This window comes from Micromesistius poutassou (genome assembly GCF_964030765.1).
Source record: "Micromesistius poutassou genome assembly, contig: SCAFFOLD_2485, whole genome shotgun sequence".
In the NCBI taxonomy this organism is placed as follows: Eukaryota; Metazoa; Chordata; class Actinopteri; order Gadiformes; family Gadidae; genus Micromesistius; species Micromesistius poutassou.
Genome location: NW_028180151.1, coordinates 7,090 through 79,178, shown reverse-complemented (window position 1 = coordinate 79,178; position 72,089 = coordinate 7,090). Strand labels below are relative to the sequence as shown.

The following is a 72,089-nucleotide window of genomic DNA, read 5'->3' as shown; positions in this document are numbered from 1 at the left end:
ATAGTCTCTGTAGGCTTTCAGACTATTGTTGGTCTGTTGACATCACGTTTTGGATGATGGTGGACGTGGTGGGCGGCGGTTCTAGCTGAGTTTAACGTCTCATGTTGGGGCAGCTCAGCGACCGCGTTCCTCCGTATGTTGATCACATAACCCTGCAGGCTGCAATAAGGATTTCAATCCCCTAACAGTGGACCCCCGTCCCCCCCTTGTCCGTTATGGAGACCCAGAGGTGAACTCTCCCCCCCCCTCCCCTTTCCCCTTCTCACTAGTGGTGGATTTCATGATTCGTTTGAATGAATCAGTTCGCGTCGGTCAGTTCGCCAAGAAGAGTCGTTCGTTCGTTCATTCGTTCGTTCGCGTTTCCGGTAGCGGTGAATCATGATTCTCAGTCACTGAGTCGGTCAGACTCGGCTCCTCCCTCATTCTCATTCTCAAACGAATCACGATCGTGCAATGGTGCAAACGGTCATCAATCAACACAACATTAACTAAGTTCCTTTTAGCTGAGGAGCGCTTCATGGTTAGAATCGGGATGTTGTTGCCCGGCTGACTCTCGTGACTTCTCAGTCCTCGAGTCTTCACCGCTAAACACAGTCAGTGAACGAACGGCGACTCAGCGCGACTCAGCGACTAGTGGGTGGAGCTGGGAGTCGAGCCTCGGAGAACGAACGAGACGAACGACGACGAACGAGAGCGGCGAATCAGGTTGGTTGGTTCGTTTTAAAGAGTTGTTCGTTCAAACTGATTTGTTCGTGAACGAGCCACCACTACTTCTCATACAGCTTCTCTGACGGCACCTTCTCAGCGAGCAGGGCGCCTGCAGCCGGAGGGGGCGCCAATATGCCAACTCCCCCCACAGTGATATGAGAGATAATAGAAAACGGGTGGCTTAAATCAAGTGATCTGATTGGTTCCCAACTGTTGTATAATGAGCGTATACACACAGCTATGACACCGTTCACAGAGTTCAGTATCACTCCGCGCCTAACTTGAACTGTTGTTTATTTATATATAAAAGCAATAGCATAGTTCACTGAAGCCTAAAAATATGTTGATTGATGGAGAGGGTGGAAATGTTGTAAAGCAATAGGCACACGGTGAGTGAACTCGATAGTAGGCTAAATTGCCGGCGAACCGAGCTACCAAGCTCGCTTTTTCAAAATTGAGGGGGTCTATGACTTTCATTTCGCCATACTTACGTAACCGTTTTATAAAAGCAATAGATCACTTCAGTCAGTGAAATGTGCTCATTACACCACAGTTAAGGGGCGTTGTCCGTCCCGACGTGCAGCGGAGGGACGGACAACGCCCCTTAACTGTGGTATAATGAGAACATTTCACAGCCTGTCGTGATCTATTGCTTAAATAGAAAACCGCTTCGCGGCACGGATGATTTTTTTTTTCTTGTGTACTCGTGCACATGTGTCATCCCACCCTCTGTCCCTCCCCCCCCTCTGTAAGTCTTTGACCGTTGAGTAAAACTGACCTGAGAGTTTCCAGTGTACAGTGTGGACTCCCCAGTCCAGCAGAGAGCAGCTTCACTCCTGAATCCTGCAGATCATTGGTACTCAGGTCCAGCTCTCTCAGACTAGAGGAGTTGGAGCTGAGAACTGAGGCCAGAGCTTCACAGCATGTCTCTGACAGACGACAGCGATCCAGCCTTCACACACACACAGGAACTGGGATTAAAATATCTTACATCTTTTACTGTTAACATAAAAGGACGTGTTAAAACTATAATTAGAGATGTTTTATTAATTAAATCTAATATATACTAGTCAATACATTAGATCCTTATGTTTATAAACATCTTAGTGTTTGAGACTCATTCTGTATATTAATTTCACTTTTTAATCATAAGCCGTTTTCACATATGACCTCCGTCTTTTCTCTGAAATGCGGACATCGGTGTCGCTCAGACATCAGTAGAATCTCCGGCTGGTTTAGGGGGGTGGGCTTGAAAGGGGCGGGATATGACGTAAGGTCTTGGTTTGTTTTGGTTTGACTGCAGACAGCATGGAGGCAGAACGGGCAGAACTCATCGCGATCATCTTAAATGTTGCTGCAGCGATGCATCATATATTCCGTTGAATCCACAACATCCGCATCGATCGATGAAAGATTGGAGCATGAGTTAGAGACAAATAGAAGAAACGACAAACAAGAAAGGCGTCGCGAACGACTGCATTAAAGGAAGAGAGCGTATTTTTTGGCTTCATTTCACATCTAACAAACACTGGGACAAATGTAGTTGATTTCTGTGTTTAACTGAGAAAACAGGGAGTGGAAGGACGGGACCCTATAATGTTCAGCTAACTGTTGTCAATAACAATTGTTACGAGAGTTAGCGTATGTGTGTGCGCTAGGGCTGACCGATAAATCGTATTTTCATCGTCATCGCGATATGAACATGCGCGGTTAACACATCGCAAAAGATGCCTGAAACGCGATGAATAAGAAAAATCATTTTATTTACACGCGCCATGCATTCACACTCAGCATGCGAACATTTGACCTATCAGATGGAGCCCTGGATACATGCGCCATGCATTCACACCATTTGGCCAATCAGATGAAGCCCCAGCTAGCCATCGGCGGGAGCATACCTATGTTCCCCGGGTTCTATGTTCCCCGGTCGCGACTATGTTTTTCGTAGGCGGAATCCGGAAAAAGTTCTGCCTCAAGCGCGGTTCTATGGCGCTGTTGCTATTATGACGGAGAGATAAATGAGCTTTGAGCTTTGATAAATGAGCTTTTTGAGAGTGGCATCTCCCATCCCCTTTAAGAGCCAGCGCATTTTGACTTGGCGAGTTGATATTTTGACAGCGCGTTTGCATTCTCCGCTGAGACAGATGCATGACCACGTGAATTTCAAACTTCAAATGGCTCAGTTTATGGCCAAATAATATACATAATTAACACATGGAATAGCGTTTTCTTCTCCAACTTCAGAAACACTGATTCGTCATGTAAATTGCGGCAAAGACAACTTAAAACATATGATATGCGGACGCGGTCCTGTGGGTCTATTTAATGATATGCGGCAATACATTAACAAACATCGTTTGTTACCAGTATTGTATACATTATCGTTATCGACTTGTGTTCATAATATGCATGTGTCCCCCTGTTAATATACATCGCCATGGACTGCATTATGCGTTCCGTGTTTAATTTGCGTGTGTTTAGACAGATGGGCGCGCACACACACGCGCACCAAGCATCACCCGCATTCATTCATTCTTTTAAACTCTCACTCGCGGTAAAACTGTTTTCTCACGATCAAATACTCATCAATCCTAAAAGTAATGGGCTTGTACACGATGTCTGGGTCAAGAACATATGTGTTTGCTGTACGGTGTTTGCAGATGCATTGATTTAAAAGTAGGCCTACTACAACTTACCGCTGTATCAGCTGTTCTTTCCCAAATCATTTAACCAATCATTTACCCTAAAACTAGATTTTGTTTTGGAAGCCTGGAATATAGGCCTACTTTGCTCGAATGTATTATTGTTATTAGGCTATTATTATTTTAACGCATGGCATAGCCTACTATACTTCATTCATGCAGCCCTATGGAAAAAAAAATGTTTCCACAATCCACACGCTATTTCTATGCAGTTTCACACATATGAATAATCTTTGACATCATAATATTTAAATCAGGTTAATAGTTTGCATGTTTGTGCTGTGTATAGCCTACGTGTGTGTAAGCGTAGGCTAGTTCCGACCTGCCATGGCACGTCAAAATAGCAACAACAACTGCGCTATCCGCTATAGACCAGGTATTTTTCCGTCAGTGGCGCAATTGCATTGGCGCATTTTTTAGATCACTAAAATAGCACCAAGTATAATTTGCGCCGGAACACGCCCCTGCTTTTCGCCGCACAAGTGTAGTGGTGCCTGGTTGCTGCGGGGGGAAATCAGCTTTGCGCCGGGTGCAAACTAGCAACGACACATGCGTCGGTGTAGAAAGTCAATTGCACCGGGCGCAAGATAGGGCCCTTCTTCTGTTTGGCGCACATGGCTAATTTGCATACGCGCACAGGACTGGCTGGCTCCGCTTGGCAAAAAATATAACATATTCGTGAATAAATGTTTATATAATGTTAATATTTTTTTTTTTGGACGAAATTTGAGACCCCCTTCAAATTTTGCTTTTGAGGCTTTCAGAGGGTCTCATGGGTTAATCGGAGGGGCCCAGTTTATTTATCGCAAGTCATATCGTCATCGCAATATTGAACAATGGTATCGCACATCGCAGATTTTCCTCATATCGTGCAGGCCTAGTGTGCGCGAGAATGGCAGTGTGTGTGTGTGTGTGTGTGTGTGGGTGTGGGTGTGGGTGTGTGAGTGGACGAGCGAGGAGAGCGAGCGGTAGCGTGTGTTAGTTTAGTGAAGTAATGAACACTAATGACATTGCCGGTCAAAGTGAAGGGTGTTACCCCCGAGAGAACATCGGCCCTGGAGGGAACGTCTCCCCTGTGCTCCTCGACTACGGTCTGGGAGCCGACAGCAGGAAAGGTGGAACATAAAAATAAAAAAACATTTTCTATATACGCGTGCAGCTGTGAACTCATGTATTGTAATTTATTGTATGATGTGTACTCTGAGGGTTATGATAAGACCTATTATTTAGTGTTCACCACGAATGACTCTGAAAAGCAGTGCCACATTAAAATATGTTTTAAACCATTCAGTGAACAAAAGGCAAAAGGCTGATTATCGATTAGGGTGCGGGTGCCACTCAATGACATGCAAACGTAGACCGAAGTGTCATCAACACGCCCACTCAACTGGTGTGAAATGCCCACATCCTACTGCTCACTCACATATAAGGTAATTAACATTTCCGCCGGCTAAAATACTACCTGAGGGGTAGTCTTTTATCAGGAGGTCCAACGTCAGGATAAGTCATTCACATATACGGCCCGTCGGGAGAATAGAGGGAGAATAGACGGTTGTACGTCCATATGTGAAAGCAGCTATAGTTTTATGTACTTTATGTATATACATGTTCTAGTACATCTACAGAGATGTTTGGTATATTAGGTTACAACCAGCGGCGGTGCAAGGGGGGGGGCTAGCGGGGGCTTAAGCTCCCCCTGAAAAAGGCTGAGCCCCCCCCAAGCCCCCCCTCCCAAAACCACAGTCGTTTGGTTATGACTAATATTTATGGTCAAAAGATGTTTTTAATAATAATGTGGCGAGCAGCACGGGAACGACCAGACGGGAGCCCAAGGTGAGAGAGTTTACAACTCTGGTGGCCCACACTCCACACGACCCTGAGAGACTTCATGTAAACACACACACACACACACACACACACACACACACACACACACACACACACACACACACACACACACACACACACACACACACACACACACACACACACACACACACACACACGACTGCCTCGGTGCCGCTGACCCTCCCAGGATCCATTGCAGCACTTGGCGACCACAGCCGTGACCGGCACAGTGATATACATATATATCTATTTAGAAAACGGGTGGCTTAAATCAAGCGATCTGATTGGTTCCTAAGTGTTGTTCAGTATCACTCTGCGCCTAACTCTAACTGTTGTTTATTTATATATAAAAGCAATAGCATAGTTCACTGAAGCCTAAAAACATGTTGATTGCTGGAGAGGGTGGAAATGTTGTAAAGCAATAGGCACACGGTGAGTGAACTCCATAGTAGGCTAAATTGCCGGCGAACCGAGCTACCGTCTCTAGTCTTCTCTCTGAGGGACGCTACAGTGTGTTGCATAGCAACCGCCGTACACTTTGCAGGCAGCCAGGAGGGACTACTTTTTTGTATTCGTTAAGAAAAATGCTTTTCCAACTTTCTCGCTTTTTCAAAATTGAGGGTGTCTATGACTTTCATTTCGCCATACTTACATAACCATATTTCACGACAGTCAGTGAAATGTTCTCATTATACCACAGTTAAGTGTTAACTGTGGTATAATGAGAACATACCACAGCCTGTCGTGAGCTATTGCTTAAATATATATATATATATATGTATATATATATTAGTGGTGGGCATAGCTAATTTTTTTTAATCCAGACTTCGTCAGTCAGTTCGCCAAGAAGAGTCGATCATTCGTTTGTTCGTTCGTTTGCGTTTCCGGAAGCGCTGAATCATGATTCTCAGTCACTGAGTCGGTCAGACTCAGCTCCTCCCTCGTTCTCATTCAAACGAATCACGATCGTGCAATGGTGCAAACGGTCATCAATCAACACAACATTAACTAAGTTCCTTTTAGCTGAGGAGTGCTTCATGGTTAGAATCGGGATGTTGTTGCCCGGCTGACTCTCGTGACTTCTCAGTCCTCGAGTTTTCACCGCTAAACACAGTCAGTGAACGAACGGCGACTCGCGAGTCAGTGCGACTCAGCGACTAGTGGGCGGAGCTGGGAGTCGAGTCTCGGAGAACGAACGAGACGAACAGCGACGAATGAGAGCGGCGAATCAGGTTGGTTTGTTTGTTTTAAAGAGTCGTTCGTTCAAACTGATTAGTTCGTGAACGAGCCACCACTACTTCTCATACAGCTTCTCTGACGGCACCTTCTCAGCGAGCAGGGCGCCTGCAGCCGGAGGGGGCGCCAATATGCCAACTCCCCCCACAGTGATATGAGAGATAATAGAAAACGGGTGGCTTAAATCAAGTGATCTGATTGGTTCCCAACTGTTGTATAATGAGCGTATACACACAGCTATGACACCCGTTCAGTTTACAGAGATCCGTATCACTCCACGCCTAACTTGAACTGTTGTTTATTTATATATAAAAGCAATAGCATAGTTCACTGAAGCCTAAAAATATGTTGATTGCTGGAGAGGGTGGAAATGTTGTAAAGCAATAGGCACACAGTGAGTGAACTCGATAGTAGGCTAAATTGCCGGCGAACCAAGCTACTAAGCTCGCTTTTTCAAAATTGAGTGGGTCTATGACTTTCATTTCGCCATACTTACGTAACCGTTTTATAAAAGCAATGAATCACTTCAGTCAGTTAAATGTGCTCATTACACCACAGTTAAGGGGCGTTGTCCGTCCCGACGTGCAGCGGAGGGACGGACAACGCCCCTTAACTGTGGTATAATGAGAACATTTCACAGCCTGTCGTGATCTATTGCTTAAATAGAAAACCGCTTCGCAGCACGGATGATTTTTTTTTTCTTGTGTACTCGTGCACATGTGTCATCCCACCCTCTGTCCCTCCCCCCCTCTGTAACTGTTTGACCGTTGACTAAAACTGACCTGAGAGTTTCCAGTGTACAGTGTGGACTCCCCAGTCCAGCAGAGAGCAGCTTCACTCCTGAATCCTGCAGATCATTGGTACTCAGGTCCAGCTCTCTCAGATGGGAGGGGTTGGATCTCAGAGCTGAGGCCAGAGAAGCACAGCCTTCCTGTGTGACCAGGCAGCCAGACAACCTACACACACACACACACACACACACACACACACACACACACACACACACACACGTGTGGGAACTATTACTTTTCTGGAGGTAAATCTTTTCAACGTCCTCTGATGTGGAACTTAACTGTTTGATCATTAAAACTGTAAAGTTTTAGAGTAGAGTAAAAAACAACTAAAGGGTAAAGGGGTGCACATTTTCTTTACCATCTTTCACCTCAAAACTAAAATGCAAACACTAGATTTTAGTGGAACTTCAGCGGGGAATAAAGACTAACTAGACAGAAAACCACACTCAACACACAAACAGTAATTGTTTTTTTTCATTTAGGCGATTCATTTTTCAGTGACCCAGGAGGTGCTGGAACATGTTCCGGCGTGTTCCGGCTCAAATGAAGCACTGCCCCCTATGCATTCAAAACATTAACTTAAACCTTTTTAAAGTGAGTGAATCTGTTCACATGAATGGACACAGATGGATGGTAGGCAGTGGCGGTTCTACATTGAATTACATCCCGGGTGAGACCCCCTCCGAGCGCCCCCCCCCCCCCCCCCCTCTCAATTGCAAGAAATTCGAGGTGTGCCTGACTTGATCCACTCATTCCATTAGAGTGTTGCTCTGTACCGGGCCATCCATATGGGCAGGTGGGGCGGCGAACTACTTGCAAAAGCATGCTCCCAAAAAGATAGTTTGTAAATCATTGCTCCAAGTCTATTTTTAATAACGTGATCGTCACATTAACTATCTATAGTCTCTGTAGGCTTTCGGACTATTGTTGGTCTGTTGACATCACGTTTTGGATGATGGTGGACGTGGTGGGCGGCGGTTCTAGCTGAGTTTAACGTCTCATGTTGGGGCAGCTCAGCGACCGCGTTCCTCCGTATGTTGATCACATAACCCTGCAGGCTGCAATAAGGATTTCAATCCGCTAACAGTGGACCCCCGTCCCCCCCTTGTCCGTTATGGAGACCCAGAGGTGAACTGTCCCCCCCCCTCCCCTTTCCCCTTCTCACTAGTGGTGGATTTCATGATTCGTTTGAATGAATCAGTTCACGTCGGTCAGTTCGCCAAGAAGAGTCGTTCGTTCGTTTGTTCGTTCGTTCGCGTTTCCGGTAGCGGTGAATCATGATTCACAGTCACTGAGTCGGTCAGACTCAGCTCCTCCCTCGTTCTCATTCTCAAACTTATCACGATCGTGCAATGGTGCAAACGGTCATCAATCAACACAACATTAACTAAGTTCCTTTTAGCTGAGGAGCGCTTCATGGTTAGAATCGGGATGTTGTTGCCCGGCTGACTCTCGTGACTTCTCAGTCCTCGAGTCTTCACCGCTAAACACAGTCAGTGAACGAACGGCGACTCGCGAGTCAGCGCGACTCAGCGACTAGTGGGTGGAGCTGGGAGTCGAGTCTCGGAGAACGAACGAGACGAACGACGACGAACGAGAGCGGCGAATCAGGTTGGTTTGTTTGTTTTAAAGAGTCGTTCGTTCAAACTGATTTGTTCGTGAACGAGCCACCACTACTTCTCATACAGCTTCTCTGACGGCACCTTCTCAGCGAGCAGGGCGCCTGCAGCCGGAGGGGGCGCCAATATGCCAACTCCCCCCAAAGTGATATGAGAGATAATAGAAAACGGGTGGCTTGAATCAAGCGATCTGATTGGTTCCCAACTGTTGTATAATGAGCGTATACGCACAGCTATGACGCCCATTCAGTTTACAGAGATCCGTATCACTCCGCGCCTAACTTGAACTGTTGTTTATTTATATATAAAAGCAATAGCATAGTTCACTGAAGCCTAAAAATATGTTGATTGATGGAGAGGGTGGAAATGTTGTAAAGCAATAGGCACACGGTGAGTGAACTCGATAGTAGGCTAAATTGCCGGCGAACCGAGCTACCAAGCTCGCTTTTTCAAAATTGAGGGGGTCTATGACTTTCATTTCGCCATACTTACGTAACCGTTTTATAAAAGCAATAGATCACTTCAGTCAGTGAAATGTGCTCATTACACCACAGTTAAGGGGCGTTGTCCGTCCCGACGTGCAGCGGAGGGATGGACAACGCCCCTTAACTGTGGTATAATGAGAACATTTCACAGCCTGTCGTGATCTATTGCTTAAATAGAAAACCGCTTCGCGGCACGGATGATTTTTTTTTTCTTGTGTACTCGTGCACATGTGTCATCCCACCCTCTGTCCCTCCCCCCCTCTGTAAGTCTTTGACCGTTGAGTAAAACTGACCTGAGAGTTTCCAGTGTACAGTGTGGACTCCCCAGTCCAGCAGAGAGCAGCTTCACTCCTGAATCCTGCAGATCATTGGTACTCAGGTCCAGCTCTCTCAGACTAGAGGAGTTGGAGCTGAGAACTGAGGCCAGAGCTTCACAGCATGTCTCTGACAGACGACAGCGATCCAGCCTTCACACACACACAGGAACTGGGATTAAAATATCTTACATCTTTTACTGTTAACATAAAAGGACGTGTTAAAACTATAATTAGAGATGTTTTATTAATTAAATCTAATATATACTAGTCAATACATTAGATCCTTATGTTTATTCAACATTGACTGTAAAATGTATTTTTGTAGTGTTTGAGACTCATTCTGTATATTAATTTCACTTTTTAATCATAAGCCTTTTTCACATATGACCTCCGTCTTTTCTCTGAAATGCGGACATCGGTGTCGCTCAGACATCAGTAGAATCTCCGGCTGGTTTAGGGGGGTGGGCTTGAAAGGGGCGGGATATGACGTAAGGTCTTGGTTTGTTTTGGTTTGACTGCAGACAGCATGGAGGCAGAACGGGCAGAACTCATCGCGATCATCTTAAATGTTGCTGCAGCGATGCATCATATATTCCGTTGAATCCACAACATCCGCATCGATCGATGAAAGATTGGAGCATGAGTTAGAGACAAATAGAAGAAACGACAAACAAGAAAGGCGTCGCGAACGACTGCGTTAAAGGAAGAGAGCGTCTTTTTTGGCTTCATTTCACATCTAACAAACACTGGGACAAATGTAGTTGATTTCTGTGTTTAACTGAGAAAACAGGGAGTGGAAGGACGGGACCCTATAATGTACAACTAACTGTTGTCAATAATAATTGTTACGAGAGTTAGTGTATGTGTGTGCACGAGAATGGCAGTGTGTGTGTGTGTGTGTGTGTGGGTGTGGGTGTGGGTGTGTGAGTGGACGAGCGAGGAGAGCGAGCGGTAGCGTGTGTTAGTTTAGTGAAGTAATGAACACTAATGACATTGCCAGTCAAAGTGAAGGGTGTTACCCCCGAGAGAACATCGGCCCTGGAGGGAACGTCTCCCCTGTGCTCCTCGACTACGGTCTGAGAGCCGACAGCAGGAAAGGTGTAACATAAAAATAAAAAAACATTTTCTATATACGCGTGCAGCTGTGAACTCATGTATTGTAATTTATTGTATGATGTGTACTCTGAGGGTTATGATAAGACCTATCATTTAGCGTTCACCACGAATGACTCTGAAAAGCCGTGCCACATTAAAATATGTTTTAAACCATTCAGCGAACAAAAGGCAACAGGCTGATTATCGATTAGGGTGCGGGTGCCACTCAATGACATGCAAACGTAGACTGAAGCGTCATCAACACGCCCACTCAACTGGTGTGAAATGCCCACATCCTACTGCTCACTCACATATAAGGTAATTAACATTTCCGCCGGCTAAAATACTACCTGAGGGGTAGTCTTTTATCAGGAGGTCCAACGTCAGGATAAGTCATTCACATATACGGCCCGTCGGGAGAATAGCGGGAGAATAGACGGTTGTACGTCCATATGTGAAAGCAGCTATAGTATTATGTACTTTATGTATATACATGTTCTAGTACATCTACAGAGATGTTTGGTATATTAGGTTACAACCAGCGGCGGTGCAAGGGGGGGGGCTAGCGGGGGCTTAAGCTCCCCCTGAAAAAGGCTGAGCCCCCCCCAAGCCCCCCCTCCCAAAACCACAGTCGTTTCGTTATGACGAATATTTATGGTCAAAAGATGTTTTTAATAATAATGTGGCGAGCAGCACGGGAACGACCAGACGGGAGCCCAAGGTGAGAGAGTTTGCAATAACAATACCCAATATATATATATATATTATTATATGAAGACATCGAACTGACTTATATGTTACAAAACTGAACTATGAAATCATATTTTTCATTTGCGTAAGTGATGATGACCGTTGCTGCTTGTTGAGTGATTTGATTGGTTGATTCGTATCATATTGTAGTGTGTAGTAGGGTTAGTTATGGTTACACAATATAACGTTGTGTATATTGAGATGTTATAAGTTAACCTCAAAAGATGTTTCCTATGTTATCATAACTTTTATATTCTACTATTATGTATGTTTTCGTTGTCCCTCCCCCTCCCTCCCCTCTCCCCTCCATCCCTCTCCCCCCTCTGTCCCTCTCTCCCCCCTCTGTCCCTCCCCCCCTCTCCCTCTCCCCCCTGTGTCCCTCTCCTCCCTCCCCCCTCTCCCCTCTGTCCCTCTCCCCCCTCCGTCCCTCTCCCCTCCCCCCCTCTGTCCCCTCCGTCCCTCTCCCCTCCCCCCCTCTTTCCCTCCCCCTCCGTCCCTCTCCCCTCCATCCCTCTCCCCCCTCTGTCCCTCTCCCTCTCTCCCCCCTCTGTCCCTCTCCCCCCTCTGTCCCTCTCCTCCCCCCCCCCTCTGTCCCTCCCCCTCCATCCCTCTTCCCCCTCCATCCCTCTTCCCCCTCTGTCCCTCTCCCCCCTCTGTCCCTCCCTCTCCCCCCTCTGTCCCTTTCCCTTTTCCCCGTCCCCCCCTTGTCTGTTATGGAGACCCAGAGGTGAACTGTCCCCCCCCACTCCCCTTTCCCCTTCTCACACAGCTTCTGTGACGTCACCTCCTCAGGGAGCAGGGCGCCTGCAGCCAGAGGGGGCGCCGGTGAGCCAACTCCCCCCACAGTGATGTGAGCGATAATAGAAAACCGCTTTGCGGCGCGGATGATTTTCTTTTTTCTCGTGTACTCGTGCCGCCCCCCATGTGTCATGAAATAATGCGGCCCCAGGCGGCTGCCCGCTTCGCCCGTTCCTGAAACCTCCACTGATGGGAGGTGACCAAGGACATTTTCACGTCTAATAAAAGGGTGCACATTTTTTAGGTTGCCACCAAATTAAAAAGATTGTAGCCAGTAGAAAATGTGTCTTGATATATGCGTCCATATAACCAAACTACTGAACAAGGTTAAACGTTTTAAAATAGTGGGTCACCTTTTATTAATAATGAACGTATATTTATGCATGTAACCTCATCAATAACTATTTATTTATACTTATAGCAACATATTTAAATACAGGTGCATTTAATTATTGATGAACAATTATTATTCATTCTTTAATTATTATTTCATAATGAATAGAGCTTTTGAGTTTGACTTTTCACCCTGGTTACACAATATGACGTTGTGTATATTGAGATGTTATAAGTTAACCTCAAAAGATGTTTTCTATGTTATCATAACTTTTATATTCTACTATTATGTATGTTTTCGTTGTGTGTACTCCGTCCATCCCTCCCTCCCCCCTCCGTCCCTCCCCCTCCCTTACCCTCTCCGTCCCTCCCTCTCCCCCCTCTGTCCCTCCTCTGTCCCTCTCCCCCTCTGTCCCTCTCCCCCCTCTGTCCCTCCTCTGTCCCTCTCCCCCCTCCCCCTCTGTCCCTCTCCCCCCTCTGTCCCTCCCCCCTCCGTATCTGTCCCTCTCCCCCCTCTGTCCCTCTCCCCCTCTGTCCCTCTCCCCCCTCCGTCCCTCTCCCCCTCTGTCCCTCTCCCCCCTCCGTCCCTCTCCCCCTCTGTCCCTCTCCCCCCTCTGTCCCTCTCCCCCCTCTCCTCCCTCTCCCCCCTCCGTCCCTCTCCCCCCTCCGTCCCTCTCCCCCCTCTGTCCCTCTCCCCCCTCCCCCATTGGGTAGCGCGAGTGATGGTCGTCTCGTCACGCCAATAAAAACGAATGAACCGCTCATAAAAACAAATACATCCCGGCAAAAAGTGTAATCTTGTTTATTTTTGGAGTGTTCACGTGTAGTTTATATAAAACAATGATTCAGCTCAGGCTCTGTGAGTAGTGGGGAATAGCCCCCGAGACCTTCGGCGAATCATTGTTAATTATTATCATTTATCTTTTATGATTGTTATGATTGGGGAGTATGTTAAATAAATAAATCATTACTGCTTTTATATCCTAGTATTAATTATTTTGTGTGTAATATAATACATTATCACTGAACGTACAGAGATGTTTCCTACGTTATTATAACTTTTATTATCTAGTTTTATGTATATTATCTTGTGTGTATTGTTATACATGTTATTAGTGAACATACAGATACAATTTGTATTTTATTATACCTTTTATATTCTAGTTTTCTCTATATTATGATAAGTTATACATATTATTAGTGAACCTACAGATATGTTTTGTTAGTTATAATAACTTATATATTCTAGCATATATTATTATATATACATTATATTATATTTTATGTATATAGTGTTGTGTGTATTGTAATACATGTTATTAGTGAACTTACAGATATGTTTTGGAGGCTTTGAACACTGGCAGCAGCCTCAGAAGACCCTCCTCTGAAGCAGAGTATTTCTTCAGGTCAAACACGTCCAGCTCCTCTTCTGATGACAGTAAGAAGAAGACCAGAGCTGACCACTGAGCACGAGAGAGAGATCCTCTGGAGAGACTTCCTGATGTCAGGTACTGTTGGATCTGCTCCACTAGAGAACGGTCGTTCAGCTCATTCAGACAGTGGAACAGATTGATGCTTCTCTCTGGAGAGAGATCTCCATCTATCTTCTTCTTGATGTAAGACACTGTTTTCTCATTGGTCTTTGAGCCACTTCCTGTCTGTCCCAGCAGACCTCGTAGGAGAATCTGATTGGTCTCCAGAGAGAGGCCCAGGAGGAAGCGGAGGAACAAGTCCAGGTGTCCGTTCTCACTCTGTAAGGCCTTGTCCACAGCACTCTGGTAGAGGAGGAGGATTTTATCTTCCCCAGACTTTGGTTGTTCTTCTGAGAGCAGATTGACCCCAGTGTCTATGAAGTACTTAAAGACATAAAGGGCAGCCAGAAACTCCTGGAGGCTCAGATGGACAAAGCAGAACACCTTGTCCTGGTACAGCCCACACTCCTCTTTAAAGATCTGGGTGAACACTCCTGAGTACACTGAGGCTGCTCTGATATCGATGCCACACGCTGCCAGGTCTGCCTCGTAGAAGATCAGGTTGCCTTTCTCCAGCTGGCTAAAAGCAAGTTTTCCCAGAGAAACAATGATCTTCCTGCTCTGTGAACTCCAGTTTGGATCTGTTTCAGCTCTCCCATGATACTTCCTGTCCCCCTGTATGGACTGAACCCTCAGGAAGTGGCTGTACATCTGAGTCACGGTCTTGGGCGTCTCTTCTCTTTTCTGGGATGTTTTGAAGAAGTCCTCCAGAACTGTAGCCGTGATCCAACAGAAGACTGGGATGTGACACATTATGTGGAGGCTTTGTGATTTCTTGACGTGGGAGATGATTGTGTTGGCCAATGTCTCCTCTCTGAATCTCTTCCTGAAGTACTCCTCCTTCTGTGGGTCGGTGAACCCTCTCACCTCTGTCACCATGTCAACACACTCAGCAGGGATCTGATTGGCTGCCGCAGGGCGTGTGGTTATCCAGATGCGAGCGGAGGGAAGCAGGTCGCCCCTGATGAGGTTTGTCAGCAGAACGTCCACCTTGGTGGACTTTGTGACATCAGTCCATATCGGGGTGTACTGGAAGTTCAGAGGAAGTCGACACTCATCCAGTCCATCCAAGATGAAGACAACTTGGAACCGATCAAATCTGCAGATTCCTGCTTCTTTGGTCTCAATAAAGAAGTGATTAAGAAGTTCCACCAAGCTAAACTCTTTGTCTTTCAGTAAATTCAGCTCTCTGAAAGTGAGGAGAAATGTGAAGTCTATGTCGTTGTTGGATTTGCCTTCAGCCCAGTCCAGAGTGAACTTGTGTGTTAAGATGGTTTTACCAATGCCGGCCACTCCAGTTGTCATTATTGTCCTGATTGGTTTATCTTGTCCAGGTAGGGGTGTAAAGATGTCACCACATTTGATTGGTGTTTCCTCCTTGACTGGTTTCCTGGAAGCTGTTTCTATCAGTCTGACCTCATGTTCCTTGTTGACCTCTCCACTGCCTCTCTCTGTGATGAAGATCTCTGTGAAGAACTCATTCAGAGGTGTTGAATGTCCTGCTTTAGCGATTCCCTCAAACACACACCAGAACTTCTTCTTCAAATGACACTTGATTTCATGCTGGCACTCGACAGCAGCAGATCCTAAATGAGAAAAACAACAGAAGACATCAGTTAGTGGATGGTGGCATCAGTGGGAACATGTCAATATTTATCAACTTCATGATATTTAGTGGCTTCATAACTTGGAGAAGCTGGTCATGACAAACAAGACTGCATGTTACAGATTAAAAATGTTCAGGACTATTTCGTTTTTTCCACAGCAATATGATTGGTCTAATGATAGTGAATCAGTGTAAAGTGACATGCTGCAGTTTATGTTTAATATAAATAATGATAATAATAATAATACATTTTATTTCAAGTCGCCTTTCATGACACCCAAGGTCGCCTTACAATTCATTAAACAATGAATTGTTTAATGGGTCTCCTACTGAGGAGACCCAGGTAGGAGGGGGTAAGAGCAGTGAGCAGACCCAGGTAGGAGGGGGTAAGAGCAGTGAGCAGACCCAGGTAGGAGGGGGTAAGAGCAGTGAGCAGACCCAGGTAGGAGGGGGTAAGAGCAGTGAGCAGACCCAGGTAGGAGGGGGTAAGAGCAGTGAGGAGACCCAGGTAGGAGGGGTAAGAGCAGTGAGCAGACCCAGGTAGGAGGGGGTAAGAGCAGGCCAGTTGGATCACATGTGTTTCGAGGGTGTCAGACAAATGTTTTGGGGCAGGGGGTTCATAAGCCTGGGAGCACTGCAGGTGAAAGCCCTAGCACCCACGAGGCTCAGAGCCCTAGCACCCACGGGGCTCAGAGCCCTAGCACCCACGGGGCTCAGAGCCCTAGCAGCCACGGGGCTCAGAGCCCTAGCACCCACGGGGCTCAGAGCCCTAGCACCCACGGGGCTCAGAGCCCTAGCACCCACGGGGCTCAGAGCCCTAGCACCCACGGGGCTGAGGGCCCTAGGCAGGCTACGGGAACTCATATTAATGTTAGAAAACCTCATAAAGTGACATTTTCATGCCATGGGACCTTTAAGGTCAACCTGGTGTTGGACAGGGAGCCAGTGTAGTTGGATGAGAACGGGGGTGATGTGGTCGGATGATTTGGTGCTGGTGATGATGATGTTTAACATTCTTTAACCTGATACCCCAACAATAAACCTTCACATCTGGATAAAACCATTTTAACATCAAAGTTAGAAATATATATATATATATATATATAATATAGATATATAGATATCTCAAGATATGTCATTTAATCTGAGCAGAACAAATAAGAGTCTCATACTGAATTAGCATTTGTTCTCTGTTTTGGAGATAAGAGTCTCTTCTGCCCTTTGAAATAATTGTCTCTGTCTTCTAAAGAAGAGTTTCTTACCGCCCCACAGTGTGTCAGCCAGTTCCTCCTGGTTCATCTCCATCAGGCAGAGCTTTGTGATGTCTACCACTCCCGCTATGGCGCGCCTCCTCTGCTCCTTGTTCTTATCATCCACCTCCTCCTCCTCCCTCTGACTCTCTGAGCATTGTGGGTAATCTGGGAAGAGAACCCTCCATAGCTTCTTCAGCTCCTTGTCTAGAAAAGCGTGTGCGTTCTCCTCAGCCCTCTGGAACAGAACAAACATCACAGAGAACTTTACTCTGAACTCACTGAGGACATCAGAAGCATCTGTCCTGGATTCACGCCCCGCTGGTCTGAAGAGGGAAGCCTGGAGACTATTAGCTCCACAAGAGATGCTTTCTTAATGTTCATGTAGAGCTAAAGTCAAATGTCTTGGTGGACATTCACACACCTTGATCAGCTCTGTTTGATGCTGCTGTACAGACTGAGCACTGGTAACCTTTGACCTCTCCTGGTGTGGTCTGTGGGACACACACACACACACACACACACTATTGTATTTCCCATGACTTGTAAACATTGATATAGAATCGATATAGTCTGACAACAACCAACTGGTCTGTTTTCATCATCTGTTTGAAACTCCTACCTCTCCTCTGTGGAGGGGCATCCATCTTTAAAGTCAATCAGTCTACCAATAGAGCAGTCACTCTTCATGGAGACACAGCTGGGTCCAGGGGAGTCTGCTCTCTGCTGCTGGGCTCTTCTGGAAAAACAAGAACCAGGATTTATGGACGTTTGATAGAAGCTGTACCTCTATAATCTCTAGGGCTGTCAGGTTCTGGTCGGTTAATCGATATGCACTTGTTGGACCAAATTCTCATTGGTCGGACAATGGCTGGTGTTCCTTTTATAAGGAACTAAGAGCTTCTTAATCCATTATTTTAGGGCGGGAGGGACAAATGCAAACCGATGCTTTTTATATTTGAGTGATACCACTTGGTATCACCCTCTCAACGTTGAACTGGACCTTTACTCCGCTACAAACTAATTGATTCCAAAGAAGTCATCCGTCCGGTAGCATTGGGTTAGAAAGGACAACAAAAAAGCATGACATAAGTGTAAAGGAAGTGAAAAGCATTTCAGCTAAAATCGTAAGGCATGAGTACGTGAGTACGTATTGAATGTTGGGTGCTGTTCTACCTGTGGTCAAGTTACAAATTGCATTGTCATTTTTAGACATAAACATGCATTTATACAGCATACAACACAAACAAAAACCATTAAAAAAAAGAGGAAATAAAAATCATTACTTGATATAAGTTGGTTATATTCTGTTCTGATCAACCCATAGTCATAGTACCCTTATGTACTTTATGAGATCCACAGGAAAAGGTACATAGCCTCTTTTAAAAAGAGGTGGAATAAAAAGCGAAACAAAACAATCATGTAACACTTTGTGTAAACAAATACAATTTCAATTTGATTTTAAAGGCCATCTTACTTGTTTCATTAACCAAAAAACGTGGTAAAGAATTCCATGCTACCATTTCTCTGTAGTGCAGTGTTCTCTGCCCAGCCCCTGTTCTATAAGCAGGCAACACAAATCTCCTCTCTGATGACTGCCGTGTAGAGTATTTGTGTCTATCACAAGAAAACATGAAACTATTAAATAAATGAACAGGGCCCCGTTTCCCGAAAGCATCGTTAGCCTAACGGCGTCGTTAACACCGTTGTACGATCATCGCAGAATTTTCGGACCGTTTCCCGAAAGCATCGTTACGTAACGACGTCGTTAAAACCCTCGTAGCTAACGACGCCTACAGGGGTACTCGTTAATCACTAGGATGCATCGTTACTATAGCCTCAGTGGAGTCACCAGCTGGACATTCCGTGTATTGGATGTGTTTTATTAAAACACGTCATCCAATACCACTGAATATCCAGCTGGCGCTATTTCGCAATACCCCAAAAACAGTGGTTCCCGCATATATATTACTCGTAGACTACTGTTAGATTTAAACAGCAAAGACAGAGACATGTTAGAAGTCAACACAAATATAATTTATTGCAGCAATTTAAAATTCCAAAAATAAATGTACCGATGAAACGCCACGTCATTAAGGCAACCCTATCACAAGGCATATAATAAAATCAAATGATTCCGTTGCTCGTGTCGGAGGTCGCTTGCGAGCGGCACTTGCTGTCTCCCTCTGATTTTAATTCAACCATCGTGGTTAAAATGTCCTCATATTGATCAATGACAGAAGACATACTGTACATGAATCATGCTGAGACCAGCGGGTGTCGGAGAATTTCTGCAGGCGTTTTTTGTTGCGATTGTTTGACATAAAGCACTGTAGGCGCGTCGGTGAGGCTGTGATGAAGTTCACTATTTATTGGACCGTGTCTAGACAGTTACGAACTCCCTGACCTTAGTGGAGTGCACAATCGCCATGTTGAGAGAGTGGTTTTCTGTACGTAGACTGCTGCGGGAAACTGTGCTGCGATGCGTGCCATTCCCGCTTACATTGCCCGCACCATCATACCCCCTGCCCAACAATATGGGCAGGAATCGATCTAGACCAGCAACAGCAATAGCCGTGTCAATGCCTCTGCGTTTGAATGATAATGAATGAATGGAACGTTGCATTTTTAATGTTGACACCAAAGTATCTAGAGAGTGTGCGGCGCGTCAATCACTGAATGAATGAATGAATGAATGAAACGGAATGCAGGAATCAGAGAAAGTCTGCCCAAATCAGCACATTTAAATAAATGCTATAGGCCTAGTTGTCACACAGACACATGCTATTTTTTAATTTTTTTAATATGGAATTATTTCAGGGGAGAAAATGCCGTGAAACAATGTAGCCTACGCACGGTGCGTTCGGGATTAGGACTGATATAGCATATGTCGGCTTAGACCTAATAAATTGTGTTTTAATATTTGTAGCATTCATCTTAGTCTATTCTTTTCGTAGGCTACTCTGCTGTTGGCCTTGATGGGGAGATATTTTTTTGCTGCCACAAAATATACTTTAATCCAACAACATTCCTGCGTCTCCCCCTCCTACCGAGCCCATTTCAGCACCGTGTCAGTAGACAGCTACAATCCTACGACGTCGTAAGAGCAGAGCACGCGCGTTCATGTTAAGATGAGTTTCGGGAAACGCTCCCCTAAAATTAAAGACCGGGTAAACCAAATTCAGTATTTTTCTTCTTATCATATTATTTAGGCCTTAAATGTGTCCCTCAAAACATGTAAAAAATATTTTTCCCATTCATCATTTCCTTGAGGAGCTAGGCCTCAGAGAATGTTCTGTGTGCAGGTTTAAAATGGGCGGGTCTACATCGAAGACCGCTTTACGTAAAGCGGTCCTACTCACATAAACCCGCCCCCTGCTGCCCTCTAGGTATAAATACATTAACCGCGCACTAGCATTCTGTGGTTTCACCCGTCTATGGTTTTACCGCTCACGAGTCTGGTTTGAATTGTCAGTTTGCAGCTAGCTTGCCCGTTGGACCTCTCCGGTGATGGGCGTGGTTTCCTGGCCTGCAGCGCACACGCCCCCACCGTCCTGAGCCAGGGATTACTGCTCATTTTTCATCAACTTTGAAGCATAATTTTATATACTTCGCGATTTTTTTAGTCCTTCAAATTTGGCAGGGTGGTTAATAATATATTTTCCTGTGGTATTATAAACTCAAAACCCATAATTATTCTTGGTTTACCCGGTCTTTAACGATGCTGCGTGAGATCCATCGTACGATGGATCGTACGAGCGTGGATCCATCGTTATCGGGAAACGGGGCCCAGGACTCTTTGTTGTTATTATATTTCTCACAATACTAACAAGAGAGTAGTGTAACCTACTCCCTTCGTGTTTAATGCTCGATATGCTTTGAGTGTGAACACGAATCGCAGCTCCATCCAGTGGGCCCCATTATATTACAACAGATGAAAGCTCAAATCAATTCTTGGTTGTGTCGTCTATAAACGACGCTGCCCGACGCTCCGTGGCTCGTCCGCTGACTGCTTCATATTGAAGCTCTGCCCTGACCGAGTCGACTCGGACCCAGAGTGGATCTGAAACCCACGACCTTCTCCAAACAGCCCTGACGAGATATTGAGGCTAGCAGGTAGAGTAGAACGCACTGTGGCGGATTCAGTTGATCTAAAAATAACGTGCACATTGTTTTATTATCATTTTTTCCCCATCGACCAATCGATTTGTCAGAGAGTTGTTGAAATTAAACCGACCAAGATTTGATTTGGTTGACTACAGCCCTAATAATCATCCCAAATAAATACTTACCTTTTCTCAATAGACTGAGTTCCATCTTTAAACGTGACAGGTGGATGCATAGAGCGGTCACTCTTCATGGAGACACAGCTGGGTCCAGGGGAGTCTGCTCTCACCTGCTGGACTCTTCTAGAAAAACAAGAACCAGGATTTCCCTCTCATTCACACCATGCCAACCACATCACTAAAACAGCCTTAAGAGCGCTGCACAGTCGCGCACTGAGAGAACGCGTGAGCCGCGCATCAGGCAAAATTGCGGTCAGATGACGGTCACGTGTCCCGCGCATGGGCTGTCGCACCGCCCTTTTTAAGGCGCGTCTGATGGCTCGGATCCGCACGATCTTTGTCACTTGGCGTACGAGTGGACAGACAGACCGGAAAAACCACAGAGAGCAAGAATGGATGATTTCGAAGGAAGAGTTGCTGAGCAAGTGCGCCTCTACAGGAGTCTGTATGATACGGATCCGATGATATCAGATCCGATGTGACACTATACATCAGTGTTTCTCAACCTTTTTTGAGCAAACGCCCCCCTTACCTTACCCTGATCCTCTGGCGCCCCCCCCATTATTATTGTTGATTTTGTTTAAAAAATAATAATTGCGACACCCGTGGGTAGGCTATATCCGTTACCAACTCCACTCCAACTCGTGCTACATTGCTTGAATAAAAAACTTCAGTGCCGTTTTGGTTTCTTCTGGACAAGAAAATGTGTATTCAGAGTTTTATTAAAAGGTTTTATTACTCAGCTATTGAAGTTTAATACGTGACAGTGCTTGTGTACATTTTTATTGGTTATTGAACCGTTAACCCGCGAACTTGGGTTCAATATGTGTACGAAAGACTCCCTTTGTCTACGTGACGTTGCCTAGCAACGCTGCGCATGTGCAGCCTTAATCCGCTTCGTTCTGAGTTGGCGAGTAGCACGTTTAAGTTCGCGGCCAAATAGTAATTAAAGTAGTTTGTTACTATACAAGTTCAGCGCCTGTAACATCAGTGTTAAATGCGTATGTGACGGTTGGTGTGCGTACTTTATGAAAGAAAGTGTTTATCGGTTCGCAGACGTAATGAGCGACGTTGCGGTGGTCTACATGTAATGCGCACGTTATATTGTTTACAATTAGCATGCTAAGCTGAGTTATCTTTATTCACGTATTATGTTGCCTTACTGTGTAATATGGATGAGATTCATGTTGCTTAGTGTAATGCCCCATCCACCGCTTGCTTTGCATGTCCCGCAAACCAACCAGTGGAAGTCCGGGGGGTTGGGGCGAAATAGTTTCGGAAAGCACCACGCTGCTGCGATGAGGTGGGTTTGTTTATCTGCGTTACCATGGCGATCATGACGGCACTGAGCATAAAGTAAAAAGTAGATGAGACGATAGAGGGGTTAGAAAATATGAGGATATGCTTTTTTATTTCAGTTATCCTATTTTTGCACCGAAAATATTTGAAAACCATGTTTAAAAAGTTCAAAATAATGACCACTACTCAAGCAAATTTGCCCCGTGTTCGTTCCCAGCGCCCCCCTAGGTTCTACGAACGCCCCCCAGGGGGCGCTGCCGCCCCCGTTGAGAAACCCTGCTATACATGGACAGTCACATGAACACGGCTGATGTTTGCAATGTTTGCAATGTCCGATTTTTCTCTACTCTTTTTTTACTTTTTCAATGATTACAAAAAAGTTGTTACAAATTCTGTTAAGTTGTTACTGTTGATCGAGTTTAGAAAACTCGATCAACAGTAACCGTACCTTTCAGTCAAGATGATAAGCAGAGTATCTTTTCATAGAATTCAAAGGCAAACCCATGTGTCTAGTTTGCTTAGAAACAATATCAGTCATGAAAGATTTCAACTTAAGTCTCCACTACTACAACTGCACTGACTATGATGCTAGTTGTTCACTTAATGTTGGCCCACTGTTTCAGTTTTGTGCCATCATTGAATGATGATGTATGTGAGCCCTTTGCACTGAGAAAAATAAGAATCACTCATGTGGCTTTTAAAACAACACTTGTTTTGTTTGTCGTTTAACAAGAGTATAGACATGTTAAAAATGACATGTGAGCACGGAAAATATGAAATGAATGTATGTTGGTTGAATTAACATACACAGGCTATGAATCAGAACGATTTTTTAGGTAGTGGCCATCCCCAGAATGTACCAGAATACAGGAAATCACATCTACCAAATTCAACATCTTCTGGGGGAGGACCCCCAGACCCCCGCCCACGACTACGCCCCATCAACAACTTTCATCACCAGCCACCACTGATACAGACACATATCTACACATCATTTGTTCTTCTTTTTTATTCTTTTGTATCTTCTCTCATATCCGATTAGGTGAAGAGCGCGGTCATGTGCCCTCTGATGGTGATGATGAAAATTGTGGCCCTCTTAATCATGAAAGTTGTCCATCCCTGAGTGACGTCAAAGTCACGTTACGATACGACTGTTCAACATGAGGTCGCAGTGAGAGAAATCCCTCCTGTATCTGATTCAGGACCGCGTATGGAAGTGGCCCAAACCACAATTGAACAGACCTGATTCCGTGTGATTTGTGCTGTTCACACTGTTCTGAATGAAATCGGATCGGAGTCACCTTTGAGCAAAACAATCTGGCAACTCTTGCTTGCAGAGTGACGAAGCCAATCACAGCCTTTCACCACCATAACATGTCCCGCCTCCGCCCCCCCCGACCCTCCACCGCTGAAGAAGCCCCCCTCCATGTCTGACCGCTCACTCTCTAAGTCCTCACCTCTTCCCAATAGACGGATTTCCATCTTTAAACCCGTAAGGTATATCCATAGAGCGGTCACTCTTCATGGAGACACAGCTGGGTCCAGGGGAGTCTGCTCTCTGCTGCTGGACTCTTCTGGAAAAACAAGAACCAGGATCTATGGACGTTTGATAGAAGCTGTACCTTTATTGTTCTATGCAATGGATAGTTGCATTGTTATTCCCATGCCTTAGGGGGCGCTCTAACACACCTGTTTAGTGCTACTTGTAATAGTGTCTACTTGTACACCTGCGTTCTGTTTCACTCGGTTACTAACAAGTTATCCTTATATCATATAATGAACATAATATTTATGATCTCTGATGAATCCTCACCTCTTCTCAATAGACTGATTTCCATCTTTAAAGTTATGAGGTTGTTCCATAGAGCGGTCACTCTTCATGGAGACACAGCTGGGTCCAGGGGAGTCTGCTCTCTGCTGCCTCCTTCTGAAAAACAAGAACCATCTGGAAGTTAGGATTTGTGGATATTGTTTCATTTGATCATTTATTGCAGGGCCACTAAACTACTTTCTCATGACTTTTCATTTCAATAATCTTTCTCAGATTATTGAAATGGAAATATAAGGACAGGCTGAAAATGTTAAGTTATTATGTAATTTAAGCACTAACATGTTAACATGTTAACATAAAAACACACTAAGTATCCTTCATACTGTGCATGAGTGTTGATTCACAATGCGTTTAGCTGACATAGAAATAGAGCAGTCAGTTTCTACATTTCTACACAGACCTGTGTTATTCTTCATGGATTATTGGTTTCAATAAATCTCTTCACCTCAAAAGATCAAACTGATTCAATAAAAGCTGTTTGAAAGACGTTGAACCTTCTAACATTAAACCTGTAAAGTCTGCTACAAGTCGTCTGAATATTCATTTCATTCACACGATTCAAACAGCAGAATAAACGGCCTCAGCCATGAACCAATGCATCTCCAAGTGGTCCTGTGATTGGACGTTGGTATGTTCTGATTAACGATGGGCGGGCAGATCAAGATGATCCGCGGGCCGCCAGTTGAACAGCCCTGATGTATCGGCTGAATCCTCACCTTGTCTTAGAAGGTTGGTGATTTCCATCTTTAAACCGGTCAGGTGGATCCATAGAGCTTATATCATATAATGAACATAATATTTATGATCTCTGATGAATCCTCACCTCTTCTCAATAGACTGATTTCCATCTTTAAAGTTATGAGGTTGTTCCATAGAGCGGTCACTCTTCATGGAGACACAGCTGGGTCCAGGGGAGTCTGCTCTCTGCTGCTGCTCTGGTCTTCAACACACACACACACACACACACACACACACACACACACACATACACACACACACACACACACACACACTGCAGTTTTGACACTGACAAGATAATTCTTCTGTTTTTAGGTGAGAGCATTTCACTTGTTTCCAGCTTTTAAGTCCATAATTATCTATCTATATATTATAACTTGTTACTGAGATGTTATTACTGGCTCTGAGTAACCTAATGCTTTGAACTAGAATCACAGAATTATGAATCTGTTTGATCAACACTGACACACCAAACTGCTTTGTCAAAGTCTTATTTAGAAAACTCGATCAACAGTAACAGTACCTTTCAGTCAAGATGATAAGCAGAGTATCTTTTCATAGAATTCAAAGGCAAACCCATGTGTCTACTTTGCTTAGAAACAATATCAGTCATGAAAGATTTCAACTTAAGTCTCCACTACTACAACTGCACTGACTATGATGCTAGTTGTTCACTTAATGTTGGCCCACTGTTTCAGTTTTGTGCCATCATTGAATGATGATGTATGAGAGCCCTTTGCACTGAGAAAAATAAGAATCACTCATGTGGCTTTTAAAACAACACTTGTTGTGTTTGTCGTTTAACAAGAGTATAGACATGTTAAAAATGACATGTGAGCATGGAAAATATGAAATGAATGTATGTTGTTTGAATTAACATACATAGGCTATGAATCAGAAAGATTTTTTAGGTAGTGGCCATCCCCAGAATGTACCAGAATACAGGAAATCACATCTACCAAATTCAACATCTTCTGGGGGAGGACCCCCAGACCCCCGCCCACGACTACGCCCCATCAACAACTTTCATCACCAGCCACCACTGATACAGACACATATCTACACATCATTTGTTCTTCTTTTTTATTCTTTTGTATCTTCTCTCATATCCGATTAGGTGAAGAGCGCGGTCATGTGCCCTCTGATGGTGATGATGAAAATTGTGGCCCTCTTAATCATGAAAGTTGTCCATCCCTGAGTGACGTCAAAGTCACGTTACGATACGACTGTTCAACATGAGGTCGCAGTGAGAGAAATCCCTCCTGTATCTGATTCAGGACCGCGTATGGAAGTGGCCCAAACCACAATTGAACAGACCTGATTCCGTGTGATTTGTGCTGTTCACACTGTTCTGAATGAAATCGGATCGGAGTCACCTTTGAGCAAAACAATCTGGCAACTCTTGCTTGCAGAGTGACGAGGCCAATCACAGCCTTTCACCACCATAACATGTCCCGCCTCTGCCCCCCCGACCCTCCACCGCTGAAGAAGCCCCCCTCCATGTCTGACCGCTCACTCTCTAAGTCCTCACCTCTTCTCAATAGACGGATTTCCATCTTTAAACTGGTAAGGTAGATCCATAGACCAGTCACTCTTCATGGAGACACAGCTGGGTCCAGGGGAGTCTGCTCTCTGCTGCTGGACTCTTCTGGAAAAACAAGAACCAGGATCTATGGACGTTTGATAGAAGCTGTACCTTTATTGTTCTATGCAATGGATAGTTGCATTGTTATTCCCATGCCTTAGCTCTACCACACCTGTTGAGTGTGTGACGGTCCCTGTCTAGTGTTGATGTTCTGATGTGGTTGACCAGTTATTGTTTTTCCTATGCGTCCTTGAATGTACCATCAGCAGAGTACGGATTTGGAGCACCTGGTGCAGGCGCTCCTGAAAGGATAAAAACCCTGGCTCAACTCTGCTCTGGTCTCTCTCTGGCATTCGGCTGCATCTCCGCCAGCAGCAGCAGCACATTCTCTTTGTTTGGTTTCTGCTTTGTTTTCGCTTTACAACATTTACACCTCAAATTGCTCACACATCCACATTTACATTACTGATGTTACTGACTGACACACTTCACATTGGTACTTATAGCCTCAGTTGTCTAAGTTAATATAATAAATTCACTCATTTCTTGCCCTCTATGGTGTCCTATGCTGTATTTGTCATGGCCTAGGAGCCGGGTTATGACAAGTGCTACTTGTAACGTTGTTCTGGTGCGAGTGAATCAGAGTTAGAACGGATATCAACGTCTCCACCTGCGTTCTGTGTCACTCGGTTACTAACAAGTTATCCTTATATCATATAATGAACATAATATTTATGATCTCTGATGAATCCTCACCTCTTCTCAATAGACAGATTTCCATCTTTAAAGTTATGAGGTTGTTCCATAGAGCGGTCACTCTTCATGGAGACACAGCTGGGTCCAGGGGAGTCTGCTCTCTGCTGCTGCTCTGGGCTTCAACACACACACACACACACACACACACACACACACACACACACACACACACACACACACACACACACACACACACACACCTGTTACTCAGACTAATGATGGAGTCATGATGTATCACTGCTGAGCTCTGAGATGGACAACAGTCACAGACAGAGAGATCCTCTTCTTACCTCTTAGCTTTGCTCCGGTGGCCATGTTCCCCAGACAGAGTGGTCTTAGAGGTAGGACCCCCCTCCTCTCTCTCCTCATCCATAGTAGACTGGAGACCTGGACACAAACACAACTCATCCATCACTTCATTTGCCTTCTGAACTTTAGCTGTTTATTGAGAGAGACGATCATTGTGACTGCGTCACACTAAAGCGTTATGGACGTCATAGACCATCAATATGAACCCCACAACAACATACCCACACTGCCCTCACTACAGTACAGATGTGTACAGCACATGAGAACTGAGAGATGAGAATTAAACACCTTGGAGACTGTAACTGTACTTAAACTACTACACAAAAAGGATACACAATAGACTTAATAAATGCATTGTGGTACAATTAAAAGTGAAGAACGTTAGAATCATTTCTCCACTGGAACAAAGTCTGAATTCTGCCACTTTACTGAACCACAGATTCCATATAAATCAACTGGTGAAGCTCAACACATCGATAGGGTATCCTCTTATGACCAACGGGTCTCTCTCTCTCCCTCCAGGCTCTCTCTCTGGCTCCAGCTGTGGTTTAAGCCATAGGAATCGAGTCTAGACCCACAGGAACCCCCCTGTGAAAGTGGTACAGTCCAGCAACAGGCTACTATAGGATCTATAAAACTGTCAATCCCCAGTCAATACGCACAAATATTAAACCTTTTAAATATCAGCACATTGAAAGGACTTCTGTCACGTCCTTCTCTTCATTCTGAGCCTTGAATATTGAACGCAATGTTGAATTTACCACAGGTCAGTAAAGCAGTAAAACATGAACTAACGATGTATTCTCTACAGTAAACTCATTATTATATACCAGTAACCTAAAGACAATATAAACGGTAGTAAACTGGTTATTATTATATACCAGTAACCTAAAGACAATATAAACGGTAGTAAACTGGTCATTATTATATACCAGTAACCTAAAGACAATATAAACGGTAGTAAACTGGTCATTATTATATACCAGTAACCTAAAGACAATATAAACGGTAGTAAACTGGTTATTATTATATACCAGTAACCTAAAGACAATATAAACGGTAGTAAACTGTCTATCTTATCTTATCTTACCTTATCTACTCCGTGATTAAAATGCGGTCGATCGCTCCAAGATGGCGGCCGCATTTCTTGCGCCCAGCAGCCAATGCGGCGTCTACTCTTTATTAATATGATGGCCGTTTCTCAATACCAAGTACGCGATCTACGGACTCCACCTCAGCTCTGTTAACTGTGCTTTACGGCCTCATGTAGGCATATACTACTGAACAATAAAAACAAATTATATAAAACTAAACCCCAGCCTCTTTCATTTTAAAATAGTATGTCAATATTTTGAATGAATATAAATGAAAAGATATGCTTGCCGTGTGTATAAGCTATATACGCGTTATGCATAAGCGTTGCCCTTTCATGTTTTGATTTACAAACGGATACGGATTGAACGTATCTTACCTTATCTTTTCTCTGATTAAAATGCGTCCATACGGTATAAAGTTATAAAAGTATAAATGTAAGTGAAGAAACGGAGGTTGAAGTGTTTATAAAACAAGTTAATCAGGTGAAAGGTTTTAAAAGCGGAGAAAGAAGAGCTGCTGGCTGCGACAGACCGCTCAGATGAGGAAGTTCAGAACGGAACCGATCTGACGCTCAGAGAGACGGAGGAGGAGGAGACACACACACACACACACACACACACACGCACACACACGCACACACAACGTACCAAACTGCTTTGTCAGCTGTTATCCTGCTCTAAACCATCACACTAACCTGTTATAACTTTATATCAGTCAGCTGTTATCCTGCTCTAAACCATCACACTAACCCGTTATAACTTTATATCAGTCAGCTGTTATCCTGCTCTAAACCATCACACTAACCCGTTATAACTTTATATCAGTCAGCTGTTATCCTGCTCTAAACCATCACACTAACCTGTTATAACTTTATATCAGTCAGCTGTTATCCTGCTCTAAACCATCACACTAACCTGTTATAACTTTATATCAGTCAGCTGTTATCCTGCTCTAAACCACACTAACAATAAGCTGTTATAACTTTATATAAGGTTAGAAGGATATTAAAATGTCCCATCACTAGATAAGGTCTGTAGCCTTCTGTAACAGTCATCACTCAGTGCGTTTACATGACACTCAAGAAAGTCAAATTATTGGGTTAGTCCAACTATGATTGTATTACTAAGATGCATGTATACACCTTAGTCAAGCTAAAATCGAACCGAATTGGGTTTCTCATAGTCGAATTAAGACCCCTAGATAATGCGATTCATAGTCGAGTTAAGCGTGCATGTACGGAGTCTAATTGGATTATGCGTTAATTGCGTTCTGCGCATGCTCGAGATCTTTTCCCGGGGCCGTGAGCCGGAAGTAGAAGGAGACGATAGTCGTGTTGTTGTTGTCGCCGTCAGAAAACGAGAAACGGCGATTTATTTAAAACGGTGGCGCAGAAGATGGAGGAAGCCAGTGAATGTAGTTACCCCCTATAAGAATTGTGTCCCGGCCGCGGGAGCGCGCATGGCATGCATTCATTAAAGGTGGAAGCACACAGACACTACGCTTCGATTTCACCCAAGGCTGAATTAAAAGAACACGTTTTTCTAAATGTGGGTCATCAACGAGGTTGTAAAGTAGTAACTTCAGTCCTATCCGGACAATATATCAATTCTATTGAACTTCTGATCTGCTGTGTCAACACTAAGGGTGGGTTGCACCAACGTGGTTTAACTTAATCCTGGTTTAGGGTTAATCTAGGTTTAGTATATCTAGGTTTAAACTGGGTTTTTAATTAACCCGAGGTGCGTTGCACATCTCAATTTTAACCCTGGATTAGCTAAACCAGTTTAAACAAAGATTAAAGTAAGATTAATTCATTTTCACTGTCCGCCATCTTGGATTTTGACCAGATGTAAAAGAAACGGAGGGTATACGTATTAAATGTCCCCAAACAGCCCCAAATGATAACCTATCTCTAACCATAGTGCTAGAACCTTTGATACTTTTGAAATACATGTCTCGCTATTTAACAGTGGAACAGGAAGGAATCAAATCCCGTCCGCCCGTGATCCCGTACTACCCCCCTGTAACGGTAGGTTTATAACAGTAAGAACTAGCTAGCGCCTAACAACCAACTAGCAAACTCATTTAAGCAGCAGCTAGAACCTAACCATGAATTCAACTTCAAGACAGAGGGGGTCCAACGTTTCAACGTTTGAAAAAAACCTCCATCCAGCGAATACATCCAGCCATGTTGCACATGCACACTACAATACTCTGATCTAAACCTCCCCCAGGGGTGGTTTAAATAAAACTGCTAATCCAAGTTTATCCTGGGTTTAAACTGAGAATACCAAAGGGTTAAATATAACCAGGATTAATATTAATCTAGGTTTAAACTAGGTTTAAAGTTTTGGTGCAACACGGTTAACAGTTAAACCTTGATTTAATCCCGTTTAAAAATGAATCCATGTTGGTGCAACCCAGCCTAAGTGTACCGACTACCTTGAAGAAAACAGGAACCCTCGTACCCATCTGCTCATGGAAAAAAACAGACTTTCTGCGGCACTACCATATATGAGCAGGACTTCCTCGTTGAATAGTGCTGCCATATGTGAGAAATATTGTACTGCTGAGCTGCTGCGTCAACACTAAGTGTACCGACTACCTCGTAGAAACAGGAACCCCCATACCCCTCTGTCCCTGAAGAAAGAGGAACATGGATCCATCACAACCACACATGCGCCTGCCTCCGCACGCACAAGTCAGCTGGTAGAGCGCACCCAGGACCCTCTCTCAGGTCTAGCTTATCGTAGCACTGACCCACGGGGTCTGATAGAGTCACTCGCTGACTCCATCAGACCCCGAGGAATACTTCTATTGAGATAGCCCCCACACAGACTCAGGCTGTGAGGATCGAGCTTATTTCACTTATATCTAGCTTATTGAGATAGCCCCCACACAGTCTCAGGCTGTGAGGATCAAGCTTATTTCCCTTATATCTAGCTTTCTTATCTGGTTCATCGAAACACTGCCCACGCAGTCTGACAGACTCACTCGCTGACTCTAACAGACATGCGAGGAAAAGAACGTGTAGCCCTCTTACGAGAACCCCTCATGACAATTTAGTATTTAGACTCAATGAATCATACTTTTCTCTAGGATTGTGTAAAACGGTATTATATATTAGACTCTGTTAGCATTTAGGCTCTTTTTCTGGACCATTCTTTTCTCTATCATTGTGTAAACAAGTTTTCTAATCTAAATAAAACGACCTCACTACGTGTTGTAGTGGGCGATTCAATCAGTTCCTCTGTGATGGGCTCCCCAGTAGGGGCCCGACCGACGGCCCGCAGCTCTCCCAGCCTTCACACAAGAGCTGAGTCATCATGACACTAACAGGGTTGATGGTGGCTGGTCCGGAGAGTGAGGCAATACAAAGAGGTTCAGACATGTTCCCCGCTTCGTGGCCCACAGGGACTGAGGTGCTAAGAGACACCCCAGAGTTCCATCGAAACGCGTGTAGCCTAAAGTTAGTTTAACCTCGTAGGGGCTTAACCGAGTGACCTGTGTTGGCCACATAGACCAGAGTCTTCCTCCACCGAGCTTAGCCCAGGATCTCTAACACGTACAAGAGGGCCGGCGCAAACAGAGAGGAGGATTGACTTGATCTATAAATGAAGTCCCTCAATCTTAATTGGTTTAACACCATGACCAACATTCTCAAACATCCATTAACATCCACATTTGCCTCAAACAATGTTAGGCTTACAGCCCATGTCAATAGTTGTGAAATTATATTCTTGTTGTTCTTTTAATTGTTTGTTACTCTGACTGTTCTGTTTAATGTTGTGGAAAGGATGTTAGTGAATGATTCAGAGCATGATGCATTTTAAATGGCACCACTTTTGGTCTTGTGTCTTCATTTTTCTTGAAACAATAGTAGCTGAAAATAAACATAGCCAAATTACAACCAAATGCTTCAGTCATTGAGGGCAAAAATAGGCCCAATGATAGGCCCAGATTTTTTTATTTAGTTTTACAAATGAAGAGTAGGCCTGATTTGACTAATTGGCTTTGCATCCTTTCCTTCTGCCCTTGTAGTCCAAGACATGCTGCCTACCAGCTTTCAAAGTACAATGCTGCCACTGGTGGATTTGTACACATTTTATTCACATAATTATCCCTCCCTGCTATTTTGTAGTTCACCAAAACACCCTGAAACAACTTGATCCTCACATACTTATGCCACCAAACGCCACTAACAGTGCAAGCAGGCCAATGGCAACCAAGCGCGCAGTCCTTCCTCCCTCACTCTAAAAACCACCAGCCGCCACTGGTGGTCATGCATCTGTCTCAGCGGAGACTGCAAACGCGCTGTCAAAATATCAACTCGTCAAGTCAAATGCGCTCATGGCTCTTAAAGGGGATGGGAGATGGAACTCTCATTGGTTTATTGCACGTTACGCCCAAAACACACCTACAGGTTTCAGACCAACCATTTTAGATTTGCGTCGGGCGCAAAGCTCATTTATCTCGCCGTCATAATAGCAACATCGTCATAGAACCGCCCACAAAGCTGCACGCACGCGCACACACACACACACACACACACACACACACACACACACACACACACACACACACACACACACACACACACACACACACACACACACACACACACACACACACACACAATGACCATACAATACACACATGAACTTGTCTACACATCTTTTTTTTACCTAACCAAGCTGCTACGAGGAAAGCCAGTTGACCAGACGTCCCACAGCCGCTCAGTACAACAAGGCTGTCTGGCGCCCCCTGGTGGCGGAATCACAATGACACAGCTCTACCGTTTATTCTCCAACAGAGACGGACAGACGGACAGGCGGTCGGACAGAGGGAGACATTTGTCAGGCCTCAACAGACCTTGAGGATGTCTGCCGCCTTCACTGCGACCGCCAGCAAGGTTTTCATCACACTGTCGCTGAGAAGTTTCTGTTTTGAAGGAATACAAAATAAACAATTATGAGCAGTAAAGTCACCATTGTGAAGTCCGCTGGTTTCTCAGCAGGTCTGGGGTTGACATTTAACACATTCTTTAGTGTGAGATGAGACGTATGTTTGCTTTGAGGAGAAAAACTAATAAAATAAAACATTCAGGGCGTCTACGATAGATAATGTGGTACAACATGTTGTGTTCTTGTAACCACAGACGTACCAGCTTGTATTGTACGATTTCAACTACATTCCCTCATACTATGATCACTTGTTTAATGATGATAAAGATTTATATATCTGTCCATGTTAACAAATACACAGAAAGCTAACTTATAACAGAACCATAGCACAATAGACAAGTGCGCTGTGTCGTTGTTTGAATGTATGAATATTGACCTCTGACCTTAAAAGGGCTTCCTCTCATCCTGGAGTATCTCTGCGTCGCAGGCTCTCAGCAGCCTAACCACGTGATTGGCTGAGGCCTGGTCGATGTCACGCGTCAGCGGGTTGGACTTCTCCGAAACAGGAAGTTCAGACTCGTAGTCTGGAAACTTTTTGGAATCCAATGAACGTAAACTGCATGAATGAAATGTATTTAATTCATTAAATAGCATTTTGAGAAATGATCTTGGAGGCTTAACATCACTGTATGTTACCCTCACCTACAGCGGCGGAGCCACAAATGTCCATATAGGAGGCACAGGAAAAAACAGGCGGGCAAAGCCAATCTGATTGAACCTGAGATAGGCCTCGATTAGATGCACCATACAAACATTAATCAAAGGCATGTTATATTTATGACATAAAGGTGGAATTTATTAAAGGCATTTGATCACAGCTGACAAATTACGCGGAAACATTTTAAACTTGCGCAAAACTGCATGAACCCATGCATCGGCGCGTCACATTTATTGAACGCTTCACCGCTCTCGGTCACAGCTGACAATTCACCGTCAGGCTAAACATTTTAAACCGAAAAAAAAAAGAAGAAACCCTCCCGCTCACCAGTGGGTGGAGCACCTTACCTGCCCCCGAGCCCGACGCACAAGTCACGGAGCGGACAAATCAAAACAGTGCGTCTTCCGGTGAAGCTAACTGACTACCCTAACTGATCTTACACCTAAAGTGAGGAAACTCTCCACCAAGGAGTAAATAATAGTAACAAAGGGAAGGCGTTGAAAGCATTCAGTAATGATTTACAGTGTTGAACTAAAAGTAACCAGTGTACAGGTGGGCAGCCTGTGCTCCATTGGAGAGAGAGAGACGCCGTCTTCCACTGGGCTTTATATGAGTGGGGGCGGCGCCAACAACCAGGGAGAGCCAATCAGCACCTCGTAGCCAGTAGGCTCCGCCTCCAGGAGGTGATGGAGGTGATTGAATGCAGGAGCAAAACAAAAACAACATATTAGTGCAAACACACAAAGCCACCACAAGAGCCAGAACATTATAGTACTACCCCGTAACGCCCCCACCCTTAAGGAGATCAATTGGGGGTTTCTTTAGGCACTATTCACAATTTTTTTTTATATACAGGAATAAGTAAAAACTTAAATATACTCATCATCAGTTGACTACTCTGCCGCAGTTCAACTGGAAAGGAAATGCATTCATGGAAAAAAAACACAACAAACAAGAGTACGATGAACCCACAATTTATGTACGTATAATTATATATAAACAGACACGCCCCCACCACCTCACGGACCACTGGCTGACGCACCAGGTGGGACTCCGCCTCCGAGACCGAGCAGCCAATCAGCAGACAGATCAGAGCCAGAGGGACGACCTTATGGGGAGCCAGAATGAACACAAACCAGAGTGGGAGGAGTCACTGACAGCAGCGCACTTCAACCCACACACACACACACACACACACACACACACACACACACAATCCACCAATTCATCCTCATATTCATCATCACCCATCATACATCATCCACCCCGTGATCTACCAACCCTCCCAACATCCACCCGTCTATAACCCACCTACCACCGTCTATAACCCACCGACCACCGTCTATAACCCACCTACCACCGTCTATAACCCACCGACCACCGTCTATAACCCACCTACCACCGTCTATAACCCACCTACCACCGTCTATAACCCACCTGCCACCGTCTATAACCCTCCTACCACCGTCTATAACCCACCTACCACCGTCTATAACCCACCTACCACCGTCTATAACCCACCTACCACCGTCTATAACCCACCGACCACCGTCTATAACCCACCTACCACCGTCTATAACCCACCTACCACCGTCTATAACCCACCTGCCACCGTCTATAACCCTCCTACCACCGTCTATAACCCACCTACCACCGTCTATAACCCACCTACCACCGTCTATAACCCACCTACCACCGTCTATAACCCACCGACCACCGTCTATAACCCACCTACCACCGTCTATAACCCACCTACCACCGTCTATAACCCACCTACCACCGTCTATAACCCACCTACCACCGTCTATAACCCACCTACCACCGTCTATAACCCACCTACCACCGTCTATAACCCACCTACCACCCGTCCTCCAGCACCTTGCTCTGGGTGCTGGCGGCGTGCGTGTGCGCGGTGATGTCAGCGTTCAGGAGGTCCACCTCCAGCCGGTCGCTCCGGTAGACGGCCCCCAGCAGAGCCCCCCTGCAGCGGGGCTGGGGGTGCCCTGACAGACCCTGAGGGTGGAGGGGGTGGAGGTCAGAGACACACAGACACCACAACAGTCCAGTGGTCTGGGGGGTGTGTGACTGCCTGCTCTAAAGGTTGTGGGTTGGATGCCAGGTGTCCCCTGTCTAACCCGTAGGCGTCCTGGAGCCAGACGGCCCCTGAGGCTCCGTCAGACCGTCCTCCTACGCGCGTCACTGCTAACAAAATGGACCCTTGTTTTGAAAAGAGGAGTGTGAGGAGATCTGTGTTCACCCAAACGTATACAACACATATTGAAGGAACACAAAGACACACAAAGGGAGTCTTCTTCTTCTTCTCCTTGATTATTGAGGCAGTTGTCAGGGACGCGGGAAGTCAGTTTGAGTTGGGGTTGCTGAGAGAAAGTATATATAATGACGTCATAATAAATGATGCGCAACATTCATGGTTTACGTAGTAATACGGCCAGCAACATTTGACACCAGTTTTAGAACGTTTTACACTACAGACATGTTGACCACCAACATGCCAAAGCAGCTATAGAACCTTATTCAGCAACGGACAGATCACACACACACGGAATGGAGGTTTATTTCTGATCAAGACCATTTATTATTGACGCCGGACTAAAGCCTAACGTAACAATAACGGGACGCGTTATCGACAGCCTAACAGCCTAACGTAACAATTTGAACTTAATGTAAAAATAAAGAACTTTTACTAAACGTGACAATAAATAACTTCAAGTTGAAGAACACACACACACACATTGACTCAGTGAAGGCCGCACTCCAAAACCAAAAGAAATAGAACTCTCCAAGGTGCTGATCCTGCTTGGCTGCATGGCGCACTACCAGATCTGTGACACAAACAAGAAACGTAACTTACTGAATGAACCCGTGGGCTCCACAATATAAATATTATAACCATGACCAAAGAGAGCCTGCACAGCGGCAGGAGCATCATAAGAACACTTTACCGACCTTAAGCAGACGGTAGAACAGCCAAGGTGGTCCTGCACTCAGGGGGGGTGGGAATGATGGGGGGGGGGTTACCGTGGTGAGGGGGGGGGGGGGTTACCGTGGTGGGGGGGGTTACCGTGGTGGGGGGGGGGTGTTACCGTGGTGAGGGGGGGGGGGGTGTTACCGTGGTGGGGGGGGGGTGTTAACGTGGTGGGGGGGGGGTTACCGTGGTGAGGTTGGGGGGGGTGTTAACGTGGTGGGGGGGGGGGTGTTACCGTGGTGAGGTGGGGGGGGGGGGCAGAGAGAGACTAAAACATTTGTTGTTTTATTTATCTTTTCTGATTAATATATTATTATTCTTAAGGCTCTTATGTAACATTATTTAGTAGTAAAAGGAGAATGATGATGGGCTGAACACACGAGAACATTCAGTTGATCCACTGAGTTGTTTATTATCATTATGCTTCATGAACAAATACAACAGAAAAATGGTCCCTTACATGTACACAATAAACACAAGGACTGAAACAATAGAAGCTGCAGACTTTACTAATCATAAACAGGTGTGCACGTATCTTTAATAACTGAACATGTTCTGCGGCCGTTTGGTTCCCAACAGAACAAAAGGAATCAAGATTCAGTTTAAAGTCATTTACAACATGCAGCATTATCCCATAGACCTCTTGGTTATTATGAATGAAATATAAAATCTGATTAGGACAACAATGATGATATCATAGTCCATAGAACAAACATGTTTATGTCTGAAAATTACAAATATATAGTTGCATAAAAAAACATGTGATTTACCATCAATAGGTATTTAATATACATTTCAAAGGGAGAGGAGGAGGAGGGGGAGAGGGAGACGGGGGGGGAGTGGGGAGAGGGAGACGGGGGGAGGGGGAGAGGGAGACGGCGGGAAGGGGGAGAGGGAGACGGGGGGGAGGGAAAGATGCGAGAGAAAGAGAGAGAGACAGAGACTATAACTGCCCTAGAGACACTGACGCAAAAAGCAGTGTGTGTGTTGCGTTTCTGTGTGTGTGTGTGTGTGTGTGTGTATATATGCGCGTTTGTGTGTGTGTGTCCAGTCCCGGCGGGACAGGACCACACGTACAGACACAGAGAGAGAGAGAGAGAGAGAGAGAGAGAGAGAGAGAGAGAGAGAGAGAGAGAGAGAGAGAGCTATAACTAGGGGGAGACGGGGGGAGGAGGGGGGAGACAGGGGCTGGGGAGGGGGGGAGACGTGGGGAGGAGGGAAAGATGCGAGAGAAAGAGACCGAGGAGAAAAAAGAGAGAGACAGAGAGTAAAAGAGAGAGAGCGAGAGACTATAACTGCCCTAGAGACACTGACGCAAAAGCAGTGTGTGTGTGTGTGCACACGTTTGTGTGTGTGTGTGTGTGTACACACACACATGCACTTGAACCGTGGGTTCATTTACTGGTTAAATGTGTGTGTGCACACACACACACATTTAACCTAAACGGGGCCCCGCCCGAGAGAGAGAGAGAGAGAGAGAGAGAGAGAGAGAGAGAGAGGAGAGAGAGAGAGGAGAGAGAGAGAGAGAGAGAGAGAGAGAGAGGAGAGAGAGAGAGAGAGAGAGAGAGAGAGAGAGAGAGGAGAGAGAGAGAGAGAGAGAGAGAGAGACTATACTCACACAGAGACGCTGAGGCCCGGGCCCCCCCCTCCATACCCCAAACCCAGGGAGGAGGTCCTCCTGGGTGAAGGAGGTCTGAAGGTGTGGATGTGTGTCAGTGTGTCTGAGGACCCTCCTCCACCTGGGGACACTCTGTAGAAGGACAGAGTGCCAGCAGGCCGGTCCAGATACACTCCTACTCTGGTAGAGCCAGCGGGGGGGAGACGTATGTCTGTCTGTCTACCGTTGTACCGGGCAGAGTAATGATCATCATAACACTCAAGCCTCCAGGACTTGTTGTTCCCTCCAAGCAGGCTGTCACCACCCCCTCCTCTCCTTGTGATTCCTCTGTATGTCACTGCTATAGAAACAGCTCCTTTCCTCTCTACCTCCCAGTAACAGCGACCAGTCAGAGCCTCTCTACACAACACCTGGGGGCAGGAGTCAAATCTCTCTGGGTGATCCGGATACGACTGGTCCTCTCTGACCACCGTCACCTTTCTGTTGTCCTCAGACAGAGAGAGGAGTCTGAAGGCTGTGTTTGGGTCCAGTGTGAGTTCACAGGCATCTGACGGAGAACAAGACATGATGAGCTACTGAACCCTTCTGCATCTTCATCATCATCTTCATCATCATCCTCATCATCATCATCACTAGTACTGTTCTTCCTGTTTCACGTTCATCTTCTCTACAAAAATGAACATAGAAAGACTAAATCAAATCAGATGATAGCTACTGTAGTGGAGTAGTGTGCTATAGCTTTAGAAATAGTAATGCATATTGTTTATAAGATGTTTTAAGTTAAAATGTAAATCCCATGTGTGTGTGAGTGGTTGTCCCAGTCAAAACAATGAAAAATGTATACACTGAATATACTCCCGCAATATTTACACAACATACACATATTATACATCAAAACGTTCACCACGATGAGCTGATTAATCCTCTGTAATATCTAAGCTATAGTCTACATACTTTTCAAGATATTCGACTTTGAAAGGTTCCAATACACATCCATTGTGATCCACCTGTGTAAACAACAGACTGAACCAGCTGAGCTCACATACAGGCTGGAAACTAACTGTTGGTACCATAGACCTGGTCCATACATACAGTACATAGACATGTACACATACGTACACACACCTACACAAACATACTAGACACACATCAACACAGGCAAACATAGCTACACATACGGATACACAAGTCCACATGTGAATGAGCGGACGTCACCTCCTGCTGTGTGGATGGACTTTCCATCCCAATAGTGAGTGTGTGTTGTGATGAATCAAACAGACACTTACACTTCTTTAGAGCTGGTTTCAGCCTCCACACTCCACCGTGCTCCACACTGGGGGGGGAACAAAGTGAGAGCAGCATGTTGAAACATTCACCTTCATCATCTGCTGTCTCATCACGTTCTACACAACATGAGTGACAGCTGCCTTTTCAAACCACTTCATCTAGCAGCGGCTTGAATCCCTGTAGGAGACTTTGTCCCTGAGTGGTGAGCTGTCCTCTCCATACCTGAGAGTGTCCAGTCTCCAGCGTGGATCCTCCAGTCCAGCAGAGAGCAGCGCAGCTCCAGAGTCTCCTGGGTGATTGTAGCTCAGGTCCAGCTCTCTCAGATGGGAGGGGTTGGAGCTCAGAGCTGAGGCCAGAGAAGCACAGCCTTCCTGTGTGACCAGGCAGCCAGACAACCTGCACACACACACACACACACACACACACACACACACACACACACACACACACACACACACACACACACACACACACACACACACACACACACACACACACACACACGTGTGTGTGTGACCTATTACTTTTCTGGAGGTAAATCTTTTCAACATCCTCTGATGTGGAACTTAACTGTTTGATCATTAAATCTGTAAAGTTTTAGAGTAGAGTAAAAAAACAACTAAAGGGTAAAGGGGTGCACATTCTTTACCATCTTTCACCTCAAACCTAAAATGCAAACACTAGATTTTAGTGGAACTTCAACGGGGAATAAAGACTAACTAGACAGAAAACCACACTCTACACACAAACAGTAATTGTTTTTTTTCATTTAGGCGATTCATTTTTCAGTGACCCAGGAGGTGCTGGAACATGTTCCGGCGTGTTCCGGCTCAAATGAAGCACTGCCCCCTATGCATTCAAAACATTAACTTAAACCTTTTTAAAGTGAGTGAATCTGTTCACATGAATGGACACAGATGGATGGTAGGCAGTGGCGGTTCTACATTGAATTACACCCCGGGCGAGACCCCCTCCGAGCGCCCCCCCCCCCCCCCCCCCCCCCCCCCCTCTCAATTGCAAGAAATTCGAGGTGTGCCTGACTTGAGCCACTCATTCCATTAGAGTGTTGCTCTGTACCGGGCCGTCCATATGGGCAGGAGGGGCGGCGAACTACTTGCAAAAGCATGCTCCCAAAAAGATAGTTTGTAAATCATTGCTCCAAGTCTATTTTTAATAACGTGATCGTCACATTAACTATCTATAGTCTCTGTAGGCTTTCAGACTATTGTTGGTCTGTTGACATCACGTTTTGGATGATGGTGGACGTGGTGGGCGGCGGTTCTAGCTGAGTTTAACGTCTCATGTTGGGGCAGCTCAGCGACCGCGTTCCTCTGTATGTTGATCACATAACCCTGCAGGCTGCAATAAGGATTTCAATCCGCTAACAGTGGACCCCCGTCCCCCCCTTGTCCGTTATGGAGACCCAGAGGTGAACTGTCCCCCCCCCTCCCCTTTCCCCTTCTCACTAGTGGTGGATTTCATGATTCGTTTGAATGAATCAGTTCGCGTCGGTCAGTTTGCCAAGAAGAGTCGTTCGTTCGTTCGTTCGCATTTCCGGTAGCGGTGAATCATGATTCTCAGTCACTGAGTCGGTCAGACTCGGCTCCTCCCTCGTTCTCGTTCAAACGAATCACGATCGTGCAATGGTGCAAACGGTCATCAATCAACACAACATTAACTACGTTCCTTTTAGCTGAGGAGTGCTTCATGTTCGGAATCGGGATGTTGTTGCCCGGCTGACTCTCGTGACTTCTCAGTCCTCGAGTCTTCACCGCTAAACACAGTCAGTGAACGAACGGCGACTCGAGAGTCAGCGCGACTCAGCGACTAGTGGGTGGAGCTGGGAGTCGAGTCTCGGAGAACGAACGAGACGAACGACGACGAACGAGAGCGGCGAATCAGGTTGGTTTGTTCGTTTTAAAGAGTCGTTCGTTCAAACTGATTCGTTCGTGAACGAGCCACCACTACTTCTCATACAGCTTCTCTGACGGCACCTTCTCAGCGAGCAGGGCGCCTGCAGCCGGAGGGGGCGCCAATATGCCAACTCCCCCCACAGTGATATGAGAGATAATAGGTGGCTTAAATCAAGTGATCTGATTGGTTCCCAACTGTTGTATAATGAGCGTATACGCACAGCTATGACGCCCATTCAGTTTACAGAGATCCGTATCACTCCACGCCTAACTTGAACTGTTGTTTATTTATATATAAAAGCAATAGCATAGTTCACTGAAGCCTAAAAATATGTTGATTGATGGAGAGGGTGGAAATGTTGTAAAGCAATAGGCACACAGTGAGTAAACTCGATAGTAGGCTAAATTGCCGGCGAACCGAGCTACCAAGCTCGCTTTTTCAAAATTGAGGGGGTCTATGACTTTCATTTCGCCATACTTACGTAACCGTTTTATAAAAGCAATAGATCACTTCAGTCAGTGAAATGTTCTCATTATACCACAGTTAAGGGGCGTTGTCCGTCCCGACGTGCAGCGGAGGGACGGACAACGCCCCTTAACTGTGGTATAATGAGAACATTTCACAGCCTGTCGTGATCTATTGCTTAAATAGAAAACCGCTTCGCAGCAAGGATGATTTTTTTTTTCTTGTGTACTCGTGCACATGTGTCATCCCACCCTCTGTCCCTCCCCCCCTCTGTAAGTGTTTGACCGTTGAGTAAAACTGACCTGAGAGTTTCCAGTGTACAGTGTGGACTCCCCAGTCCAGCAGAGAGCAGCTTCACTCCTGAATCCTGCAGATCATTGGTACTCAGGTCCAGCTCTCTCAGATGGGAGGGGTTGGAGCTCAGAGCTGAGGCCAGAGAAGCACAGCCTTCCTGTGTGACCAGGCAGCCAGACAACCTACACACACACACACACACACACACACACACACACACACACACACACACACACACACACACACACACACACACACACACACACACACACACACACACGTGTGGGAACTATTACTTTTCTGGAGGTAAATCTTTTCAACGTCCTCTGATGTGGAACTTAACTGTTTGATCATTAAAACTGTAAAGTTTTAGAGTAGAGTAAAAAACAACTAAAGGGTAAAGGGGTGCACATTCTTTACCATCTTTCACCTCAAAACTAAAATGCAAACACTAGATTTTAGTGGAACTTCAGCGGGGAATAAAGACTAACTAGACAGAAAACCACATTCAACACACAAACAGTAATTGTTTTTTTTCATTTAGGCGATTCATTTTTCAGTGACCCAGGAGGTGCTGGAACATGTTCCGGCGTGTTCCGGCTCAAATGAAGCACTGCCCCCTATGCATTCAAAACATTAACTTAAACCTTTTTAAAGTGAGTGAGTCTGTTCACATGAATGGACACAGATGGATGGTAGGCAGTGGCGGTTCTACATTGAATTACACCCCGGGTGAGACCCCCTCCGAGCGCCCCCCCTCTCAATTGCAAGAAATTCGAGGTGTGCCTGACTTGAGCCACTCATTCCATTAGAGTGTTGCTCTGTACCGGGCCGTCCATATGGGCAGGAGGGGCGGCGAACTACTTGCAAAAGCATGCTCCCAAAAAGATAGTTTGTAAATCATTGCTCCAAGTCTATTCTTAATAACGTGATCGTCACATTAACTATCTATAGTCTCTGTAGGCTTTCAGACTATTGTTGGTCTGTTGACATCACGTTTTGGATGATGGTGGACGTGGTGGGCGGCGGTTCTAGCTGAGTTTAACGTCTCATGTTGGGGCAGCTCAGCGACCGCGTTCCTCCGTATGTTGATCACATAACCCTGCAGGCCGCAATAAGGATTTCAATCCCCTAACAGTGGACCCCCGTCCCCCCCTTGTCCGTTATGGAGACCCAGAGGTGAACTGTCCCCCCCCCCTCCCCTTTCCCCTTCTCACTAGTGGTGGATTTCATGATTCGTTTGAATGAATCAGTTCGCGTCGGTCAGTTCGCCAAGAAGAGTCGTTCGTTCGTTCATTCGTTCGTTCGCATTTCCGGTAGCGGTGAATCATGATTCTCAGTCACTGAGTCGGTCAGACTCAGCTCCTCCCTCGTTCTCATTCTCAAACTTATCACGATCGTGCAATGGTGCAAACGGTCATCAATCAACACAACATTAACTAAGTTCCTTTTAGCTGAGGAGCGCTTCATGTTCGGAATCAGGATGTTGTTGCCCGGCTGACTCTCGTGACTTCTCAGTCCTCGAGTCTTCACCGCTAAACACATTCAGTGAACGAACGGCGACTCGCGAGTCAGCGCGACTCAGCGACTAGTGGGTGGAGCTGGGAGTCGAGCCTCGGAGAATGAACGAGACGAACGACGACGAACGAGAGCGGCGAATCAGGTTGGTTGGTTCGTTTTAAAGAGTTGTTCGTTCAAACTGATTAGTTCGTGAACGAGCCACCACTACTTCTCATACAGCTTCTCTGACGGCACCTTCTCAGCGAGCAGGGCGCCTGCAGCCGGAGGGGGCGCCAATATGCCAACTCCCCCCACAGTGATATGAGAGATAATAGAAAACGGGTGGCTTAAATCAAGTGATCTGATTGGTTCCCAACTGTTGTATAATGAGCGTATACACACAGCTATGACACCCGTTCAGTTTATAGAGTTCAGTATCACTCCACGCCTAACTTGAACTGTTGTTTATGTATATATAAAAGCAATAGCATAGTTCACTGAATCCTAAAAATATGTTGATTGATGGAGAGGGTGGAAATGTTGTAAAGCAATAGGCACACGGTGAGTGAACTCGATAGTAGGCTAAATTGCCGGCGAACCGAGCTATGAAGCTCGCTTTTTCAAAATTGAGGGTGTCTATGACTTTCATTTCGCCATACTTACGTAACCGTTTTATAAAAGCAATAGATCACTTCAGTCAGTGAAATGTTCTCATTATACCACAGTTAAGGGGCGTTGTCCGTCCTGACGTGCAGCGGAGGGACGGACAACGCCCCTTAACTGTGGTATAATGAGAACATTTCACAGCCTGTCGTGATCTATTGCTTAAATAGAAAACCGCTTCGCAGCAAGGATGATTTTTTTTTTCTTGTGTACTCGTGCACATGTGTCATCCCGCCCTCTGTCCCTCCCCCCCTCTGTAAGTGTTTGACCATTGAGTAAAACTGACCTGAGAGTTTCCAGTGTACAGTGTGGACTCCCCAGTCCAGCAGAGAGCAGCTTCACTCCTGAATCCTGCAGATCATTGGTACTCAGGTCCAGCTCTCTCAGATGGGAGGGGTTGGAGCTCAGAGCTGAGGCCAGAGAAGCACAGCCTTCCTGTGTGACCAGGCAGCCAGACAACCTACACACACACACACACACACACACACACACACACACACACACACGTGTGGGAACTATTACTTTTCTGGAGGTAAATATTTTCAACGTCCTCTGATGTGGAACTTAACTGTTTGATCATTAAAACTGTAAAGTTTTAGAGTAGAGTAAAAAAACAACTAAAGGGTAAAGGGGTGCACATTCTTTACCATCTTTCACCTCAAACCTAAAATGCAAACACTAGATTTTAGTGGAACTTCAACGGGGAATAAAGACTAACTAGTCAGAAAACCACACTCAACACACCAACAGTAATTGTTTTTTTTCATTTAGGCGATTCATTTTTCAGTGACCCAGGAGGTGCTGGAACATGTTCCGGCGTGTTCCGGCTCAAATGAAGCACTGCCCCCTATGCATTCAAAACATTAACTTAAACCTTTTTAAAGTGAGTGAGTCTGTTCACATGAATGGACACAGATGGATGGTAGGCAGCGGCGGTTCTACATTGAATTACACCCCGGGCGAGACCCCCTCCGAGCGCCCCCCCCCCCCCCCCTCTCAATTGCAAGAAATTCGAGGTGTGCCTGACTTGAGCCACTCATTCCATTAGAGTGTTGCTCTGTACCGGGCCGTCCATATGGGCAGGTGGGGCGGCGAACTACTTGCAAAAGCATGCTCCCAAAAAGATAGTTTGTAAATCATTGCTCCAAGTCTATTTTTAATAACGTGATCGTCACATTAACTATCTATAGTCTCTGTAGGCTTTCTGACTATTGTTGGTCTGTTGACATCACGTTTTGGATGATGGTGGACGTGGTGGGCGGCGGTTCTAGCTGAGTTTAACGTCTCATGTTGGGGCAGCTCAGCGACCGCGTTCCTCCGTATGTTGATCACATAACCCTGCAGGCTGCAATAAGGATTTCAATCCCCTAACAGTGGACCCCCCCGTTCCCCCCCTTGTCCGTTACGGAGACCCAGAGGTGAACTGTCCCCCCCCCTCCCCTTTCCCCTTCTCACTAGTGGTGGATTTCATGATTTGTTTGAATGAATCAGTTTGCGTCAGTCAGTTCGCCAAGAAGAGTCGATCATTCGTTTGTTCGTTCGTTTGCGTTTCCGGTAGCGCTGAATCATGATTCTCAGTCACTGAGTCGGTCAGACTCGGCTCCTCCCTCGTTCTCGTTCAAACGAATCACGATCGTGCAATGGTGCAAACGGTCATCAATCAACACAACATTAACTGAGTTCCTTTTAGCTGAGGAGCGCTTCATGTTCGGAATCGGGATGTTGTTGCCCGGCTGACTCTCGTAACTTCTCAGTCCTCGAGTCTTCACCGCTAAACACAGTCAGTGAACGAACGGCGACTCGCGAGTCAGCGCGACTCAGCGACTAGTGGGTGGAGCTGGGAGTCGAGTCTCGGAGAACGAACGAGACGAACGACGACGAACGAGAGCGGCGAATCAGGTTGGTTTGTTTGTTTTAAAGAGTTGTTCGTTCAAACTGATTCGTTCGTGAACGAGCCACCACTACTTCTCATACAGCTTCTCTGACGGCACCTTCTCAGCGAGCAGGGCGCCTGCAGCCGGAGGGGGCGCCAATATGCCAACTCCCCCCACAGTGATATTAGAGATAATAGAAAACGGGTGGCTTAAATCAAGCGATCTGATTGGTTCCCAACTGTTGTATAATGAGCGTATACGCACAGCTATGACGCCCATTCAGTTTACAGAGATCTGTATCACTCCGCGCCTAACTTGAACTGTTGTTTATTTATATTTAAAAGCAATAGCATAGTTCACTGAAGCCTAAAAATATGTTGATTGCTGGAGAGGGTGGAAATGTTGTAAAGCAATAGGCACACGGTGAGTGAACTCGATAGTAGGCTAAATTGCCGGCGAACCGAGCTACCAAGCTCGCTTTTTCAAAATTGAGGGTGTCTATGACTTTCATTTCGCCATACTTACGTAACCGTTTTATAAAAGCAATAGATCACTTCAGTCAGTGAAATGTGCTCATTACACCACAGTTAAGGGGCGTTGTCTGTCCCGACGTGCAGCGGAGGGACGGACAACGCCCCTTAACTGTGGTATAATGAGAACATTTCACAGCCTGTCGTGATCTATTGCTTAAATAGAAAACCGCTTCGCGGCACGGATTATTTTTTTTTTTCTTGTGTGCTCGTGCACATGTGTCATCCTGCAGTCTGTCCCCCCCCCCCCCCCCCCTCTGTAACTGTTTGACCATTGAGTAAAACTGACCTGAGAGTTTCCAGTGTACAGTGTGGACTCCCCAGTCCAGCAGAGAGCAGCTTCACTCCTGAATCCTGCAGATCATTGGTACTCAGGTCCAGCTCTCTCAGACTAGAGGAGTTGGAGCTGAGAACTGAGACCAGAGCTTCACAGTATGTCTCTGACAGATGACAGCCATCCAGCCTTCACACACAATAAACACAACATGTTAGGAACTGGGATTAAAATATCTTACATCTTTTACCGTTAACATAAAAGGACGTGATAAAACTATAATTAGAGATGTTTTAGTAATTAAATCTAATATATACTAGTCAATACATTAGATCCTTATGTTTATTCAACATTGGCTGTAAAATGTATAATATTATAGAGTTTTTTGTAGTGTTTGAGACTCGTTCTGTATATTAATTTCACTTTTTAATCATAAGCCGTTTTCACATATGACCTCCGTCTTTTCTCTGCATTTGTGGATCAGGAGGTTCGACCGTGAGGGTCATTCACACTTATTCACACTTGACACCCGATATGCGGACATCGGTGTCGCTCAGACATCAGTAGAATCTCCGGCAGGTTTAGGGGGGTGGGCTTGCAAGGGGCGGGACATGACGTAAGGTCTTGGTTTGTTTTGGTTTGACTGTAGACAGCGCGGAGGCAGAACGGGCAGAACTTATCGCAATCATCTTAAATGTTGCTGCAGCGATGCATCATATATTCCGTTGCATCCACAACATCTGCATCAATCGATGAAAGATTGGAGCATGAGTTAGAGACAAAAAGAAGAAACGACAAACAAGAAAGGCGTCGTGAACGACTGCATTACCGGAGGAAGAGAGCGTCTTTTTTGGCTTCATTTCACATCTAACAAACACTGGGACAAATGTAGTTGATTTCTGTGTTTAACTGAGAAAACAGGGAGTGGAAGGACAGGACCCTATAATGTTCAACTAACTGTTGTCAATAACAATTGTTACGAGAGTTAGCGTATGTGTGTGCGCGAGAATGGCAGTGTGTGTGTGTGTGTGTGTGTGGGTGTGGGTGTGTGAGTGGACGAGCGAGGAGAGCGAGCGGTAGCGTGTGTTAGTTTAGTGAAGTAATGAACACTAATGACATTGCCAGTCAAAGTGAAGGGTGTTACCCCCGAGAGAACATCGGCCCTGGAGGGAACATCTCCCCTGTGCTCCTCGACTACGGTCTGGGAGCCGACAGCAGGAAAGGTGTAACATAAAAATAAAAAAACATTTTCTATATACGTGTGCAGCTGTGAACTCATGTATTGTAATTTATTGTATGATGTTGTACTTGAGGGATATGATAAGACCTATCATTTAGCGTTCACCACGAATGACTCTGAAAAGCAGTGCCACATTAAAATATGTTTTAAACCATTCAGCGAACAAAAGGCAACAGGCTGATTATCGATTAGGGTGCGGGTGCCACTCAATGACATGCAAACGTAGACTGAAGCGTCATCAACACGCCCACTCAACTGGTGTGAAATGCCCACATTCTACTGCTCACTCACATATAAGGTAATTAACATTTCCGCCGGCTAAAATACTACCTGAGGGGTAGTCTTTTATCAGGAGGTCCAACGTCAGGATAAGTCATTCACTATACGGCCCGTCGGGAGAATAGCGGGAGAATAGACGGTTGTACGTCCATATGTGAAAGCAGCTATAGTATTATGTACTTTATGTATATACATGTTCTAGTACATCTACAGAGATGTTTGGTATATTAGGTTACAACCAGCGGCGGTGCAAGGGGGGGGGCTAGCGGGGGCTTAAGCTCCCCCTGAAAAAGGCTGAGCCCCCCCCAAGCCCCCCCTCCCAAAACCACAGTCGTTTGGTTATGACGAATATTTAATCGAATATTTAATCTTTTTAGTCAAAAGATGTTTTTAATAATAATGTGGCGAGCAGCACGGGAACGACCAGACGGGAGCCCAAGGTGAGAGAGTTTGCAATAACAATACCCAATATATATATATATATTATTATATGAAGACATCGAACTGACTTATATGTTACAAAACTGAACTATGAAATCATATTTTTCATTTGCGTAAGTGATGATGACCGTTGCTGCTTGTTGAGTGATTTGATTGGTTGATTCGTATCATATTGTAGTGTGTAGTAGGGTTAGTTATGGTTACACAATATAACGTTGTGTATATTGAGATGTTATAAGTTAACCTCAAAAGATGTTTCCTATGTTATCATAACTTTTATATTCTACTATTATGTATGTTTTCGTTGTCCCTCCCCCTCCCTCCCCTCTCCCCTCCATCCCTCTCCCCCCTCTGTCCCTCTCTCCCCCCTCTGTCCCTCCCCCCCTCTCCCTCTCCCCCCTGTGTCCCTCTCCTCCCTCCCCCCTCTCCCCTCTGTCCCTCTCCCCCCTCCGTCCCTCTCCCCTCCCCCCCTCTGTCCCCTCCGTCCCTCTCCCCTCCCCCCCTCTTTCCCTCCCCCTCCGTCCCTCTCCCCTCCATCCCTCTCCCCCCTCTGTCCCTCTCCCTCTCTCCCCCCTCTGTCCCTCTCCCCCCTCTGTCCCTCTCCTCCCCCCCCCCTCTGTCCCTCCCCCTCCATCCCTCTTCCCCCTCCATCCCTCTTCCCCCTCTGTCCCTCTCCCCCCTCTGTCCCTCCCTCTCCCCCCTCTGTCCCTTTCCCTTTTCCCCGTCCCCCCCTTGTCTGTTATGGAGACCCAGAGGTGAACTGTCCCCCCCCCCTCCCCTTTCCCCTTCTCACACAGCTTCTGTGACGTCACCTCCTCAGGGAGCAGGGCGCCTGCAGCCAGAGGGGGCGCCGGTGAGCCAACTCCCCCCACAGTGATGTGAGCGATAATAGAAAACCGCTTTGCGGCGCGGATGATTTTCTTTTTTCTCGTGTACTCGTGCCGCCCCCCATGTGTCATGAAATAATGCGGCCCCAGGCGGCTGCCCGCTTGGCCCGTTCCTGAAACCGCCACTGATGGGAGGTGACCAAGGACATTTTCACGTCTAATAAAAGGGTGCACATTTTTTAGGTTGCCACCAAATTAAAAAGATTGTAGCCAGTAGAAAATGTGTCTTGATATATGCGTCCATATAACCAAACTACTGAACAAGGTTAAACGTTTTAAAATAGTGGGTCACCTTTTATTAATAATGAACGTATATTTATGCATGTAACCTCATCAATAACTATTTATTTATACTTATAGCAACATATTTAAATACAGGTGCATTTAATTATTGATGAACAATTATTATTCATTCTTTAATTATTATTTCATAATGAATAGAGCTTTTGAGTTTGACTTTTCACCCTGGTTACACAATATAACGTTGTGTATATTGAGATGTTATAAGTTAACCTCAAAAGATGTTTTGTATGTTATCATAACTTTTATATTCTACTATTATGTATGTTTTCGTTGTGTGTACTCCGTCCATCCCTCCCTCCCCCCTCCGTCCCTCCCCCTCCCTTACCCTCTCCGTCCCTCCCTCTCCCCCCTCTGTCCCTCCTCTGTCCCTCTCCCCCTCTGTCCCTCTCCCCCCTCTGTCCCTCTCCCCCCTCTGTCCCTCCTCTGTCCCTCTCCCCCCTCCCCCTCTGTCCCTCTCCCCCCTCTGTCCCTCCCCCCTCCGTATCTGTCCCTCTCCCCCCTCTGTCCCTCTCCCCCTCTGTCCCTCTCCCCCCTCTGTCCCTCTCCCCCTCTGTCCCTCTCCCCCCTCCGTCCCTCTCCCCCTCTGTCCCTCTCCCCCCTCCGTCCCTCTCCCCCTCTGTCCCTCTCCCCCCTCTGTCCCTCTCCCCCCTCTCCTCCCTCTCCCCCCTCCGTCTCTCTCCCCCCTCTGTCCCTCTCCCCCCTCTGTCCCTCTCCCCCCTCTGTCCCTCTCCCCCCTCCCCCATTGGGTAGCGCGAGTGATGGTCGTCTCGTCACGCCAATAAAAACGAATGAACCGCTCATAAAAACAAATACATCCCGGCAAAAAGTGTAATCTTGTTTATTTTTGGAGTGTTCACGTGTAGTTTATATAAAACAATGATTCACCTCAGGCTCTGTGAGTAGTGGGGAATAGCCCCCGAGACCTTCGGCGAATCATTGTTAATTATTATCATTTATCTTTTATGATTGTTATGATTGGGGAGTATGTTAAATAAATAAATCGGTACTGCTTTTATATCCTAGTATTAATTATTTTGTGTGTAATATAATACGTTATCACTGAACGTACAGAGATGTTTCCTATGTTATTATAACTTTTATTATCTAGTTTTATGTATATTATCTTGTGTGTATTGTTATACATGTTATTAGTGAACGTACAGATACGATTTGTATTTTATTATACCTTTTATATTCTAGTTTTCTCCATATTATGATAAGTTATACATATTATTAGTGAACCTACAGATATGTTTTGTTAGTTATAATAACATATATTCTAGCATATATTATTATACAGTGTTTCCCATACATAGACCAATGTGTGGCGCAGCGCCACAGATTCAACAACGAGCTCCACAAATTAATTTCGCTTTTATCAACCCTCCCCACCCCCCTTCCCCCCGTTAACAATCCCGTCCGCCCGCAATCCAACACAACAATCCCGTCCGCCCGCAATCCAACACAACAATCCCGTCCGCCCGCAATCCAACTACCCCGCCCCCGTCAACAATTCCACCCGCGGACCCTGTTATAATGTAAGCATTATAAAATTCTACAGAATCTCACTCCGGCCAAAAACCAAAAGTTGCCAACCCTGCAGGGGGGCACCACACATTGCTACCTGGTCTGTGGGAAACACTGTTATATATATATTATATTATATTTTATGTATATAGTGTTGTGTGTATTGTAATACATGTTATTAGTGAACTCACAGAGATGTTTTGGAGGCTTTGACCACTGGCAGCAGCCTCAGAAGACCCTCCTCTGAAGCAGAGTATTCCTTCAGGTCAAACACGTCCAGCTCCTCTTCTGATGACAGTAAGATGAAGACCAGAGCTGACCACTGAGCAGGAGAGAGATATTCTGTGGAGAGACTTCCTGATGTCAGGGACTGTTGGATCTGCTCCACTAGAGAACGGTCGTTCAGCTCATTCAGACAGTGCAACAGATTGATGCTTCTCTCTGGAGAGAGATCTCCATCCATCTTCTTCTTGATGTAAGACACTGTTTTCTCATTGGTCTTTGAGCCACTTCCTGTCTTTCCCAGCAGACCTCGTAGGAGAATCTGATTGGTCTCCAGAGAGAGGCCTAGGAGGAAGCGGAGGAACAAGTCCAGGTGTCCGTTCTCACTCTGTACGGCCTTGTCCACAGCACTCTGGTAGAGGAGGAGGAGTTTATCTTCCCCAGAGTTTGGTTGTTCTTCTGAGAGCAGATTGATCCCAGTGCCTATGAAGTGCTTAAAGACATAAAGGGCAGCCAGAAACTCCTGGAGGCTCAGATGGACAAAGCAGAACACCTTGTCCTGGTACAGCCCACACTCCTCTTTAAAGATCTGGGTGAACACTCCTGAGTACACTGAGGCTGCTGCGATATCGATGTCACACTCTGCCAGGTCTGACTCATAGAAGATCAGGTTGCCTTTCTCCAGCTGGTGAAAAGCCAGTTTTCCCAGAGAAACAATGATCTCCTTGCTCTCTAAACTCCAGTGTGGATCTGTTTCAGATCTCCCACGGTACTTCCTGTCCCCCTGTATGGACTGAACCTTCAGGATGTGGCTGTACATCTGAGTCACGGTCTTGGGCATCTCTTCTTCTCTCTGGGATGTTTTGAAGCAGTCCTCCAGAACTGTAGCAGTGATCCAACAGAAGACTGGGATGTGACACATGATGTGGAGGCTTCGTGATTTTTTTATGTGGGAGATGATTGTGCTGGCCAGCTTATCTTCTTTGAATCTCTTCCTGAAGTACTCCTCCTTCTGTGGGTCGGTGAACCCTCTCACCTCTGTCACCATGCCAACACACTTAGCAGGGATCTGATTGGCTGCCGCAGGGCGTGAGGTTATCCAGATGCGAGCTGAGGGAAGCAGGTCGCCCCTGATGAGGTTTGTCAGCAGCACGTCCACCGAGGTGGACTTTGTGACATCAGTCCAGATCGGGTTGTTCTGGAAGTCCAGAGGAAGTCGACACTCATCCAGACCATCCAAGATGAAGACAACTTGGAACCGATGGAATCTGCAGATTCCTGCTTCTTTGGTCTCAATAAAGAAGCGATGAAGAAGTTCCACCAAGCTAAACTCTTTCCCTTTCAGTAAATTCAGCTCTCTGAAAGTGAGGAGAAATGTGAAGTCTATGTCGTGGTTGGTTTTGCCTTCAGCCCAGTCCAGAGTGAACTTGTGTGTTAAGACGGTTTTACCAATGCCGGCCACTCCAGTTGTCATTATTGTCCTGATTGGTTGATCTTTTCCAGGTAAGGGTTTAAAGATGTCCTCACATCTGATTGGTGTTTCCTCTAAGGCTGGTTTCCTGGAAGCTGTTTCAATCAGTCTGACCTCATGTTCCTGGTTGACCTCTCCACTGCCTCTCTCTGTGATGAAGATCTCTGTGTAGAAGTCCTTCAGAGGTGTTGAATGTCCTGCTTTAGCGAATCCCTCAAACCCACGCCTGTACTTATTCTTCAAACTAGACTTGATTTTATGTTGGCACTCGACAGCATCAGATCCTAAAAGTGAAAACAACAGAAGACATCAGTTAGTGGAAGGTGACATCAGTGGAAACAGGTCGATATTTCCTGTTAAATTATCAACTCAATGATATTTGGTTGTTTCGTAAGTTGTGGTCGGAGAAGCTGGTCGTGACAAGGACTGCATGTTACAGATTCAAAATGTTCAGGACTATTATTTCCACAGCAGTATGATTGGTCTAATGATAGTAATAATGATGGTGAATCAGTCTAAAGTGACTTGTTATGCTGATATAACAAGATAGTGTTGCATCTATTCCACTGAGTTATTCTGCTGTTGATCTGCAGTATAATTTTTAACATTCTTTAACTTGATACCCCCACGATAACCCTCCATATCTGGATCAAACCATTTAACCTGATAGACCCACAATAACCCTACAGACCTGGATCAAACCATTTAACCTGATACCCCCACAATAACAACTACATATCTGGATCAAACCATTTAACCCCAAAGAGGATAGATGTCTCCACATTGAAGTTAAAAGTCATTCAGTCCGAAAAGAACAAATAAGAGTCTCATACTGCTCCTTAAAAATATAATTTTTCCTCTGTCTTCAAAGTAAGAGTCTCTTCTGCCCTTCAAAATAATAGTCTCCTCTGTGTTCAAAGTAAGAGTCTCTTACCGCCCCCCAGTGTGTGGGCCACTTCCTCCTGGTTCATCTCCTTCTCTGTTTGATGCTGCTGTACAGACTGAGCACTGGTAACCTTTGAACTCTCCTGGTGTCTGTGGAGAACACACACACACACACACACACACACACACACACACACACACACACACACACACACACACACACACACACACACACACACACACACACACACACACACACACACACACACACACACACACACACACACACATTTTTCCTGACTTGTAAACATCAGTACCAGTAGAGTCTGATAACAAGAGTCTGCTCTCTGCTGCTGGACTCTTCTAGAAAAACAAGAACCAGATTTATGGACGTTTGATAGAAGCTGTATCTTTATGATCTCTGGTAACTCCTCACCTTTTCTCAATAGACTGATTTCCATCTTTGAAGTTAATAGGTTGACCCATAGACCAGTCACTCTTCATGGAGACACAGCTGGGTCCAGGGGAGTCTGCTCCCTGCTGCCTCCTTCTGAAAAACAAGAACCATCTGGAAGTTAGGATATGTCGATATCTTTTCGTTTTATAATTTTGGGCTACTCAACTACTTTCTCATGACTTTTCATTTCAATAATCTTTCTCAGATTATTGAAATGGAAATATAAGGGCAGGCTGAAAATGTTAAGTTATTAGCTGTTTTCACACATGTCCTCCGCCTTTTCTCTGCATTTGTACATCAGGAGGTTCGACCGTGAGGGTCATTCACACTTATTCACACTTGATGCCCGATATGCAGACATCAGTGTCGCTCAGACATCAGTAGAATCTCTGACTGGTTTAGGGGGGCGGGGGCTTGAAGGGGCGGGATATGACGTAGGGTCTAAATTATCAAGAGGCGGGATAGGACGGCCACTGTCACTCTCTCTGTTTTGGTTTGACCACAGACAGCATGGAGGCAGAACGGGCAGAACTCATCGCGATCATCTGAAATGTTGCTGCAGCGATGCATCATATATTCCGTTGCATCCACAACATCTGCATGATCGATGAAAGATTGGAGCATGAGTTAGAGACAAATAGAAGAAACGACAAACAAGAAAGGCGTCATGAACGACTGCGTTACCGGAGAAAGATAGCGTATTTTTTTGCTTGATTTGACATCTAACAAACACTGGGACAAATGTAGTTGATTTCTGTGTTTAACTGAGAAAACAGGGAGTGGAAGGACGGGACCCTATAATGTACAACTAACTGTTGTCAATAATAAGTGTTACGAGAGTTAGCGCATGTGAGTGTGCGTGAGACTGTGTCTGTGCAAACGTGTAAAGTCAGTGAAACTAAGAATAAAGTACCCAGCCTGTCAATAATCGGTGGCTGCTTCATTCCGACCATATTCAAACCTATAAGCAGACCCACTGCCGGTCAAAGTGAAGGGTGTTACCCCCGAGAGAACATCGGCCCTGGAGGGAACGTCTCCCCTGTGCTCCTCGACTACGGTCTGGGAGCCGACAGCAGGAAAGGTGGAACATAAAAATAAAAAAACATTTTCTATATACGCGTGCAGCTGTGAACTCATGTATTGTAATTTATTGTATGACGTTGTACTTACGATAAGACCTATCATTTAGCATTCACCACACACACACACACACACACACACACACACACACACACACACACACACACACACACACACACACACACACACACACACACACACACACACACACACACACACACACACACACACACACACACACACACACACACACACACACACACACACACACACACACACACACACACACACACACACACATTTTTCCTGACTTGTAAACATCAGTACCAGTAGAGTCTGATAACAAGAGTCTGCTCTCTGCTGCTGGACTCTTCTAGAAAAACAAGAACCAGATTTATGGACGTTTGATAGAAGCTGTATCTTTATGATCTCTGGTAACTCCTCACCTTTTCTCAATAGACTGATTTCCATTTTTAAAGTTAAGAGGTGGATTCATAGAGTAGTCACTCTTCATGGAGTCACAGCTGGGTCCAGGGGAGTCTGCTCTCTGCTGCCTCCTTCTGAAAAACAAGAACCATCTGGAAGTTAGGATATGTCGATATCTTTTCGTTTTATAATTTAGGGCTACTCAACTACTTTCTCATGACTTTTCATTTCAATAATCTTTCTCAGATTATTGAAATGGAAATATAAGGGCAGGCTGAAAATGTTAAGTTATTAGCTGTTTTCACACATGTCCTCCGCCTTTTCTCTGCATTTGTACATCAGGAGGTTTGACCGTGAGGGTCATTCACACTTATTCAAACTTGATGTCCGATATGCGGACATCGGTGTTGCTCAGACATCAGTAGAATCTCTGACTGGTTTAGGGGGGCGGGGGCTTGAAGGGGCGGGATATGACGTAGGGTCTAAATTATCAAGAGGCGGGATAGGACGGCCACTGTCACTCTCTCTGTTTTGGTTTGACCACAGACAGCATGGAGGCAGAACGGACAGAACTCATCGCGATCATCTGAAATGTTGCTGCAGCGATGCATCATATATTCCGTTGCATCCACAACATCCGCATGATGGATGAAAGATTGGAGCATGAGTTACAGACAAATAGAAGAAACGACAAAGAAGAAAGGCGTCGTGAACGACTGCGTTACCGGAGAAAGAGAGCGTATTTTTTTGCTTAATTTGACATCTAACAAACACTGGGACAAATGTAGTTGATTTCTGTGTTTAACTGAGAAAACAGGGAGTGGAAGGAAGGGACCCTATAATGTACAACTAACTGTTGTCAATAATAAGTGTTACGAGAGTTAGCGCATGTGTGTGTGCGTGAGACTGTGTCTGTGCAAACGTGTAAAGTCAGTGAAACTAAGAATAAAGTACCCAGCCTGTCAATAATCGTGGCTGCTTCATTCTGACCATATTCAAACCTATAAGCAGACCCACTGCCGGTCAAAGTGAAGGGTGTTACCCCCGAGAGAACATCGGCCCTGGAGGGAACGTCTCCCCTGTGCTCCTCGACTACGGTCTGGGAGCCGACAGCAGGAAAGGTGGAACATAAAAATAAAAAAACATTTTCTATATACGCGTGCAGCTGTGAACTCATGTATTGTAATTTATTGTATGACGTTGTACTTACGATAAGACCTATCATTTAGCATTCACCACACACACACACACACACACACACACATTTTTCCTGACTTGTAAACATCAGTACCAGTAGAGTCTGATGACAAGAGTCTGCTCTCTGCTGCTGGACTCTTCTAGAAAAACAAGAACCAGATTTATGGACGTTTGATAGACGCTGTATCTTTATGATCTCTGGTAACTCCTCACCTTTTCTCAATAGACGGATTTCCATCTTTAAAGTCAATAGGTTGTTTCATAGAGCGGTCACTCTTCATGGAGACACAGCTGGGTCCAGGGGAGTCTGCTCTCTGCTGCCTCCTTCTGAAAAACAAGAACCATCTGGAAGTTAGGATATGTCGATATCTTTTCGTTTCATAATTTAGGGCTACTCAACTACTTTCTCATGACTTTTCATTTCAATAATCTTTCTCAGATTATTGAAACGGAAATATAAGGGCGGGCTGAAAATGTTAAGTTATTAGCTGTTTTCACACATGTCCTCCGCCTTTTCTCTGCATTTGGACATCAGGAGGTTCGACCGTGAGGGTCATTCACACTTATTCACACTTGATGTCCGATATGCGGACATCAGTGTCGCTCAGACATCAGTAGAATCTCTGACTGGTTTAGGGGGGCGGGCTTGAAGGGGCGGGATATGACGTAGGGTCTAAATTATCAAGAGGCGGGATAGGACGGCCACTGTCACTTTCTCTGTTTTGGTTTGACCACAGACAGCGCGGAGGCAGAACGGGCAGAACTCATCGCGATCATCTGAAATGTTGCTGCAGCGATGCATCATATATTCCGTTGCATCCACAACATCCGCATGATGGATGAAGGATTGGAGCATGAGTTAGAGACAAATAGAAGAAACGACAAACAAGAAAGGCGTCGCGAACGACTGCGTTACCGGAGAAAGATAGCGTATTCTTTTGCTTAATTTGACATCTAACAAACACTGGGACAAATGTAGTTGATTTCTGTGTTTAACTGAGAAAACAGGGAGTGGAAGGACGGGACCCTATAATGTACAACTAACTGTTGTCAATAATAAGTGTTACGAGAGTTAGCGCATGTGTGTGTGCGTGAGACTGCGTCTGTGCAAACGTGTAAAGTCAGTGAAACTAAGAATAAAGTACCCAGCCTGTCAATAATCGGTGGCTGCTTCATTCCGACCATATTCAAACCTATAAGCAGACCCACTGCCGGTCAAAGTGAAGGGTGTTACCCCCGAGAGAACATCGGCCCTGGAGGGAACGTCTCCCCTGTGCTCCTCGACTACGGTCTGGGAGCCGACAGCAGGAAAGGTGGAACATAAAAATAAAAAAACATTTTCTATATACGCGTGCAGCTGTGAACTCATGTATTGTAATTTATTGTATGACGTTGTACTTACGATAAGACCTATCATTTAGCATTCACCACACACACACACACACACACACACACACACACACACACACACACACACACACACACACACACACATACACACACACACACATTTTTCCTGACTTGTAAACATCAGTACCAGTAGAGTCTGATAACAAGAGTCTGCTCTCTGCTGCTGGACTCTTCTAGAAAAACAAGAACCAGATTTATGGACGTTTGATAGACGCTGTATCTTTATGATCTCTGGTAACTCCTCACCTTTTCTCAATAGACGGATTTCCATCTTTAAAGTCAATAGGTTGTTTCATAGAGCAGTCACTCTTCATGGAGACACAGCTGGGTCCAGGGGAGTCTGCTCTCTGCTGCCTCCTTCTGAAAAACAAGAACCATCTGGAAGTTAGGATATGTCGATATCTTTTCGTTTCATAATTTAGGGCTACTCAACTACTTTCTCATGACTTTTCATTTCAATAATCTTTCTCAGATTATTGAAATGGAAATATAAGGGCGGGCTGAAAATGTTAAGTTATTCGCTGTTTTCACACATGTCCTCCGCCTTTTCTCTGCATTTGGACATCAGGAGGTTCGACCGTGAGGGTCATTCACACTTATTCACACTTGATGTCCGATATGCGGACATCAGTGTCGCTCAGACATCAGTAGAATCTCTGACTGGTTTAGGGGGGCGGGCTTGAAGGGGCGGGATATGACGTAGGGTCTAAATTATCAAGAGGCGGGATAGGACGGCCACTGTCACTTTCTCTGTTTTGGTTTGACCACAGACAGCGCGGAGGCAGAACGGGCAGAACTCATCGCGATCATCTGAAATGTTGCTGCAGCGATGCATCATATATTCCGTTGCATCCACAACATCCGCATGATGGATGAAGGATTGGAGCATGAGTTACAGACAAATAGAAGAAACGACAAACAAGAAAGGCGTCGCGAACGACTGCATTACCGGAGAAAGATAGCGTATTCTTTTGCTTAATTTGACATCTAACAAACACTGGGACAAATGTAGTTGATTTCTGTGTTTAACTGAGAAAACAGGGAGTGGAAGGACGGGACCCTATAATGTACAACTAACTGTTGTCAATAATAAGTGTTACGAGAGTTAGCGCATGTGTGTGTGCGTGAGACTGTGTCTGTGCAAACGTGTAAAGTGAGTGAAACTAAGAATAAAGTACCCAGCCTGTCAATAATCGGTGGCCGCTTCATTCCGACCATATTCAAACCTATAAGCAGACCCACTGCCGGTCAAAGTGAAGGGTGTTACCCCCGAGAGAACATCGGCCCTGGAGGGAACGTCTCCCCTGTGCTCCTCGACTACGGTCTGGGAGCCGACAGCAGGAAAGGTGGAACATAATAATAAAAAAACATTTTCTATATACGTGTGCAGCTGTGAACTCATGTATTGTAATTTATTGTATGACGTTGTACTTACGATAAGACCTATCATTTATTGTTCACCACACACACACACACACACACACACACACACACACACACACACACACACACACACACACACACACACACACACACACACACACACACACACACACACACACACACACACACACACACACACACATTTTTCCTGACTTGTAAACATCAGTACCAGTAGAGTCTGATAACAAGAGTCTGCTCTCTGCTGCTGGACTCTTCTAGAAATACAAGAACCAGATTTATGGACGTTTGATAGAAGCTGTATCTTTATGATCTCTGGTAACTCCTCACCTTTTCTCAATAGACGGATTTCCATCTTTAAATTTAAGAGGTATATCCATAGAGCGGTCACTCTTCATGGAGACACAGCTGGGTCCAGGGGAGTCTGCTCCCTGCTGCCTCCTTCTGAAAAACAAGAACCATCTGGAAGTTAGGATATGTCGATATCTTTTCGTTTTATAATTTAGGGATACTCAACTACTTTCTCATGACTTTTCATTTCAATAATCTTTCTCAGATTATTGAAATGGAAATATAAGGGCAGGCTGAAAATGTTAAGTTATTAGCTGTTTTCACACATGTCCTCCGCCTTTTCTCTGCATTTGTACGTCAGGAGGTTCGACCGTGAGGGTCATTCACACTTATTCACACTTGATGCCCGATATGCAGACATCAGTGTCGCTCAGACATCAGTAGAATCTCTGACTGGTTTAGGGGGGCGGGCTTGAAGGGGCGGGATATGACGTAGGGTCTAAATTATCAAGAGGCGGGATAGGACGGCCACTGTCACTCTCTCTGTTTTGGTTTGACCACAGACAGCACGGAGGCAGAACGGGCAGAACTCATCGCGATCATCTTAAATGTTGCTGCAGCGATGCATCATATATTCCGTTGCATCCACAACATCCGCATGATGGATGAAAGATTGGAGCATGAGTTACAGACAAATAGAATAAACGACAAAGAAGAAAGGCGTCGTGAACGACTGCGTTACCGGAGAAAGAGAGCGTATTTTTTTGCTTAATTTGACATCTAACAAACACTGGGACAAATGTAGTTGATTTCTGTGTTTAACTGAGAAAACAGGGAGTGGAAGGACGGGACCCTATAATGTACAACTAACTGTTGTCAATAATAAGTGTTACGAGAGTTAGCGCATGTGTGTGTGCGTGAGACTGTGTCTGTGCAAACGTGTAAAGTCAGTGAAACTAAGAATAAAGTACCCAGCCTGTCAATAATCGGTGGCCGCTTCATTCCGACCATATTCAAACCTATAAGCAGACCCACTGCCGGTCAAAGTGAAGGGTGTTACCCCCGAGAGAACATCGGCCCTGGAGGGAACGTCTCCCCTGTGCTCCTCGACTACGGTCTGGGAGCCGACAGCAGGAAAGGTGGAACATAAAAATAAAAAAACATTTTCTATATACGCGTGCAGCTGTGAACTCATGTATTGTAATTTATTGTATGACGTTGTACTTACGATAAGACCTATCATTTAGCATTCACCACACACACACACACACACACACACACACACACACACACACACACACACACACACACACACACACACACACACACACACACACACACACACACACACACACACACACACACACACACACACACACACACACACACACACACACTTTTCCTGACTTGTAAACATCAGTACCAGTAGAGTCTGATAACAAGAGTCTGCTCTCTGCTGCTGGACTCTTCTAGAAATACAAGAACCAGATTTATGGACGTTTGATAGAAGCTGTATCTTTATGATCTCTCACCTTTTCTCAATAGACTGATTTCCATCTTTAAAGCTAATAGGTGGATCCATAGAGCGGTCACTCTTCATGGAGACACAGCTGGGTCCAGGGGAGTCTGCTCTCTGCTGCCTCCTTCTGAAAAACAAGAACCATCTGGAAGTTAGGATATGTCGATATCTTTTCGTTTTATAATTTAGGGCTACTCAGCTACTTTCTCATGACTTTTCATTTCAATAATCTTTCTCAGATTATTGAAATGGAAATATAAGGGCAGGCTGAAAATGTTAAGTTATTAGCTGTTTTCACACATGTCCTCCGCCTTTTCTCTGCATTTGTACATCAGGAGGTTTGACCGTGAGGGTCATTCACACTTATTCACACTTGATGTCCGATATGCGGACATCAGTGTCGCTCAGACATCAATTGAATCTCCAGCTGGTTTAGGGGGGCGGGCTTGAAGGGGCGGGATATGACGTAGGGTCTAAATTATCAAGAGGCGGGATAGGACGGCCACTGTCACTCTCTCTGTTTTGGTTTGACCACAGACAGCATGGAGGCAGAACGGGCAGAACTCATCGCAATCATCTGAAATGTTGCTGCAGCGATGCATCATATATTCCGTTGAATCCACAACATCCGCATGATCGATGAAGGATTGGAGCATGAGTTAGAGACAAATAGAAGAAACGACAAACAAGAAAGGCGTCGCGAATGACTGCGTTACCGGAGAAAGAGAGCGTATTTTTTTGCTTAATTTGACATCTAACAAACACTGGGACAAATGTAGTTGATTTCTGTGTAACTGAGAAAACAGGGAGTGGAAGGACGGGACCCTATAATGTACAACTAACTGTTGTCAATAATAAGTGTTACGAGAGTTAGCGCATGTGTGTGTGCGTGAGACTGTGTCTGTGCAAACGTGTAAAGTCAGTGAAACTAAGAATAAAGTACCCAGCCTGTCAATAATCGGTGGCCGCTTCATTCTGACCATATTCAAACCTATAAGCAGACCCACTGCCGGTCAAAGTGAAGGGTGTTACCCCCGAGAGAACATCGGCCCTGGAGGGAACGTCTCCCCTGTGCTCCTCGACTACGGTCTGGGAGCCGACAGCAGGAAAGGTGGAACATAAAAATAAAAAAACATTTTCTATATACGTGTGCAGCTGTGAACTCATGTATTGTAATTTATTGTATGACGTTGTACTTACGATAAGACCTATCATTTAGCGTTCACCACACACACACACACACACACACACACACACACACACACACACACACACACACACACACACACACACACACACACACACACACACACACACACACACACACACACACACACATTTTTCCTGACTTGTAAACATCAGTACCAGTAGAGTCTGATAACAAGAGTCTGCTCTCTGCTGCTGGACTCTTCTAGAAATACAAGAACCAGATTTATTGACGTTTGATAGAAGTGGTATCTTTATGATCTCTGGTAACTCCTCACCTCTTCTCAATAGACGGATTTCCATCTTTAAAGTTATATGGTAGCTCCATAGAGCGGTCACTCTTCATGGAGACACAGCTGGGTCCAGGGGAGTCTGCTCTCTGCTGCCTCCTTCTGAAAAACAAGAAACATCTGGAAGTTAGGATATGTCGATATCTTTTCGTTTTATAATTTAGGGCTACTCAACTACTTTCTCATGACTTTTCATTTCAATAATCTTTCTCAGATTATTGAAATGGAAATATAAGGGCGGGCTGAAAATGTTAAGTTATTAGCTGTTTTCACACATGTCCTCCGCCTTTTCTCTGCATTTGTACATCAGGAGGTTCGACCGTGAGGGTCATTCACACTTATTCACACTTGATGCCCGATATGCGGACATCTGTGTCGCTCAGACATCAGTAGAATCTCCAGCTGGTTTAGGGGGGCGGGCTTGAAGGGGCAGGATATGACGTAGGGTCTAAATTATCAAGAGGCGGGATAGGACGGCCACTGTCACTCTCTCTGTTTTGGTTTGACCACAGACAGCATGGAGGCAGAACGGGCAGAACTCATCGCGATCATCTTAAATGTTGCTGCAGCGATGCATCATATATTCCGTTGCATCCACAACATCCGCATGATGGATGAAAGATTGGAGCATGAGTTACAGACAAATAGAAGAAACGACAAACAAGAAAGGCGTCGTGAACGACTGCGTTACCGGAGAAAGATAGAGTATTTTTTTGCTTAATTTGACATCTAACAAACACTGGGACAAATGTAGTTGATTTCTGTGTTTAACTGAGAAAACAGGGAGTGGAAGGACGGGACCCTATAATGTACAACTAACTGTTGTCAATAATAAGTGTTACGAGAGTTAGCGCATGTGTGTGTGCGTGAGACTGTGTCTGTGCAAACGTGTAAAGTGAGTGAAACTAAGAATAAAGTACCCAGCCTGTCAATAATCGGTGGCCGCTTCATTCCGACCATATTTAAACCTATAAGCAGACCCACTGCCGGTCAAAGTGAAGGGTGTTACCCCCGAGAGAACATCGGCCCTGGAGGGAACGTCTCCCCTGTGCTCCTCGACTACGGTCTGGGAGCCGACAGCAGGAAAGGTGGAACATAAAAATAAAAAAACATTTTCTATATACGCGTGCAGCTGTGAACTCATGTATTGTAATTTATTGTATGACGTTGTACTTACGATAAGACCTATCATTTAGCGTTCACCACACACACACACACACACACACACACACACACACACACACACACACACACACACACACACACACACACACACACACACACACACACACACACACACACTTTTCCTGACTTGTAAACATCAGTACCAGTAGAGTCTGATAACAAGAGTCTGCTCTCTGCTGCTGGACTCTTCTAGAAATACAAGAACCAGATTTATGGACGTTTGATAGAAGCTGTATCTTTATGATCTCTGGTAACTCCTCACCTTTTCTCAATAGACAGATTTCCATCTTTAAATCCCCAAGGTCTATCCACAGAGCGGTCACTCTTCATGGAGACACAGCTGGGTCCAGGGGAGTCTGCTCTCTGCTGCCTCCTTCTGAAAAACAAGAACCATCTGGAAGTTAGGATATGTCGATATCTTTTCGTTTTATAATTTAGGGCTACTCAACTACTTTCTCATGACTTTTCATTTCAATAATCTTTCTCAGATTATTGAAATGGAAATATAAAGGCAGGCTGAAAATGTTAAGTTATTAGCTGTTTTCACACATGTCCTCCGCCTTTTCTCTGCATTTGTACATCAGGAGGTTCGACCGTGAGGGTCATTCACACTTATTCACACTTGATGCCCGATATGCAGACATCAGTGTCGCTCAGACATCAGTAGAATCTCTGACTGGTTTAGGGGGGCGGGCTTGAAGGGGCGGGATATGACGTAGGGTCTAAATTATCAAGAGGCGGGATAGGACGGCCACTGTCACTCTCTCTGTTTTGGTTTGACCACAGACAGCATGGAGGCAGAACGGGCAGAACTCATCGCGATCATCTGAAATGTTGCTGCAGCGATGCATCATATATTCCGTTGCATCCACAACATCCGTATGATCGATGAAAGATTGGAGCATGAGTTAGAGACAAATAGAAGAAACGACAAAGAAGAAAGGCGTCACGAACGACTGCGTTACCGGAGAAAGAGAGCGTATTTTTTTGCTTAATTTGACATCTAACAAACACTGGGACAAATGTAGTTGATTTCTGTGTTTAACTGAGAAAACAGGGAGTGGAAGGACGGGACCCTATAATGTACAACTAACTGTTGTCAATAATAAGTGTTACGAGAGTTAGCGCATGTGTGTGTGCGTGAGACTGTGTCTGTGCAAACGTGTAAAGTCAGTGAATCTAAGAATAAAGTACCCAGCCTGTCAATAATCGGTGGCCGCTTCATTCTGACCATATTCAAACCTATAAGCAGACCCACTGCCGGTCAAAGTGAAGGGTGTTACCCCCGAGAGAACATCGGCCCTGGAGGGAACGTCTCCCCTGTGCTCCTCGACTACGGTCTGGGAGCCGACAGCAGGAAAGGTGGAACATAAAAATAAAAAAACATTTTCTATATACGCGTGCAGCTGTGAACTCATGTATTGTAATTTATTGTATGACGTTGTACTTACGATAAGACCTATCATTTAGCGTTCACCACACACACACACACACACATTTTTCCTGACTTGTAAACATCAGTACCAGTAGAGTCTGATGACAAGAGTCTGCTCTCTGCTGCTGGACTCTTCTAGAAAAACAAGAACCAGATTTATTGACGTTTGATAGAAGCGGTATCTTTATGATCTCTGGTAACTCCTCACCTCTTCTCAATAGACGGATTTCCATCTTTAAAGTTAATAGGTAGCTCCATAGAGTAGTCACTCTTCATGGAGACACAGCTGGGTCCAGGGGAGTCTGCTCCCTGCTGCCTCCTTCTGAAAAACAAGAACCATCTGGAAGTTAGGATATGTCGATATCTTTTCGTTTTATAATTTAGGGCTACTCAACTACTTTCTCATGACTTTTCATTTCAATAATCTTTCTCAGATTATTGAAATGGAAATATAAGGGCAGGCTGAAAATGTTAAGTTATTAGCTGTTTTCACACATGTCCTCCGCCTTTTCTCTGCATTTGTACATCAGGAGGTTTGACCGTGAGGGTCATTCACACTTATTCACACTTGATGTCCGATATGCGGACATTTGTGTCACTCAGACATCAGTAGAATCTCTGACTGGTTTAGGGGGGCGGGCTTGAAGGGGCGGAACATGACGTAGGGTCTAAATTATCAAGAGGCGGGATAGGACGGCCACTGTCACTCTCTCTGTTTTGGTTTGACCACAGACAGCATGGAGGCAGAACGGGCAGAACTCATCGCGATCATCTGAAATGTTGCTGCAGCGATGCATCATATATTCCGTTGCATCCACAACATCCGCATGATGGATGAAAGATTGGAGCATGAGTTACAGACAAATAGAAGAAACGACAAACAAGAAAGGCGTCGCGAACGACTGCGTTACCGGAGAAAGAGAGCGTCTTTTTTTGCTTAATTTGACATCTAACAAACACTGGGACAAATGTAGTTGATTTCTGTGTTTAACTGAGAAAACAGGGAGTGGAAGGACGGGACCCTATAATGTTCAACTAACTGTTGTCAATAATAAGTGTTACGAGAGTTAGCGCATGTGTGTGTGCGTGAGACTGTGTCTGTGCAAACGTGTAAAGTGAGTGAAACTAAGAATAAAGTACCCAGCCTGTCAATAATCGGTGGCCTCTTCATTCCGACCATATTCAAACCTATAAGCAGACCCACTGCCGGTCAAAGTGAAGGGTGTTACCCCCGAGAGAACATCGGCCCTGGAGGGAACGTCTCCCCTGTGCTCCTCGACTACGGTCTGGGAGCCGACAGCAGGAAAGGTGGAACATAAAAATAAAAAAACATTTTCTATATACGCGTGCAGCTGTGAACTCATGTATTGTAATTTATTGTATGACGTTGTACTTGAGGGTTACGATAAGACCTATCATCACTACGAATGACTCTGAAAAGCAGTGCCACATTAAAATATGTTTTAAACCATTCAGTGAACAAAAGGCAACAGGCTGATTATCGATTAGGGTGCGGGTGCCACTCAATGACATGCAAACGTAGACCAAAGCGTCATCAACACGCCCACTCAACTGGTGTGAAATGCCGACATTCTACTGCTCACTCACATATAAGGTAATTAACATTTCCGCCAGCTAAAATACTACCTGAGGGGTAGTCTTTTTTCAGGAGGTCCAATGTCAGGATATGTCGTTCACATATACGGCCCGTCGGGAGAATAGCGGGCTAATAGCTGGCTGTACGTGTATGTGTAAAAGCAGCTATAATGGCATTTAAGCACTAACATGTTGACATAAAAACACACTTAGTACCCGTCATACTGTGCATAGAGTGTTGATTCACAATGCGTTTAGCTAACATAGAAATAGAGCAGTCAGTTTCTACATTTCTACACAGACCTGTGTTATTCTTCATGGATTATTGGTTTCAATAAATCTCTTCACCTCAAAAGATCAAACTGATTCAATAAAAGCCGTTTGAAAGACGTTGAACCTTCTAACATTAAACCTGTAAAGTCTGCTACAAGTCGTCTGAATATTCATTTCATTCACACGATTCAAACAGCAGAATAAACGGCCTCAGCCATGAACCAATCCATCTCCAAGTGGTCCTGTGATTGGACGTTGGTATGTTCTGATTAACGATGGGCGGGCAGATCAAGATGATCCGCGGGCCGCCAGTTGAACAGCCCTGATGTATCGGCTGAATCCTCACCTTGTCTTAGAAGGTTGGTGATTTCCATTTTTAAACACTTCAGGTAGATTCATAGAGCGGTCACTCTTCATGGAGACACTGCTGGGTCCAGGGGAGTCTGCTCTCTGCTGCTGCGCTGGGCTTCAACACACACACACACACACACACACACACAGCTGTTACTCAGACTAATGATGGAGTCATGATGTATCACTGCTGAGCTCTGAGATGGACAACAGTCACAGACAGAGAGATCCTCTTCTTACCTCTTAGCTTTGCTCCGGCGGCCATGTTCCCCAGACAGAGTGGTCTTAGAGGTAGGACCCCCCTCCTCTCTCTCCTCATCCATAGTAGACTGGAGACCTGGACACAAACACAACTACACATTGTTTCTGTGGACTCTGTTTGAGTACCAAATGAATGAACTGACTGCATGACTAGATCTACACACTCTATCACTATCTATGTCTAGATCTACACACTCTATCGCTATATGTCTAGATCTCATACATGTCATTATTAGGATTATTCCTTACTTCTGAACACTGACCTCTCTTCCAGTAGATCAAAGTCACTAGAGCATCAAGAGTCTACAGATCAGTGTGCTATACCTTTATAGACGGCCATCAAACCACCAATAGGTAACTAATGTTACCAATAAAACCCAACAATAAAAGTCCACAGCATGAACCAAACGGACCTCACTACAGCACAGACTGAACCTCCACAATAAAAGTCCACAACACAACCAAACGGACCTCACTACAGCACAGACTGAACCTCCACAATAAAAGTCCACAACACAACCAAACGGACCTCACTACAGCACAGACTGAACCTCCACAATAAAGGTTCCTGGACCAGAGGTTCAATATGAAACGCCCTCAACACGGTGGAACTAGTGATTGATGTTCTGACCCATATTCCTTCATTCAGGTTCTCTCTCTGAGATCAACGTCTCTTTTACAGCAGGAACCTGTAAACACTGAACTGGGACTGGAAATAGATTCATCTAGAACATATCAATACAGTGAGAATATACGACCAATAATCTAAAGAAAACATGACATTTAGCGAGCTGTACCGTAGCTTCTCCGTGATGAAAACGTGTCCTGCCCCTTGTCGTGTGAAAATATTACAGCACAGAAGGAAATGAAGATCAGTCGAAGGAAGAGATTCAGGTGTTCACCAAAACACAAAGTAAGAGTTGAGAACCGAGACGAACGCTAACACAGTTCTAAAGAAGACAGTGAAGACAGATCGAATGAGGAAGGAGACTTTGAACACCAGCCACCAGTAAAACCATCAATCATTAACTAACTAAAGAGGATTACATGGTTTACCTGTACCACACCCACACACACACACACACACACACACACACACACACACACACACACACACACACACACACACACACACACGCGCGCGTTCCAGCAGCTTAAGAGTCAAAAGTAGAGCAAAAGAGAGATATAAGAGATAAATACAAAATAAAATAAAAATAATAAAATAAAGATAAAAACGATGTTCACTATCTACACCTTTCACAGGTGTATATCATAAGTATAGTTACACAGGATACTGGCTCAGTATGAGTATAAGTACACAGGATACTGGCTGAGTATGAGTATAAGTACACAGGATACTAGCTCAGTATGAGTATAAGTACACAGGATACTAGCTCAGTATGAGTATAAGTACACAGGATACTGGCTCAGTATGAGTATAAGTACACAGGATACTAGCTCAGTATGAGTATAAGTACACAGGATACTGGCTGAGTATGAGTATAAGTACACAGGATACTGGCTCAGTATGAGTATAAGTACACAGGATACTAGCTCAGTATGAGTATAAGTACACAGGATACTGGCTCAGTATGAGTATAAGTACACAGGATACTGGCTCAGTATGAGTATAAGTACACAGGATACTGGCTCAGTGTGAGTATAAGTACACAGGATACTGGCTCAGTATGAGTATAAGTACACAGGATACTGGCTCAGTATAAGTACACAGGATACTGGCTCAGTATGAGTATAAGTACACAGGATACTGGCTCAGTGAGTATAAGCGTGGCATTGGACAGGCTATGACTAGGGTTGCCAACCGTCCCGTAAAATACGGGATCGTCCCGTATTTGGCAACTAAAAGACCTGTCCCGTAATGAACTGATACGGGACGCACTTTGTCCCGTATTTTGGGGTCGTGTTGTACCTTTATGTAATGCCGGTTATCGTTGCATTAATAAAACCCGTGGGTTGCTTAAGCGTATAAACACACGGAGGCAAGGATGCAGTACGAGCCAGTTACTTTATTGGCGCACTATAAACACACTGAATAGCCAGACCCACGCAGCCAACCACCGAACCCCGAAGTAATGACCGTCTAACACAGTTGAGCACCGAGTGCTCAATCCAATACTCCACAGGTCGTAATCGCGTGAACGCGTCTGCCCGCGATCGCGCATAACTCTCCCCCCCCCCCTCAACAATCTCGATCAAGAGGTGTCCCGTATTTGAAAGTCTGGGAGTTGGCAACCCTAGCTATGACCCACTATGTTGTGCTCCATGTACCCACTGTTGACAACGTGACGTGACTAAGCTACCAACACAAACAAAGAGGAGCTGGGAAAGCAAATGAACGAACTACGTGTTTAAGTTGTGAAGGGCAAACGTGTGGCGACACACAGCACTACAGATGTCCAAACGGATTGAAAAAGCAAAACATATTTGTTGCACAGC

General features: G+C 45.2%; 2 protein-coding genes across 12 annotated transcripts in view; both read right to left on the bottom strand.

Moving 5' to 3' along the window:
* LOC311371096 (protein NLRC3-like) overlaps positions 1 to 35,944 on the bottom strand; it is a 48,618-nt gene extending 12,674 nt beyond the window's left edge. For 2 of the 10 annotated variants that reach the window (XM_084489326.1, XM_084489318.1), the window contains exons 1-14: positions 27,859 to 28,637; positions 27,569 to 27,685; positions 26,759 to 26,875; positions 25,313 to 25,429; positions 24,472 to 24,585; positions 24,116 to 24,232; positions 21,366 to 21,482; positions 17,696 to 17,812; positions 17,498 to 17,567; positions 17,086 to 17,311; positions 14,018 to 15,803; positions 9,686 to 9,859; positions 7,277 to 7,450; positions 1,487 to 1,660 (exon numbers count right to left, since the gene is read on the bottom strand). In XM_084489326.1, coding sequence (XP_084345452.1) covers positions 1,487 to 1,660; positions 7,277 to 7,450; positions 9,686 to 9,859; positions 14,018 to 15,803; positions 17,086 to 17,311; positions 17,498 to 17,567; positions 17,696 to 17,812; positions 21,366 to 21,482; positions 24,116 to 24,232; positions 24,472 to 24,585; positions 25,313 to 25,429; positions 26,759 to 26,875; positions 27,569 to 27,685; positions 27,859 to 27,980 — 3,542 coding nt within the window. In that variant the 5' untranslated portion in view covers positions 27,981 to 28,637. The other 8 variants (XM_084489321.1, XM_084489322.1, XM_084489324.1 and 5 more) reach the window with 8 other exon arrangements.
* Positions 35,945 to 39,623: 3,679 nt separating this feature from the next.
* Positions 39,624 to 70,683, bottom strand: LOC311371098 (NLR family CARD domain-containing protein 3-like). Of its 2 annotated transcripts, XM_084489329.1 has the most exons (12): positions 70,430 to 70,683; positions 69,612 to 69,708; positions 69,367 to 69,486; positions 67,360 to 67,473; positions 55,304 to 55,404; positions 52,868 to 54,653; positions 48,015 to 48,188; positions 45,608 to 45,781; positions 43,167 to 43,340; positions 40,708 to 40,881; positions 40,485 to 40,531; positions 39,624 to 39,865 (listed from the first exon to the last, which is right to left on the bottom strand). In XM_084489329.1, coding segments are annotated over exons 2-12 (2,949 nt in total). In that variant the 5' UTR covers positions 69,695 to 69,708; positions 70,430 to 70,683; the 3' UTR covers positions 39,624 to 39,863. The 2 variants fall into 2 exon arrangements, with proteins under 2 accessions (XP_084345455.1, XP_084345454.1); XM_084489328.1 differs by having other exon boundaries at positions 39,624 to 40,531.
* Between the last annotated feature and the right edge of the window lie 1,406 nt (positions 70,684 to 72,089).

Excerpts from the sequence above, each read along its gene's own strand:
- LOC311371098 (XM_084489328.1), bottom strand. The coding sequence starts at position 69,694 with ATGGATGAGGAGAGAGAGGAGGGGGGTCCTACCTCTAAGACCACTCTG. Across the intron at positions 67,474-69,366 it reads CACCAACCTTCTAAGACAAG|AAGGAGGCAGCAGGGAGCAG; the intron begins GTGAGGATTCAG and ends CTTGTTTTTCAG. Across the intron at positions 54,654-55,303 it reads GGCCCACACACTGGGGGGCG|GATCTGATGCTGTCGAGTGC; the intron begins GTAAGAGACTCT and ends TTTCACTTTTAG.